At 49.6% G+C, this 70508-nt stretch overlaps 2 protein-coding genes across 4 annotated transcripts; one reads left to right on the top strand and one right to left on the bottom strand.

Annotated features, from left to right (window-relative positions):
• Nucleotides 1-5874: 5874 nt before the first annotated feature.
• PARK7 (Parkinsonism associated deglycase) lies at nucleotides 5875-13579 on the top strand. 2 transcript variants are annotated; one of them, XM_063317727.1, is made up of 6 exons: nucleotides 5875-6010; nucleotides 6599-6700; nucleotides 9903-9962; nucleotides 10848-10917; nucleotides 12358-12444; nucleotides 13190-13579. In XM_063317727.1, exons 1-6 carry the CDS (start codon nucleotides 5921-5923, stop codon nucleotides 13348-13350), a joined length of 570 nt encoding a protein of 189 aa, XP_063173797.1. In that variant the 5' UTR covers nucleotides 5875-5920; the 3' UTR covers nucleotides 13351-13579. The 2 variants fall into 2 exon arrangements, with proteins under 2 accessions (XP_063173797.1, XP_063173798.1); XM_063317728.1 differs by lacking the exon at nucleotides 6599-6700 and having other exon boundaries at nucleotides 5877-6010.
• A 6857-nt stretch (nucleotides 13580-20436) lies between these two features.
• Nucleotides 20437-35567, bottom strand: ERRFI1 (ERBB receptor feedback inhibitor 1). 2 transcript variants are annotated; one of them, XM_063317453.1, is made up of 4 exons: nucleotides 35513-35567; nucleotides 24014-24199; nucleotides 23827-23900; nucleotides 20437-22832 (listed from the first exon to the last, which is right to left on the bottom strand). In XM_063317453.1, exons 2-4 carry the CDS (start codon nucleotides 24118-24120, stop codon nucleotides 21790-21792), a joined length of 1224 nt encoding a protein of 407 aa, XP_063173523.1. In that variant the 5' UTR covers nucleotides 24121-24199; nucleotides 35513-35567; the 3' UTR covers nucleotides 20437-21789. The 2 variants fall into 2 exon arrangements, with proteins under 2 accessions (XP_063173523.1, XP_063173522.1); XM_063317452.1 differs by lacking the exon at nucleotides 35513-35567 and having other exon boundaries at nucleotides 24014-24281.
• Nucleotides 35568-70508: the final 34941 nt, after the last annotated feature.

The raw sequence follows: 70508 nt of genomic DNA, 5'->3' as shown, positions 1-70508 counted from the left end.
AGGTTGCAGCTTTATTGGCATATCAGGTAGGAAGGCAGCGCAGGGGCCTGCAATTTTGCTAAGCAGCCTGCTCTCCCACAGGGAGCCCGCGCATTATGCTCACCTCCCATTCACTCCATGCCTGTAATCTTCCAGCTGGGCTATTTTTGGACCTGAATTTAACACCCTATCCAAAGAGCAGTGGACATATTTTCAAAAGTAGACCGACTGGCAGGGCACATGCTGGGAATGCCCCGCTCCTGCCTCCTGTTATTATTAAACCCTCCTTTTCCAGCCTCTGCCCTCGGAGCGTTTGCAAACCCATCAGTCGATTCCCTAAACTTGGTTTGGAGATGAAGCGCAAGGACAGGCACCTTCACCAGCCTTGCAGAACTGGGGCTGCAGTGTGGGCTGGAGAGTTCGTCCCAGCATCCTCTGTGTGGGCGGGTGGGGTTAGCCCTTTAACCGGGCCATTGGGAAGACCCTCTGCACACTCCTCGGCTGGTTGCTGGAGAAGAAGGGCCTTCCCAGCATTGCTGGGGCAAAGAAGGGCCTTCCTTCTCAGCAGCCCCAGAAGCCCCTTGAACCGTTTCCAGCCCTCTGATCTCTCAGGCTTTTTGTGATTTTTAGCCCCCCCTTCGCAGCTTCTACATGTGTCTTCTTTCAAATCTCCTCTAAGCTTCTATTGAACCCCAGCTGGCTGCTTCTGCTGTCTTTGTTTTTTTTCCTGCCTGGGATTTTTTGCAGTTGTGCTTTTAATTATCTCCTTTTCGAGGAATTCCCACCCCTGTGGGGCCTGACAAGCCAGACCCCCTTCCTTCTGACACCTCTGTGGTTGGCTGCGGTTGGCATTTCAGCTGCTCGCTTCATTTCCCCAAAGACAGCCAACCCCCCCTTGACTTCGCCCACTTTTTTAAGAACAGAGTTGTCAGGAATTTCCTGGAAGAGGAAATTGACACAACTTCATGACTTTTTCAAAGATCTGCATTTCCTTTTGGAAGCCTCATCATCTCCTCTTTGTTGACAGCAGAGCCAAACAAGGCTATTCCTTTTCTGTGTTCCTTCATGGATTTCAACCCAGATCTCTCAAAAGCGCCGCAAAGGTCATAAAAATAACAGCTAAAGCCTCAATAATCATTTGTTAAAAACATGGCAGACTAAAAGTAACTAGGCATGGACCACAACGGATCAGCATTTCGAATCCTCCCCTTGGCCAGCACGGACGGAGCACATCCTTTGGCTGGAGGCGCTCCGGAGACAGAATGTGCCACATCTCTGCTGCTTATCCATCTTGGGGATCCAACTGATAGGCTGGAAGACGAAACCTCAGATGTTGATCTTGAAGTTGGGGAAACTTGCACTGGCCCAGACAGACTTTCAGATAGTGTCACTCTCAACCATTTAGGGCTGGAGGACTAATGCCATGGGTGCGACATGATATAAACACTGATCGTGGTTTCCAGTCCATTCACTACTGAGGCAAGGGTGGCATTCACCGGATGAGGCCAGAGAAAGAGGCATGTTTGCGCAATTCTGGGTTAAGGGTTTTCTGAAATGGCGTCAGTGGAGATCTTTATCTTTCCTCCATGCAGTGTTCAGAAAAGGAAGAAAGTTGATGGGGCTTTTACTGGTTAGATGCCAGTTTCTTGGTATTTTTCAGTTTCCATCCCAGACCAATTCCATTCCCACTCCACTGCTCCTTTGAGGTTATTTTTCCTCTGGTTGGTGATTGACACACTCTCAGATCCGGGCAACGCCACTTGGCAGCGACTCAGAACAGACACCGCTGAGGAAGGATAGGGATTGGCAAAGGGTACAACAAATGCCATGCCAATGTTGTTTTATGCCAACACGAGGGGAAAATGGCACTTTAATTCAACGCTAGGAAAGGCCTTTTGCCAAAGACTCTTTAAAAGGAGGCTTTGACATTCAATTTTGACCCCATTGCCAAACATAACTCTGAGCAAATCACTCAGGAGAATTTTTGGTTACCCCACACAAGTGAGTCTGCTTCTGTGTGTTGTCATCCCATTTTTATTGTTGTTACGTCGGAAAGGTATCTTTAGATACTAGCAGATGGACAATCAATGCAATTTCCTGTACCGCTCAGCCTGCTCAGAACGGAAAGGCCGATGGCAGCTTCATTTCCCTCAGCTGAAGTAAATATATATGACGAAAAGGTTGAAATATATGTATTTTCTAAACATATGAATGTTTTAAGTTTGTTTTCAATCATTACATTTTGTTCTATTTCAAATAAAATTATTGAAGGAGGCAGATTTGAAGGCGACCATGGGTTGTGTTGCTGGAGAAGACTCTTGAGAGTCTCTTGGACTGCGAGGAGGTGAAATCAGTTGATCCTACAGGAAATCAACCCTGACTGCTCACTGGAAGGACAGACACCGAAGCCGAAGCTCAAATACTTTGGCCACCTAATTCGAAAAAAGGACTCACTGGAAAAGACCCTGATGCTGAGAAACCTGAGACTGGAGGCAAAAGGAGAAGGGGACGGCAGAGGATGTGATGGTTAGATAGCATCACCCATGCAATGAACATGAATTTGAGTAAACTCCGGAGACAGTGGAGGACAGGAAGGCCGGGCGTGCTGTGGTCCATGGGGTCACGAAGGGTTGGACATGACTTAATGACTGAACAATGGGTTGTGTAGGTTTAGCAATCAGCAAGGGGGTTGAAAAGGAATGGAGGACTTGAAAAACAAGTTGCATCAATCTTGCATCTGCCTCTGACAATTTGAACTGGGCTTTTTTGTTTAAGGGTTTGGAAGATACGAATTTTGGAGATTAAAATGGGTAAGATCAATTTGTACTTCACCAAAAGCACAAATTGTTAATGGAGATCTAACAAAATCCTGTGAGATACAAAAAGGAACAAGACAGGGATGTCCACTGTCTCCTCTCTTGCTTATTTTCGTTCTTGAAATACTGAATAGAGATGTAAGACAAGATTAAAAAAGAGACTTCTGAGTTAAGGTTGCAGATGACTTGGTGTTGCTTTTGGAAGATCCTTTAAAGGGAATTGAAATATTAATGGGCAAATTAAAAGAATTTGGTGTATTAGCAGGTTTCAAGGTCAATAAACAGAAGACAAGATGTAAACAAAATATATGAAACTAGAAGATCAAACAGAATTGATGAATAAAACAGATTTTAAGATTGAGAAGAAAGTAAAATAATTGGGTACTTTATGACAAACATGACTTGTATGTTATTTCAAAATAACTATGTTAAGACATGTTGAGATGGGAGAAACCACAACTGCCATTACTAGGGAGAATTTCTGTGATAAAAATGAATGCTTTGCCTAGAATGGTGCTTTTGTTTCCGACAATGCCGGTTTTGACAACTGATGCACCATTTAAACAGTGGCCGAAGAATATATCTAAATTGCAGGGGAAAAACCAGGAGTTAAATATAAGGTGCAAAGGAAAGAGGATTGGGTCTACCTGACTTGAAATTGTATTTTGCAGCTTGCTGCTTGGTCTGGATGAAAGAGTGGGTGCTGCTGAGAAATAGGAGGCTCTTGGAGTTAGAAGGAGACGGCCTGAGATTTGGGTGGCATGGATACTTGTGGCATGATAAAGTCAAGGTTAGTCTGGATTTTAAAAATCATTATGTTAGACATGCCATACGGAGAATATGGAATAGATACAAATCCAGGTTGTGCCCAAAAACACTTTTGTGGCCCTCAGCACAAGAAGATGAGAAATAACAGGCAAACACAAATGGCTAATGTATTGTGAGATATTAGAATTTTGTCAAGGGGGATGTAAAATAAAATCAAGAAATGAATTGATGGCAGAGGGATATAGTTGTCGATGGTTCTCTTATTTACAATTATCAGAACGATTTAAGGTAGACAAAAGGATTTATGGTTTTGAACATGGTAGGACTGAGTTTGAAATAGAATTGTGTACAAATGATGAACATGTAATTGCTAAAATGTAAAAACTTTTATTGAAATTTGAAACAGAAAAGAACAAGTTAAAGAATGTATAATAAAGTGGGCTAAAAATATTGGTTATAATATACAGATGGAACAATGGGAAAAATGTGGCTAAAAGGATTGAAATTTACATTGTGTTATAACATTAAAAAGAATTTTTTATAAAATGATGTTCCATTGGTATATGTCACCAGAGAATGTATAAAAGCATTTCAAATGTATGTGGGAAATGTGAACAAGAAGATGGGACATTTTATCATGTTTGGTGGACGTGTAAAAAAGCTAGAAAATTCTGGATTCAAATACATACACAGATTCAGAGGATTTTAAAGATTAACATACAATTCAAACCAGAGTTTTCTCTTTTGGGATTGATGAACAGTTGGAAAAAAGTTATGGAACTTTGTTTTAGTACATAACTGCAGTGAGATTATTGTCTGTGCAAAGATGGAAAGATTTGGCACTGCCCACAATGGAGGAACAGGTGGGGAAGATGATGGAACTTGCTGAGATGGCTAACTTTTTGCATAAAACAGAAAAAAATGAACTTACAGTTTTGATGATTAGATAGAATAAATTATAGAAAGAAGAGAGCTGTATGTATGATGTAACCACAGAGTAAGATGTAAATTTATAATTGTACTTATAACTGCTGTAAAGAAAATCAGAAGCTACTTCTTTGCCTTTTTTTTCTTTTTCTATTTTTTCTTTTTTTTCCTTTCCTTAGCCTTTTCTTTGATTTCTTTCTTCTTTTTCTCTTTCCCTCACTTTGCATTAGTTTTGATCTTCTTTTAAAAAAATCTTTAACAAAATTATACAAAAAGAAAAGAAAGGAAAGGAAAGAAAAAAGGAGCGGAGGACTGAAAGACAAACTATTATCTGTATCATTTGCATTATAAGACATAGATTATATAGATTAAGTTCTGGGAATTGAAGTCCTCACGTCTTAAAGTTGCTGAGGTTGAGAAACACGGCCTAGATCACGATCATGGCAAAAATTGTGCTGGAGAAGAAGGAAAATGCTACTTTAAAGCTGCAGAGGCCCAAGACCACGTTTTGGGGGATGTGACCAGGAGCCCAAGCACAACGCTTTTCGGTGGGGAGCGCTGACGGTGTTCAAGCAGGATTTAAAAGCCAACTATTCCGGGTATGTTTTATTTCCGACTCTTTCTCGCATGCCCTTCGGGTATTTTCTTTTCTGCTTCTCCTCGGAAAAAACTTAACAGCCCAGATGTCCTCTATTCTGGTTTGCAAACGCCCCCAGCCCTGTCCGGCGTTTCCCAGCCGCGGCGATTTTCAGGTGGTGCACTTCAACTCCCAGAATGCCACTGCCGGCGTAGCCATCGATGAGAATCCTGGGAAGTGAAGTCCACGCGCCTGGAGCGACCGCGCGACTCTCCGCAGGCTCGGGGGCTCCGCGCGCGCCCCGGCCCCGCCCCCCGTGACGCACTCCCGGCGGAGCGCCGCGCGCAGCCCGAGCGACCCGCGGCCTCCCCCGTAAGGGCCGCGCCGCCTCCCTCCTCCCGCGGGGCTGCCCCGGCCCGGCGCCTCCGGGAAGGCGCCCCTTTTCCGCGCAGGGACGGAGCGGGGCCCCCGGAGCAGCAGCAGCAGCAGCAGCGGCGCCGGCGGGGCGGAAAGCCCGTGGGCGCGGCAGGCCGCAACTAGGGCCTGCGGACATGGACTCCGCGCCCCTTCTGGCGCCCCCCCGCCCGGGGCACATGCCCCGCTCGCCCCCGCCGCTGCAGCCCTGCGCGCCCCCGCCAAGTCGGGGGCGCGTGGCCGGGGAGGGCGCGGGGTGCCGGGGCACTGGCTCCTCCCTCCCCTTGCAGGGAGACTGGGTGGCGGGGGGCCGGGGAGGTCCCTGCGGCCCCCGGTGGAGGACGGGCCCCTTCTCCCGGGTGAAGGGCGCGCTCTGCTTTGGTGCCGCAGGACAAGCCCTTCGCACCGACGACCCGGGCAAGACTGCACGCCCCCCCCGATGGCTTCCAAAAAGGCGCTGGTGATCCTGGCCCGGGGCGCGGAGGAAATGGAGACGGTCATCCCGACGGACCTCATGCGGAGGGCGGGAGTGAGTATGCCGGCCCCCAGGGCGGCCTCCTCTCCCCCCCCGCCCAGCCCAGCCCAGCCCAGCCCCGGAGACCCCAGATGCCCTCCAGGAGGCCCCATCCCAAAGCTGCTCATGCCGCAAGGGGCGTGTGAAGGGGCTTGCTGGAAGTCCCTCCTTCGCAGTCTCACTGGCGGGCAAAGGTTAGGCCAGAACTCTCTCTACCCACATGCTGTTGTTGAATATCAGTCAATCAAGGGTACCATCTAACATAGAAAAATAAAACAAAACCTTAACCTGTGATAACAGTCTAGCAGCCTTAATTAGTTTGTCCCCTCGTATATTGGAAACGAAACACAGAAGTCCGAGAGGAGAGCAGAATGGATCTCGCAGATGTCTGGCCCAAGAGTTGGGGACGGGGCCGAGCTGGCCTCTGCTAAAGAGCAGCTGGCGGGTGGCTGGAGGAGAGACTCCTGCCGAGCCCCAGAGAGGATCCGAGTGGAGCGCGGAGGCTTCCCGGTGGCTTTCGAGGCCACCCTCGAAAGGTCTAGAGGTTGAGGCTGCTTCATTCCGAATATCTGCACTCACCAAAGCATACCGTTTTCTCGTCAGATTTCTGTGACGATAGCAGGCCTGACTGGAAACGAACCTGTGCAGTGTAGCCGTGATGTGGTGATCTGTCCCGATAAGAGCTTGGAAGAGGCCCGGAAAAAGGTCTGTCCCACTTTTGTTAAGCACCCTTAGGCAGCAGCTTGAATCACCCAGAAGCAAACCGGCAACCAGTGCAGTGCGCGAAGCAGAGGGGTTACATGGGAACACCAAGGCAGGCCCCTCACGCCGCCACAATCTGGACCTGTTGAAGCTTCCAGGTGGTCTTCAAGGGCAGCTCCATGTAAAGCATGTTGCAGTAGTCAAGCCTGGGGCATGAGCGACTGTCTGAAGGGCCCCCTGATCTAGGGCAGGGCGCAGCTGGCTCACCAGATGGAGTTGTGCCAAGGCCCCTCTGGCTACAGCTGACACTTGCTCTTCAAGCAGGAACTGCAAGTTCAGGAAGACCCCCAGACTGTGCACCAACCTTGAAGGGGGAACCACACCCTTATCTGAGTTCAAAGATGGAGTATCCCCCAATCTGGGCAGTCCAAACACCCACGGCCGCTCGGTCTTGGAAGGGTTGAGTCAGAGACGGTTCTCCCCCGTCCAAGCCCACGCAGCCTCCAGCCCTGGGAGGGGACCTCAGTAGCCTCCCTTGGCTGGCCGGGGTCAAAAGATAGAGTTGGCTGTCATCAGCATCCTGATGGTACTGAACCCCGAACCGACAGATGGCCTCACCCAGCAGTTTCATGTAGAAGTTGAAAGGTTGCGGGGGGGGAGTAGAACCCAGCAGCACCCCACGCAGGAGGGGAGTGGTCCCCCCCCAACCAACACCAGCCACTTTCTTAACAATCTTCCCCAACAAAGGAGGGTTGAGACTGGTCAGTAGTTGTCAAAAACTGTTGGGTCCAAGGACGGCCTCTTGCGGAGGGGGTGCACCATCCCCTCCATCAAAGAAGCCAACTGTGGGTCACCTCTTTGGCCACTTTTGCGATCCAGGAGGGGCCCGGATCCAGTCAACAGGTGGCCAGGCTGACATCACAGACAAACCTGTCTGCTTCCTCAGGAGTCATGGGTCAAACATATCCCATGGCATCGATTCAACAAAGGGGTTGCTTTCGGTGGGCAAGTTTTATGGCCTTTCAACCTCACTGCCCCCCAGCCCACCCCTGGAGTTGCTTAGTTTAGGCACCAGCAAGAAAGGGTTACATATTAATGAAGATTAAGTGTCTGGCCAGTATTGGCCACCTGCCAAGACGAAAGAGGAAAATAATTATCTAATTGGGGTTTGTTATCTCGCAATGTGCAAGAATAAATAGGAAGAGCTAGTTTGTCTACGCAGCCTCTCTTCAGGGGTTAATTGAAAATGCAGACCAAGCACAGGACAAAGTCCTGGGTTTCAAGATCGGGAAACGTGGCACACATCGCGTATGAGCAGGCAAAAGGTGTTGGCCAAGCTTTGGTGCCTGACTGGCTCTGGTTCAGCTCCCTGGATGGGGCACCCTGCGAAGCCCTGGATGTGGGGCTGCCCTCGGGCCACCTGGGAGCATCGGCTGGTGTCGGACACAGCAGCCAGATAGTTACGGATACGCCAAGGGGTGCCCACGTAGGTTGCACCACTGCACAGGAGCGGAGTTGACTGCCAGTTGATTTCTGGGTGAAATTCAAGGGGCTGCTTGTTATTTTTGAAGCCTCACGTGGCTCAGGGCCTGGACATCTCTGTGGCTGCCTTCTCTGGGCTGAAGCTGCTCATCCAGTGGGTGCCGTTTTCAGGGACCCTGGGCCTTCTCAGTGACATTCTTTGGAATAGCCCCCCCCCCCCCGATATCTGTTTCGCATTAGAACAGCTGTAAAAATCTGGTTCCTCAGAAAAGTCCTGGGGGGCAGTTAAAGCTGGGCTACCCTCAAATGGTCGCGTATCAGCCAAGTATGTGATGTTGCTATTTTTAGCCCCCTGTCTTGTAACCTACTCAGAGGCCCCGGAAATGGCGTGGCTTAAAAACCGAAGAAGCCAACAGACGAATGGTTGTAGAAAACAATAGCCGCTAACCTTTGCTGATCTGTCTGGGGTGTGCAGCAGGAGAATGTTGGAGCAGGAATTGTGTCTTAAGACAGGCTTTGGTTTTAACCAGGAGCCATTTTGGCCCCTCGATTACAGAGATACGCAGATCCAGGCTTATCATAGACCAGATATGAGAGGAACCAAGAGATATAGATGTACAAAATGGAGATGAAAGTTTTCTATTACTTTTGAGATTTGGTCTGCCTTGGTGGGAAGTGCTGTCCATTCCTCGAAGCAAAAGAAGGTTTGTGGTTTTGCTTTGCTTCACACTGAGCTTCCAGCTAGGCGCACCAAAACAGTTTGCCTTCCTGCCATAGAATTGTAGCACACAAAGGTCAGCAGTGACTTGGGAGATCAACTCCCTGCCCAGAGTAGGAACCCGCTTCTGCAGCATCCCTGGTAAAAAGCCCCCCGGCTTCCCTCAGCAAAGGGGGGTCCGCATCTTCCAAGGCACCATCTGCAGCTCTTGCTCCAGAAAACTCCTTCTGATGTCCAGTCAAAGTCTCCTTCCTTGTGATTTAAAGCCACTGTTTCTTGACCTTCTTCTGACCCAGTTCTGCCTGTCTTCTCTGTGTCAGCGCCTCAGATGCCCCACGGTTGTCTCTTCTCCAAGCCAAGCATAGCCAGTGTCCCCATCTGAGTTTCTCCTCCAGGCCCCTTACCATCTTGGTCACTCTCCAGTCTGTCAGCATCCTTCCTAAAATGAGACACCCAGAATGGGACACAATATTCCAGCTGCAGCCCTACCAACGCGGAACAGAGGAATGGTGACTTTTCTTGATCTTGACCTGACTGCTGATGCAACCTAGGATTAGATGTTGGGTTTTTTGCAGCTGTTTTCATTTGGGTTCCACAAAGACTCCAGATCCCTTTTGTATGCATGGTCTGCCTCCCCTCCTAGAATCGTGCCATTGATCTTTCCTACCCAAATGTAGGAAAAATCCATTTTTCATGTTTCATTTGTCCCTCCTGAAATCCACCTTGCAGCTGTTAGCCCAGTGTTTCAGCTTGACAAGACCCTCCTGAACCTTGATAGTGGCCTCTGAGTTGTTGCTGTCTCTCCTATCTTGGTGTCATCCACAGATGTGATAACAGTATTTTATAAATGTGTTGAACAGCTTTGTCACTTCCTTGCAGCCTGATGCAGAGTCTCTGATAGATGCTTTTGGGGTATGATTGTTCAGCCAGCTCTGAGATTTTGTTGAAAGCTTTGTTATCTTGTGTGTTTGATTGTCCGGTGACCCCTTTTTCCCTTGTTTTTAGGGGCCCTACGATGTGGTGGTCTTGCCAGGGGGTAATCAGGGCGCTCAGAACTTGTCAGAGGTAAAATGACGCAGCAGAACTGGTGGTGCTGCTGCTTCCCTTCCGGTGTGAATGTGCTTGTCCTTCTGAATGGGATGGGGGCGTGGCCCTTTGGGAAGTTTGAGGTGGCCATGCCAGCCAGCACCTTTTGTAGCTAGGGAGAGCTGCGAGTCCTGTGACGAGGGCTAAATGGCGGCTCAGTTCCCACTGGTAGGAGCAGCCTCAGGTTGTGGGGAGGGAGGGAAGGTCCTGCTTGGAGCTTCTGAGAAACGTCCGAGCCTTGTGGGAGGGGGCTCTGCAAATCTATAGAGTTTCCAGGGTCATTCCTGCCATGAGAAGTCTTGTGGGTAGCATCCTGGTGCCCATGATACTTTAACTGAGAAGTACAGGCAGTCCTCATTTAGTGGCTGCCTTGTTTAGCAACTGTTGACAGTTTCATCACAACGGTGATGAAAATGTAGCTTTACAACCAGTCTTTGCATTTACAACCTTTGCAGGTCTGCAAAGCAAAGGAAAGCCGAAGTAAGCACAGTCATGGTTTCACTTAGCGACCACTTTGCTTAACAACTGGGTTGCGGGTCCCAATTGTGGTCACTAAACAAGGACTATCTGTAGCAATTCCCACCCTCACACCCATAATTTTGAACATCTCAGTTTCTCCCCTCCTCCCCCTTCCTTCCTTCCTTCCTTCCTCTAATGTATTGCAGCTCTCAAAGAGTTTTATTTATTTAAATGCTTTACATAAATTCTTCTTGGGCCTAAAGATTTGAGGTGGGATGGGGGATAATGTATTCACCTAACCCTCTTACTTTTCTAGGTATGCCTTCTGGTAATACTTATTTTCAGAATGAATTGTGCTGAAAATGACCACCCTCTTTTTTTTTGATCCTCTCCCCGTCCCTGCAGTCCCCTCTTGTGAAAGAGATCTTGAAGGATCAGGACAGCCAGAGGGGCCTCATCGCCGCCATCTGTGCAGGTAGGCCTCCCAGCCCCACCTTCGGGGACGGCGTCTCATCCGTGAGGCTGCGTTCCGGGCAGCCCAGCCAACCAGGCCTGAGACCCCATTGGGGAACTCAGATTTGGGGGGTGTCGCTTATGCTGGGGGGCTGCCACGACAGGCCTGGCTGTGCAGGTTAGCCATAAAATTCTGGGAATTCAAAAGCTGTCTCGGGCTCCCCTTCTGGGTGAAGAGAACCTGCACAGAGATTTTCCTGCTGCTGACAAGAGCCCTTGTCCTGCCTGCTCTGGTGGCAGTCCCTGGGCAGCCCTTTGAAGGGCCCGTCCCAGAGAGGGAGCAGAGCAGCATTAATGTTTTGGTTCTGTGCAGAGCCACTGCAGCTTTTCGCCCTCGTTTATTCCACCAGCCTTGCTCCCTCTTGCCATGGGGGGTATTAGTGGCGGGGCCCTTGGGAGCGACAGGGAGGCATCCATCCATGGGCTGGACTGTGGATTCGGGAGGTCTGTCGGTCAGCCATGTGGAGAAGAAAGTTGAAGTGTTTTTCCTGCAGCCCCGAGGGGAGAATTACTTTCCCTGCAGGTTGCAGAAGTTGAACTGCTTGATTGTATTTAGAAAACCAAGAAATGTGTAATCTTTAAAAAAAAAAGCCAAGAAACTCATACCACAGATGATCCTGATTTGGGGGGAGGGGAGGAGGAGGAGTCGAAAAAAGAGAAGGAAAAAATAATGCTGATCTTCCACGTTATCCAAGGATCAACGAGGGAGCGTCTCCCTGTGGTGGTCTTTTTCTAGGTGAAACCCTTCTCTGTCCCTCGTAGCCCCTTATTGTCAAGGTTATCCTCATCTGAACACCCTGCAGTTTGTCAGTGTCCTTTTTAAAATATGGTGCCCAGAATGGGCCACAGTATTTTGGGTGCAGCCGGGTCAGTGCCCCCCCCCCAGCTGAGTCTTCAGCAGCTGCGCAGGGAGGGTGATCTGTGGACACCAAGGATGGGCAGCGAAATGCCCTCCAGAGGTTTTGAGGCATCCATTCCTGTCTGCCCCAACCCGAATGGCCAGTGGCAAAGTGTTGTGAAGGTGGGGCCCCCGAATGTCAAGATGGTGGTATTAACTTGGTTGTGGCTCTTGGTGCACAAAGGACTGAGTTCCTGAGATGCTAGGAGGATGCTTGTGGTGCGCCATCTTGGTCTTCTAATTAAAAGTCCTCTCTGTCTGTGCAGGTGTCTGCACACCTTTCCAAGTGTTTGCAAATCTGCCTTTAAAAACTGTTACTGGGACTGCTGCTCCTATGAGGAAGGCATCTTTCTCCCACCTTCACTCTGTTTGTTTGGAATTTACCAACCTCATCGTATAACGCAAAGCTTTTAACTGCAAATGTTCCACCCAGCTGGCACCTCCATACTGTCGCGTGCAATGATGGAGTGAGTAAAACCCCGCTTTTCCTCTGTTGGCCTTCAGGTCCCACGGCTCTGCTGGCGCATGAAATCGGCTTTGGAAGCAGAGTGACCACACACCCCTTGGCGAAAGACAAGATGATGGTCGGGGGTCAGTAGCCACAAGCGTTGTCATGGGGAGCAGCAGGAGAGGCGGGGAGGAATGGGGGCGGTGCGGGTCGCAGGGGGCAGCCCACCAGGCCGTGCACAATGTCCCTTATTTGCCAGAACATCAGCACACCATCACAACCCTGCTGTGTCCTCCTTCCTCTGAGACAGGGGACCCGAAATAGTGTAATTCCTCCTGGGGGAGCTGCCCCCGCCTGCAGCATTTCCAGTTCTGCCAAGTCTGTTTTGAACTCCAGCAGTAAGAACTGGGCACGTGATTCCAGGCCCAGCTGTGGAATAGATTTTCACAGAAGTGTAATTTTATGGGCATGTTACCTTTAGTTCTTCTCCTTGGGATATCTAACGTAGAATGGGTCTATTTCATAGCATAAAACTATCATCATCATCATCATCATCATCAATTATATTTTTATCTTTTATATATTTTGGTCAAGTGAAGGCGGCTTAATGCTTAATATTCCTGCCTCCTCTTTTTAACAACAACCCTGTGAGGTGGGTTAGGCTGAGCGAGAGGGACTGGCCCAAGGTCACCCAGCCAGCATGCCTGCCTAGAACTCACCCCTCCTGGTTTCTAGCCCAGCACCTTCACCGTAGAGCAGTTTGAAGCCCCCGACTTGAATCGGGAGGCCTTCTGGAACTTGACACATCAGCTGTTCTGCTCCTCAGAGGAGAGGGTGCCATTTTATTTGCTGGAGTGGCTGATGCCTTTCTCTGGTCTCCCCCTTAAGGTCACTACAAATACTCTGAGAATCGGGTGGAAAAAGATGGACACATCATCACCAGTCGAGGACCTGGCACCAGTTTTGAGTTTGGGCTCGCAATTGTGGAGACGCTGCTGGGGAAGGAAGAGGCCACCAAGACGAAGGCCCCCCTTGTCCTGAAGGAGTAGGACACGCATTGCCCAGAGAGCTTCGTCGCCTGTTTCGCTTCCTTGCAGGAAGGTGGCCGTTGGCGATGCTCAGAAGTTGGTTCGTGTTCACGACCAGAAGCTTTTTCCTTAGAGGCCCTTAAGCATATGCAGATCCTCCACCTGAAGAATCCAAGAATGAATAAAACACGGTTGCTAATGTCCCCCTACAACTTAACTCAGCCAATAAAGAGGAGATGTGTTGAACTGAGTTGTCTCGTGGCCGAGAATCATTAAAACAAAATACAAAAGCAAAAACAGCTACGTGGTTATAAGACATCAAGAATTGCGTAAGGGAAACCCAAAGCCAGGGGCAAAATAAAATCAGCAACAGGCAAATACGGAGGTGTAACACTGCAGCTGCCCTTTATAACTGCAAACAGCTTACAAAATGCTGGGCTGTAGCTTGTTCCCTGAAGCAAGAAGGTGAAAAGCAGGTTGGGAGAACCGTTCATAAAATGGGCGCTCCGGTCAAAAAAACAGCTGTCGTCAGCAAAGAGCTTTGCAGTTTCTGGTGGGTGGCCATCCTGCCCCATTAGGGGGAAGGTCTGTGGCCAAAACAAGCATCGGGTGATGGCCAGAACACAAGTCACAATGCTGTTTCAAGTTTAAAGGCTACCTTAAGCGTTCCAAACTGAGCTTAGAACACAGCAGCGAACTGTGTTGGAATAACACTTCGAGAAAAAACTTTTTTACAGCCTAGCCTTCAAATTAATGCGGTGTGCTGTCTTGTTATGATAAGTTAATGAGAGCAAATAGTTGTGACGCTTTAGGACAGTTTCTGTTTCCTAGAAAATCCCGTATTTGTGATGATAGCAGTTTGTGGGAAATAAAGAAGACATCACCATTTAGGTGAAATATTTTTTCTTGCATCAGAGAACAGTTTTGTTTGCTTGGTTTTCAATACACATTTTTCAGGCCTGATCAAGTTCAGGAACATTAAAAGGTCTGCCAGATCCATAAGGCCAAAGTAACCTGCCTCCCTCATTCTTAGCAAACTCAGGTTAGGGGGGAAAAAACAAAAGTGAATCGTAACTTGAAAAGTAGCATTGCTCATGGTCCTGAGGTGTGCATCGCTTGGTTTTCTACTTTCCTGAAATTTGACCACTTCTGGAAATATTACTGGAAAGGATTGCTTGGAAAAGACTAGTTTCCAGAGTGGTGTTTGCTCGTAGCCCTCTGGTGATGGATGGGAAAGTAGTTGAAGTTTATTATGTAGAAACCCTAACAAAGCAGCTTTTGCCAACTGAGGCAACAGATGCTGAAACCCTGCACTCGGCCGTCGATACAAATTGGGGCTGCCTGCCTTCTGCCCACAACGGAAGAGAAGCAGGTGACTCTTTTTAAAGTGGGTGCATCAAGGATGACCTTTGTTTATTTAAATCTACACCCAACAAGTACTTGGGGAGGTTAACAACACAGTCTGTGGCATGTGTCTTTTCTACCCTGCCTACAATTCCAGTTTGACTTACCCCATCCAAATTCTATACTGATTCGTACTTGCTGAGTACTTGCTGCATAGACACAGGAATCAGTTCTCCAATTTTTCCTCTTCCATTACAGGCTCTCCCCCCCCCCCCATTTTTTAAAGGTCCTTTGCTCTTTGCACCTGCTCCTCGTTTATTCTTCAGCACAAGCAATCCCAGTTTTTGTCTTGGTATCTTGAATTCAGGGATCTGGGGGTCAGTGAGTGAAAGTTCTGGTTGAGAAATGAATTCTGTCCATCTCTAGAAAGACTTGCTCATTATAGTTGGGGGAGAAATATAGGATAGGATGACGATGGGGGAATTGGTGGTTTGAAAACCCTGTACCTGAGGATGTGTGTGGTCGTTGGCAAGAAGGTGAACAGATCAGCAATGTGGGACACCTGCTAGAAGGGCCAGCATTGTTCTGGGCTGCATCTGAAGAAGCATCAAAGAGACACGTGGAGTAATTCTCCATTCTTCTCTAGGCATGAGGCCACACTTGGAGTCTGGTATAAATTCTGGGCATCACATTTCCAGAAGGATATTGGTAGGAAATTGACAGATGAGGGAGAGTTCCAAGGGCAACGTAAGTAATGGGGCTTGAAGATAAGCTGAAAGAACATGGGATGTTCAGGCTGGAGGAAACGATATTGAGAGGCGCCATTTATTTTCTGGTGCCACAGAAATAAGGGCTGGAAATAACGGGTTTAAGTTGCTGTAATGATTGCCTATTCTGACAAACTCAGTCTCACAAGGGGGTTCTTTATGAAAACTGATTTATTGAAAGAATAGTATGCAAATACAAAGAAAGCTGAGAATCATAATTCAATGTATACAGAACATTGAAACGATGAACATGACATGCCACTACCTAGATGCTGTTTGAACTTAAGGGAAAATCTTGAGGGTAAGACCTGTTCAACAGTCGAACCGTCTGCCATGGAGTTGGTGGCTCTCCATCTGGAGGTTTCAAAGCAGCTTCCCTATGGGAAGCTGGCAGGGAAGGTTGCAAATGGCAAACCTGTGACCACGGGGCGTTGCGACCGTCGTAATTGCAAGCTGGTTGCCAAGCACCTGAATCGCAATCACATGACTGTGGGGATGCTGTGACAGCTGCAATTTCACAGACTGGTTGTAAGTCCCTCCCGTTCAGCACCCTCGTAACTGAACAGTCGCTGAACGAGTGGTCGTAACCTGAGGACTTGTTTATTCGTTCAGTTGCTTCCAACTCTTCGTGACTTCATGGACCAGCCCACGCCAGAGCCTCCTGTCGGTCGTCAACACCCCCAGCTCCCCCAGGGACGAGTCCGTCACCTCTAGAATGTCATCCATCCATCTTGCCCTTGGTCGGCCCCTCTTCCTTTTGCCCTCCGCTCTCCCCAGCATCAGCATCTTCTCCAGGGTGTCCTGTCTTCTCATTATGTGGCCAAAGTACTGGGGTGGGTTGCCATTACCTTCCCCAGGGATCGCATTTAGTCTGACCTCTCTGTCATGACCTTCCCGTCTTGGGTAGCCCTTCACGGTTTAGCTCATGGCATCACTGAGGTGCTCAAGCTCCAGCACCACCACCAGGTAACAGTCCTTTGCTGAAGAACCTGAGGACTACCTCACTGAAAATGGCTTTTCTCCCAGCACCAGCTCTTTGGTGTCTCCCCAACCCCCTTGTCCGCGGCCAGGGTGTTCTCATCTCGTGCTGCCCTTCCCTTTGGCATGTAGGGTGGGGCAGGCAAATTGTTGCAGAATATTTCCTAATAAAATAGTTTTAGAAACTATAGTGTGCTTCTGGCTTGAGACCAGCATCCATGCTATGAACTATATTTAAAATGTACATGATGCTGGTACGTTTTACCTTTCCCATCATTTCTGATGCAGACTGAGTCTGCAACAATGGCGGCATATGAGCATGTCATACCTTCTGCTGTGCTTTAAAATGTCCACTTCCCCTGAGCTGGCTGCATTTAAATATTCCCCAGTATCAAATTCTCTGTCCTGTATTATCTTTTATCACATTTCTAGAAAACTGTATTTGACCCTGATTTGGGGAGCAGATTGAAACTATAATGACTGGTAACTTATCTTACTCCCTTTTGATAAATACAAACCTTCCATTGGTACCCTTCTATATTCCTAAACTTTAGACCAGTTTGAAATAAAAAATGCTACCTCTTCACTTAACTGATACCAAATTTGCCAGTTGGCTTAGTGGTTAAGACAATGGGCTAGAAACCAGGAGGCTGTGAGTTCTAGTCCCGCCTTAGGCACAAAAGCCAGCTGGGTGACTTTGGGCCAGTCGCTCTCCCTCAGCCCAACTCACCTCACAGGGTTGTTGTTGTGGGGAAAATAGGAGGAGGAAAGAGGATTAGGGATGTTTGCTGCCTTATTTGTAAAAATGATAAAGGCAGGATAGAAAATTAAAAAAAAAATACTGTGTTGAAATACATTGTAGCACAGAATTCATGCATCCTGCAAAATAATCCCAATTCATTCTGATTTTTTTTTTGGTTGCTTCTACCAGTAACAAAACTGTTTATGCCTTTTCCCTCTAAAGCTCCCTATTGTTTCCATATTAACAGTCTACCTTCTGCTCTGTCCCAGCATTTCAATTTTATACATTCCCCTCCCCTCCAACCGCCTGAGACCAAAAGTGAACTTGGAAACCATTTTAAGGTACTTTACATTTCCATTTCATTGGCTTCTACACTGCTGATCATTTCTGGCTCTTTCAAGTATGTTCTAATCCAGTATTTCTCAACCTTGGCCACTTTAAGTTGTGTGGACTTCTACTCCCAGAATTCCCCAGCCAGCATCCATGGACTTCAACTCCCAGAATTCTCTATGCTGGTTTGGGAATTCTGGGAGCTGAAGTCCACACATCTTAAAGTGGCCAGGATTGAGAAACACTGTTCTAATCCCTTTATTTTTGCAAAGCATCTTTCCTAGACATTTTGAGTTTCTCAATGGCTTTGGCAAGGAATTCGATTCAATCAAAGCAAGACTACTGCGCTGGTGCGTGTACATTCCGGCAGTCCTACACTGTGCAGAGAGTACCCCAACTTCCTCAGGTTTCCTGTGGCCCTGGAGTTTTTCTAGGGCATCCCACTGAAGTTGTGCCCAGCAAGACTGAGGGCAGTGCACCTTCCAAGCAGGCAGAGGAAAGCGGTCTGCTCCCTGGTGGACATGCTTGGCGACCGCCAGAAACAGCCAGCTTGGGGCACTGCAGCTGCAGACCAAAGGAAACTTCTTCTCTCCTCAGCTTTGATGAGCATAACGTAATTTGCTTTAAAAGGGGGAAAGACCACCAAGTATGCCCTCCTGCAGCCCCAAAAGTCCTGTTTCATCTGCTTTACAAATTAGGACCTTTAAAACACATGTATTTCTATGCCATCATGAACCAAAGGAACACATTTCCTTAAAAACAACTGATAATAAGGATTTTAAAATATTCTTGTTGCCATGGATTCATATCTGGTGGCCATCAAATAAAATCCCAATAGGTTTAGGGAGCAACGCAGGAGAAAGTCCTATCCCTCATGCGTAAAAAAGTCTCTGGCTTCAGAGGCATCTTCAGAATCACCTCTAAATTAATCAAGGGTGGTCCTCTTGTGGATCTGGGAGGGTAGCTTTGCTGTGCATTGCCATACAGCCCCATCTTTGCAGCTGGAGCACCCCACTGGGCAGCATTTGCTCCCCCTTTTGCCATTTGTAATGCCCAAAGGGTCCACTGGAGGGCAGAGTTTTCACAAATCCAGCTCTGACATCTAATTCCAAGGCAACACTCACTGTCCTTGAACATTCTGCAAGAAAAGGCAGGATGGGGGAGAACAAGCCCTCCTTAAATCCAGGCAGAGTGGCGGTGCTGTTATTAAGGGGAGAACATGACTTAGGGATTGAAACGAATCCTGATTTGGATGGGATTCCACTCTGCTGAGAAAGCAGGTTCCCTGTTCCATGCTCTCTGATCAACTGTCACTAGATTACAGGTAGTCCTCGCTTAACAACCATTCATTTAGTGATGGTTTGGACTTAAGACAGTGCTGAAAAAAACTGACTTGCGACCGGTCCTCACACTTATGACCATCGCAGCATCCCCACGGTTACATGATCATGATTTGGGCACTTGGCAACTGGTTTGCATTTATGACTGTTGCTGTGTCCCGTGGTTACGTGATAACCATTCTCAACCTTCCTGGCCAGCTTCTGGCAAGCAAAATCATCGGGGAACCGCATGATTTGCTTAACGACCATGTGGTTCACTTTGCGACTGCCACAAGTAATGTCATAAAATCAGGTCAGATTCGCTTAATGACTGCTTCACTTAGCAACTGAAATTCTGATCCCAATTGTGGTCATTAAGTGAGGACTACCTGTATGAATATATGGTGACTGTGGCAAGGACATGACTGCACAACCACGGTTGATACACCATTTTCTGAGCTGGTTAGCAATGGATGAAAATGTTCCTTGGATATGTGCTTTATGTCGGGACTCTCAAAAAGCATCAGAAAATTGTAATTGGTACAAAATCCTGCACATGGCTGCTAACTGGGACAAGGCACAAGCATTGTAAAATCTTTACAAGGGAAGATTTACACTGAAATTTACAATTTAAGGTAATAATGCCAAAGTTTAGCACTCAAAGTTGGCCTCCCTACCAGCCCCACCCAGCTTTAATCTGTCCTGTGAAACCAGGCCTGCGTTTTATTCCAGCGCTCCTGCATTTCGGTGCAATGACATTAGCTTACCCAGGCTCACATAGTAACTTCCTAGCATATCATCTCATGATGCAAGTCTTGCAGAGTTATTTTAAACAGGTTCCTTATATACGCAAACGATAAGCCAGTACAGAAGGTTTGCAAAGCAAAGTATTTTATAAAGTACCTTTCAAACCCCCATTCTGTGACGTGTTTACAAAGTGTGTGTGCAAAATTGTCATGTTATCAGGTGTGCCCCAAACTTAACACCCACCAATGTGTTTTAAATGTAGTAGAAATTAGTAGTAGAAAAGTAGGGAATAAATCTTAAAAATATTTTATGGATCTGGTGCTTTGGAGGACACACACACACAAAAAAAACAGTTCTGACTTCTGAATATGGAAATAAAAAAGCAAAAACCCTGTGGTTTTTTCAGTTCTTTCAACCCCCATTTCCCTTGAGTGCCAGGGGCCAGCAGAGGATCCATCTGCCTCAGGAGACAGGAAAACATGCTGTTTTCCCCTTTCCTGGGGCATTAAAGCAGCTTCACCTGTGCTAGGAGACACCATCTCTCTACATATTAAAGTCCCAAGTGCCTGCTTCTCCTTGGTCTGGCAGGGCGGCCACCTTCCTCAGGAGTTTCAAATCCTGCCTGCAACTTGTTGAGTAGCCAGAAACCTCCTTCTGTGGCAGAGCGCCCGATCTTGATAGGCACATCGCACAACGTGATTAACCAATATGGGGAGCAGGAACACACCCCGAGATGAACCTAGTGCCAGCTCTATTTAGCAACTAAATTGGGCTTCCAGTGTAATTAACAGAGAAAGGACAGAAGCAGAGTAAGGAGGGAAGAGCATTCACTTCAGCACTGGAGAACCAATAAATATAGGAGCTGCTCTGTTACCATAAATAAGTATATAATAACTTTATTAAATTCAAGACATGACAATATCCAAAATACAAACTGAACATAATTCCTCAATACTGTACATCCAATACATATTTTTCAGTGCATTATTTCTATAACATGTAATTAATGTTGCCTTCATTTAGTTTGTACTAGAACTGTCAGCTTTCCTAAAATTTCAGAAAAATGTTCTCATTTAGCAGTTAGGTAAGTGTAAACAATTGGGTTTATGTTAATCAAAAGATCATGGACAGACCTTGACCACGGAGCACCTTTTGCCTTCTGGTTATTATAAAGTGTGCATGTGTGTGAGCAGATGGAAAAGGAGGAGGGATGAAAGGCAGACCTTTGCACCCATCCCTCTATGGATCAGAAAGAGTGGGAAAGGGAAAATCAGAGGGCCTGGGCCGCCCCCAGGGACCAAGCAGGCTTCGTCTGCAAGACTCGTGACCAAGCCCAAGCCCAAGACCAGCCTGGGCCACCTGGTCTTCTATCCACGCCCTTCCTTCCTGAGAAGAAATTGGTCCCCTTTTCAAACGAAGAGAGTGTCTTACTTGGAATGCTTCTTTTAGTTTACGTGGCAACACAAACCCCTCTCCAGCTGCAGAAATGCAGCTGCTGATTCAGAGAAATCAAATAAATCCTTCCTGGGGCTCACGATGAGGACAGTCGCCCTGCCGATCCAGCCTGACTGCATGGATCCAGACTGCGTAGGTGCAAGCAAAGGTAGACGGATGAGCTTGCGGAGTCTGGAAGTGGGTGGCCAATTGTGCCCACTGCCCTGTTTTTCCCACAGGAGGGTACTTCAGGCTGGAGCAGCTCTGCCACCCCTTCCAAGGGAAGAGAACATCCTGGGGGAAAAAAAATAATTTAAGAGGCTACCTACCACCAAGCAGAAAGATACCTGTTAACACCAACAAAAATACTGAACTGTGCTTTCTTCTTTGCTTTCAGCTTAAGCCGCTGGTCTTCTTAGCAAGACTGCAATTATTTTCTAATTAGGTGAGTTTCTACATATATATATTACTCTAGAATATTCAGTAACTGGCCAACCTCAGCTGCAAATGCTTGTTCCTCTCAAAGTCTCCTCCTGCCTGTGCAAATGGCGTCGGCGGCTGAGCTCAGAATGCCGCTGCCATCGCCCCCCGCCCCGGAGGCCCCAGTGCCGGGCCTTCCTGGCTTCCCTCCGGCCTCCAGGCCAAGTCTCTGCACGTGTCCCTCGGAGAACGTCTGTCACCCTCGGATCCAAAGTCTTCCCCCTGGCCCTGTGGTTCCCGGCCCCTTGGAGACACCGTGCAGGGCAAGTGTTTGCATTTCACCAGTCCTCCCAGGGCAGCCGTGGCGACCGTGGTGGCATCACTGCCTTGCTGCTGCCCCCCCCGGCTGCGAGCCGCTCTCCTCTGCCTCCTGGAAGAACACCTCATAGTTGTCCAAGTAGGGAGGCCTCTCCGGCAGCAGGTAGTAGTGGGTGGAGCTGACCTTCTTGCCGTTCTCGATGATGGGGAGGATGCAGGGGACCTTGTGGGCAGAGCCCTCGCTGTGCTGCCTCTGGAGGGACTTGCTGCTGACGTACTTGGGGTCTGGGGCAAAACTCTGGGTCGGGGGCATGACCCCATGGAGATACGCTGGCAAGGTTTTGGGGCTCGGCGTTCGAGAATTGCTCCAGGGCAGAGGCTCTCTCGGAGGGACCTTTGGAGGCTTGACCTCGTCACTGCAGGTGTTGGATGTCACTTCGGCCGACCACCTCCGATAGTCCGGCTTGAGTGGCCGGGGAGGCAGAGGGACTCTGGGTGGAACCTCTGGTTTATCGTCATCAGAGCTGGGGGAGGACCGGCAGACGTGGCTGGAGACCCGGACCGATGGCTTGTTGAAGGACCCGGCTGGCCCAGAATGAGAGCGGCGCAACCGCCGGTGTGACTGGTGTGGAGGCGGTGGAGGGGGGCAGCCACTCTGCTCTGGCTTCGCCTCTGCTGGCGCATCAAAGTAGGCGTAGTTAATCTGCCCACAGCCCCTGAAGCTTCGCCTGCCCTGAGCAGAGGGTTTGAAAGCTGGGCTGCTGCAGTCCTCCAGCAAGAAGTCAGTGTCTGAGCTGGTCAGGAACTCCACTTCGCGGTCCACCTCATCATGCAGGAAGCCTTCAGCAATGGGCAGCGGGGGCAGAGGCCGGGCACTTCGCTCGTGAGAAGATGTGGCAGGGGAGAGAAGTGCCCCGCCCTTCCCCGGGGTGTGAGGAGGCATCTCGTCAAAGCTCCGTGTCACACTCAGAGAAAGTCCACTGAAGCTGGAAGCGAGGCTGGCTTCTGGGCTGGAATGGATCGGGGGGCGAAGGAGAGAAGGGCTGCCTCTCAGAGGCACAACGCAGCTGCGCCCGCGGTCTGGATCAGGAGAGGAGATCTGGCCTGGGAGGAAAGACAGTTGGAAACACCAATGGCGCCACAGGAGGCTATTTCTTTAGTGCAGAGCGGTGGGCATCCTGTTGCCCACACGCTGCCCCAGAGCACCCTAAGATTGTACAGTCGGTGCTTGGCTGGATCTCAGCAGCACAAACCGGCTTCTGAGATCTGGTCCCTTTGGGCCCTCTTCTTCAGGGCCATGTTGGCAGGATGGGAGGGATAGGAGGAGCCGGACCCACCGCTCTCCACCGGACTCTCCGTCCCCGGGGGAGGGCAGAACGGCTGGAGCCGGTCTGTGATTCTGATCAACCACTCGGGTGGTAAAGGTGGATTCACACAGATGGACTGTGGCCACATCATTTAAGGTCTACAGGCTGAATTCAGACTTTCATTTTGTGGCTGACAATATAATGTCCTCCAAGCTGGCTTGGTTGCCTTATGATTCAGTGTACTGGGTGAACCCCAAACATGGGTTTGTTTCACTGACTGAGCTACACATATTGTGTGACCTCAGCTAAAGTGCCTAGTCAAAGGTGTTCTACAGTCTGGGAGAGACTCCAAAACATAGTCCTTGCACAGACAGATTTACACAGATTGTGATCATATAATTGTAATTAAGCAATTCTGGGCATCTTTGGAGTCCCCGGCTTAGCGCGTCTCATAATGTTTTATCCCTAGATGGCAGGCTAAGACCAGAAGGATCCAACACTTTCTGCTTTGGAGACAGGTCTTCACAGGGGAGGAAGCTCTGCTGCCCCTACCCAATTTAAGGTCGAGGGGAGGAAAACAGCAACAGAGATTCCTGTGGCTCTTTCGAGGAGACCAACTGGTCTGGGATGCATGGGCGAAAACTGGTGCTGGTGCGTGTGCAAAGAAAGGCAACCTGGGCGGGCAGGGCATCAGAATGATAGAGAGTGGGCTGGCTCTGGCCATCGCTGGTCAGCGGCCATTGGGGAACAGAGTTAAAATAATAAAATTGACAACTTTTCTGTGTACCTACCAATGGATGTTAAGGAATTGTGCCCTGAGTTCAAATCGCAGGCCATCACTACGGAGTCCATGTTGAAGAAAGGACTGAAAGAGGAGGGGGGAAACATGAATAAATGAAATGGGAAGCACAAATGGTCCAGTCCCGATAACGTACCTCAGACCCCCGCCTGCTGGCCCCCCGCCCCTCCAGCACTCACTTTTTAAGCTGGCTTCTGTGGCAACAGGCCTCCAGGCTCCCATTACGGAGGAAGCCGGCGTTCAAGGAGAGGCTGACCTCCTGAGCTGCAATGCCTGTGGTGGACATGGTGCCTGGCACGATTCACCGTCTCGTCACGCTTTCAGAAGCCCATGGTCCTCGGTAAGGGGCTGGCCACTTTCACTCCCTTGAAAGGAAGAGAGCAGGGTGTAAGAACGCCACATAGCCGAGACGAGAAGCGTTCACGGTCCCATTTTTCCATTTTCCTTCAAAAGGAGCCATGAGCGATCCAAGCAGGCTCTTGTCAATGTGGCAACTGTACATTGCCAACCAGACCCCCACCAAAGCTCATTTGCTGTTCGCCAACAGCCACGGGATGCTGCTGAGCAGGTGAGCCACACACCCCACCCCAGAGTGGGTGCTCAGCTTCCTGGTAACGCAGACAAGGTGGGACCGAGAAGGGCTCAGCCACCCTGAATTTATTCTAAATTCCTGAACATTCTGGGATGGGCGCTTTGTTGTGAGTGCCAGAGCCCTTGCGAAGAACGAGCAGGGAAATTACCACCCACGCGCAGCCCCTCGCCTCAAGACACCAGCAGCGTGGGGGTGGGTGTTACAACCGGTTTCATCCTGCCAGGAGGCTTGCACAGATGTGTGCAAGCAGCTCCTGTTCTCAGGAGGTGCGCAACTCCAGCTCCGTTTGCCCAGCCTTACCACGGGCCTTCTGCAGCCCCAGCTCAAGCCGGCACATCTGTCAAAAGGAGGATCGCGGAGAAATGCACCGGCGCTGCGAGCCCAGATCAATATTCTGCAACTCAGTGGGTGATAATGCATTGCCTAATTTAAAGCTGCTGGATTGCTTGGGTTCACGGTGTGGTTTATTGAGAAGCACAAGCATATGTGAACAGGCCTTCTTCCTGGAAGACTCTGAATGGTCTCTTAGCTGACCACTAGTTTCTGCCCTGTAGGAAGCCAACAATGGGGGTGGGGGCAAAGCTAAGTGAAAGCTGGCTGGATGAAGGTTCTTGTGGGCCATGAGGGACCAGCGGGCGGGGGGAGGTACCTGGCCCTCTCCTCTGGCCCTGTGTGCAACACCGGTATGTTCCAGCATAGAAGTTAGTATGCTCCTAACCCTGCTGTAATTGATCCCTTTGATCCCAGGGAAAGACGCAGCTTTTTAAGGAGTTGCTGACAGATACGCCAAATCCCCTTTTCCTCTTTGCATTCAGATGTCTGCACAATAATCTCTGTCACCCCCACCATGCAATCCACACAACAGGCACTTTACAAGAACAAGATTAATAGATCCTTGCCCCAAATGGCAAGTCATTAAAAATAAAAAAGGGAGCCCGAGAGAAGCAGGGCAGGGCAGGGCTGGGCAGAGGTGGTCAAGCCATGTGGCCGAGGGGAAGCTCCAGTGAGGGAGTCTTGAGGACGAGGGCTTCAGAGAGGGATCTGGTGGAAGCCAGCCCAGGGCTAAGGGGCCCATCGTGAGGGGCTGCCCAAGAGAAGACAGGCAAACAGCCAAGCAGAGAGACGGACCGCATTCGGAGTACTTTGTGTGCAATCAGCAGTAAAGAGGTGGAGCAAGGAGAGAATGTTGGGCATACTAAACTTGCAGACTGTCCAGGGAAAGGGTCCCAGGCAGGCAGTGCGACGGAGCCACTGGAACAAGGCAGGCGGGATATGTGTGGGACTAGACCAACTCCTTTGCCCATCGTGGCTACTAAATTGCAGCAGGGTAATTTCAGGAGGTGGTCAGTCCCCTTGATGCAAGAAAGTGATGCCCCCCTCCCCGAAGAAGTGGGTGAGGGCAGCCCCTCTTGAAGAAGCTGGTTCTCCTAGAAGCCAGTGATGAAGTTGATCGCACTGGCTCTGTTGGTGGGAAAGTGAGACCCAGCGCTGTGCTGGTCCCGCCCTAATCTACCAGGCTGCCGCCACTGAGCGGAGGTGGGAGGTTTCAGCTCGGCCTGGCGGCTCTTGGCATCATTCATGACTGGCATGTCTATGCTGCTCTACCCCAAAACTGCTCCAAGCAACAGGGACCTCCAAGGATCCCACCCTTTCTCTCCCGCCGTCCAATTACCTACATGGGGATGCTCATCTGGAGATCTGGAATTCGGTCTCAGCCGCCTCTTTCCCTCCCTTCCACTTGATAGGAACAAAAACTGAAGCTGAATTCAGACAGAGCAAAGGCCGGGAACGAGCAGCTCTGGTGCCTAAGAATTACCGGATGAGGGAGCTCCCCCTGCAAAGAAGCGTGCCTGGCTTGGGGCTTCGCCTAGATCCTCGTTCCTCATTCAGGGGCAAGAAAAGCCACCTCACGGCAGGCCAGGCACAACCCTACTAGGCTGAGGCGGCCCAGCGTCGGTGACCGCGTCACAGTGACTGTTGATTGGATTACAGCAAAGCACTCCACACGGGGCTACCCTTGAAGACGGCCCGGCAACTCCAGCGAAGGCGGAACGTGGCTGTCCCGGCCAAGCGCAGGGGGCCGGGTCACACCAGTCCCGGAAGCGACGCGCTGGTCGCCAGGGAAGTTCAAGGGGCTCGCATGAAACGGCTGAGGAGCCAGGCACTTCAAAGGACACCTCTCCCGATACCATCCAACCGGCGTATTAAGGTCACCTGGATGGACTTGTTAGTTCTCTACCCCACCTTTCCACCAAGAGCACAAGGTGGTTTCCATAGCGATTTCTCATCACACCATCCCTGTGAGGTAGGCTGGACTGGGAGGGAGCGATCCAGTGAGGTGAGCAGGTCCGTACTACTACCCCCCAGTAGGAGAATATCTCTATCTCGCTTTCTTGTGGTTTTTAGGAGAAGAAATGGCAGAAACAGGAAAGAAGAAAGCCATCCTCGGCATCACGACCTCCAAGACAAGTGGTGTTAAGAGAATGAAGACGAGGCTGCCTTTTGGGAAGAGGGGCCAGTTTAAGGAGCAAGAAAAGGAAAGACCTGGGGAACGGCTGATTTCCAGACTGAGCAGGTCAAGAGGAAGCAGAAGCAGCAAAGGTTACAGGGCAGGAGAACGGAGAACGTTCCTTGATGGAGAAGTCAGAAGTACCCAGGCGGACTATGTGGGCAAACTGCCCTTGTCCCCGCTGACGGGTGGTTGATGGGAAGAGAGGTCTTTCAACCCTCTTTCTGGGCTGAAGACACTGGAGAACGGAACAGAGCACCATCCCCTCCTTCCCATCACCTGGTCCCACAGAGGCTCCTCTTGATGGAAGAAGCCCCCAACAGGGCCTGCTCCCCCACCCAAAATCCCAACCTGGCAGTTACAACTGAGGGTCCAAGCACCTTCCATGATGCCATCTTTGGCATCTCAGGCAGAGAGCAAAAGGCTCCAAAGTGTCCCATGAGCCAGAGGACCACACAGCCGCAGCAGCATCCCTTGAGAACACAAAGCCCCAACGTGGCCATCACTGCTCAATAAGGGGCCTTCAAGTTTCCCCTTCCCACCTGTGGCTAAACAGTTGCTTCTAGAAAGCTCTCCAGTAGGCCTCAGAGATAGTGACAGACCTTCTCCTGCTCAGAGGTAGAGCCTTCTGAACGTGGAGGCTCGGCTGCCTCCCCTTCATTGCCAAGAGCTCTCACACAGGTCAGCCGTGCCAAAAGCCGCAGTTCGCAAGTACAGAGCGCTGCATTCCAGCCTCCCCACCCCCCAGTACTGTCTCAATCCCAGCTTGCAGGGATGTTGTGCAATCATCTCCCATTTTGAAATGGTTTGGAATGCAAAGCTCCCATTTCAAAATCTCCAGTGTCTTCAGCCCAGAAATAAGGCTGCAAGACCTCTCTTCCCATCAACCACCCGTCAGTGGGGACGAGGGCAGTTTGCCCACATAGTCCGCCTGGGTACTTCTGACTTCTCCATAAAGGAAGTTCTGCTTTCCTAACTCCAGTTCCCTTTAATATATTTGTGGAGGCCAAGAAAGCAACACACTTGGAAAGGAGACCACCCAGTGGTTCCCCAGTGGGGAACGTGCAAGTAGGCAACTGGATCACGGCAGAAGCCCACCAAGATTTGAAGAAGAGAAGGTAACAGTATTATTATCCTCACCAGGTAGCTTTCTGTTTCTAAATATTTGTGCTTCTGTCAATTTCAGGTCATTATTTATATCCCCCACCCCACAGCTGGCCCCTGGAAAGGAACTGGATGCAAGTTTCATACTAGGTGGGTTTTGGCAGCAAATAGTAGGAAGGTCATTGAGTATCAGGACACAGACTGGCTGGGGAGGATATGAAAGGAAAGAGGCCAGGATTCCCAGTTTCCATTTAATAGTAAGCAGTCACTGATGGAGCTATCTCAACTTGTCGGCCACACCTGTAAAACCATAATAAGCCTGCTGCTTATTAGCGAGCATGTTATCTATGTTCACAATTAACATGGACTAAGTGGGAGGCCCAGCAGTTCCATTATTTTCAACCAATAATTGAATCCTGCACAGACTAAAGGAGACAACTTACTGTAAGTAATTTGCTGAAAATTCAACTTATGCAATTAAATGAGAAGCTGAAAAAAGGATTTGCAAAGTTTGCAGGGGGGGGGGCTTTTTGCATCAGCAAATATGACTGCAAGAGTCATTCTCTGCAGCTGGTTGTTTTGGGCAAATATCCTTAAAGCAGCGATTAACATTGCAAAAGAACATTATTTAGGGGATCCCAGAGGAGAATACTTGCACATGCCTAGCGACAGTTAATACATTAGACTGTCAAAAAGTGGTTTATTTCGTTTTCATTAAATAAAAGGAAATACAAGGAAACTAGCCATTGTGATGTATGTTTATGTGAACCTGGCCAGCTATAGCTTAACCAGCAAACAATGGTTTACTGCAATACATGAACCACACCTTGATAAAAGAAAAGGGTTTCTACTAGAAGCATGCAAAATGTCCCAAATTTCCTCCAACATTTTCTACACCTCTGATTTCTACTTGTCAGCATCAAAGTTCATTTTACAACTAAGACCTTCCTTCACTTGGAATATGCAGATATATACACAAAGGTGTCATCCTGCCAAAAGGAGGTGATATTTTCAAACACTTCACACTCATTTCTGACTTTCCAAATCTGTATATAAACTGGAACGCCATTATCAAGTATATGCACTTGTCGGAACTAACCTTGCAACACAATGAGAAACTCTGTGCAAAATGTAAATATTCTGGAAAATGTTATGCACAGAGAAGTGAAAATTTTATTTATATATATTCAATCAAAATGCATTTTTACATGGACTCATTCCAACTGTATATAATGAAGAGTTAAATTCGCCCCATATATTTCAGACATTTTCTTTCCGTTCCCTTAAAAAACGGCTCTAACGCTCCGTCGGGTCCCTCCTTCCCTCCCAGTCTCAACAGGGAACCCTCTATTTCCTCTCTAGGCATGGGGGAGAAAGTTGGGCTGGGAAAGGAATGATGGTGCAGCCCTTCCTCCCCAGGCACACCCCCTGCTCTTAATGACAGCCTGGAAGGTGTGTTATTAGTGAAGGGAAGGGAGCTGCCCAGGGTGGAGGGAGGCCAAACGGCCAAGAATGCGGATGATGCCCAGGACAAAGTTGAATCACTAGCCTGGGGCGCCCCGGAGGGAAGGGGCCTGAGCCTGGAGCACCAGCACCCAGCGGCCTCTGCAAAACAGCCCTTTGGAGAGCAGGGAAAGAGCACCCTCCCTCGGGCTGGACCCACTCCTCAGCTGGGGCCTGAGAGCCCCTGCCCACCAGCCCAGGTAGGATGCACTGCCAGCGGGGACATTCCAGTCCTCTTCCTGCTCCTTTTCACTGCCTGGCACAATTCAGCCGGTCTCTATTTTCCCTCGGGAAGGAAACTTCCCCGGAAAACGATTCAGCAGCCCGACTGGCCCTGAGTCACCTCCTCTGAGCCAGAACTGCCAGGAATCAGGACTGTACTCCCCACATCCTCAGCCAGGCCGGCTCAAAACGGAGGGGCAGCTTAGCCCTTAGTGCGGCTCCTGAGGCTGGGCACCGGCGAAACCAGTTGGTGCTGGTGTTTCTTACTCTAGCCCAGTTAAGACCCACAATAATCTACCTTTTAGCTTGCTAAGGCCCATACTTGTTCCTGCACCTCGAGAGAGACACCCAAATTGCTTTCATGGCACTGCCACGAGCCCGCAACACACACGGGCGCACAGGTTTGCGGTCCTGCTCCAAACCAAAATGCCCCAATTCACAACCCATTCTCTCCACTAGGCTTGCGGTACTAAGAGCAATCTGGGGAGGGAGAGGGGGTGATGGCGACCCATGTCCAAGGCAGGACCCTCTGCCAAGCCGGGCTCCTGCCAGGAACTCAGCAGCTGCTCAGCTGGACCTCAGTTGGACCTTCACACTTCAGTTCAGCCAACAGTGAGGATCAAGCAAGGGGTCTCGGGGGGGGGGGCGCAGGGCTGCCTCTGCTAGGCCTCCATGCTGAGTAAGCAAGAAGCCACTGACCCCCCCCCCCGCGTTCTCTCAGTAACCTAGTTTTGCCTACTCAGCCACCAAATCTCCGAGCGAATCTCAAGAGGCGGGAGGGGCACATTGCTGCCAGCAGAGTCACCAGCCCTGCCTGCCACTCGTCCCAGTTTAACAACTCTGTGACATCACTTCCTCCGCCTTTAAACGCCCGCGAGAGGAGGAAGAGGAGGAGGCCTCCCTGCCTGCACGGAGCCCATCGGAAGCCACTCCCGAGTTAATACAGGTCTCCGCAACAGCCCGAAGGGGGAAGACTCATGCTGAGGGCAGGCAGGCAGGCGGGCGGCCAGCATCCTTCCCTTCCTGGCAGCCCCAAATGCTTTTGCACGCTGGCATCTGGTTGCATCAGCGAAAATGCTGTCATGAGTCTTTTGGTCACAGGGAAATGCCAGGAAACCTGGGCCTCCCTCGGCAAAGCAGAGATTGCAGCAGGCATTCAGGTTCCTAAAACAGCCACCAATTTCCTCTGTAATTTTGTCATTCATCCTGGCCGATGAACACTCCTACCCGCTTTTTAATTGAGGATCCCAGCCTGCTTTTGTCAAGCAGTGCAGGGCTGGGAGACGCACTCAGCACCTCTAACAGGCAACCCCAGAGATCCCCCTGGGTCTTTCAGGAGATCCGTGCTGGTCGTGACAGGCACGTCTCCAGTTCAGAGTGGCTGACCCAAACTTAAGACCTCTGGCAAAATCAAAACTCTACCCTTCCCTATTGTTTTCAGTTAACAGTGAAAGAAACACAGGAAACTCTTATATTCCACTTCCAGAATGTGCCTGATGCGCTGGACATGACCTGGACATGATTCAGCCAAAATGTTTAAGCCCACACTGATTTACAGGTAATTCGGCACCGCTTCTATGCAAAATCATAGGATCATTTTTAAGTAATATGCAGCAAAATTTGTTGCACGCAACCCGTGGAACAAATTAACTACCTAAGAATTAATGCAGTATAAGTATTGTTATTTATTTATTGGATTTATGTCCTGCCTTTATTTTTTTACAACTGTAGTTCCCTCCACCCATTCTCCACACAACAACCCTGTGAGGTAGGCTTGACCAGAAGAGCAACTGGCCAAAGTCACCAACTCTAGGCTGGCTCAAGGGCAACACTGAGCCTGGGTGGTGGGCAATCTGGAAAAGGTTGAGGCTTCCTTAAAATTGCGCTCTGCTTTCGTTTCTGAGCCAAGATGGTTCACTGACTTACACTGCTATGCCATTCACCGCTGCACTGAGTTATAAGGGAAAGTACTAAAAGTAGTTTTTTAGAAGTCAAGGAAGAAACAGGAGTGTGGGTGAGTCAGGGATGACTCCTCCTCAGCCCCCCCATCTCCCCCCAAGCAAAAGTACCGAAGCCAGGACTTTACAGCCGGATGGCAGACCAGACAGTCACAGGATGTTGTGGCCGAGTCATCAGCACGTCTGTGTGCGCAACAGGAGGCAGATACGAGAGAGGAGTATCTGTTTGTCAAGAAATGTCCACTCCCTTGTCTGCCATCAAACCAGCTGATGGGCAGGCAAGAGGGGCTTTGCCAGCCCCCCAGCAGCTAGAGACGCCCTGGCAGGAAAGTGGTAGAGGAACCTGCTTCCTCTCGTCCCACCACAGGCTCACTCGGCTTCACGAATGAGGCAAATCATCTATCATCAGTAAGTAACTTACTCAATGAGAAGTCAAGCCTTTTTTCCTTTCCTTTTTTCTCCCCAGCCACTCTTTTGATCCCTAAATTATCTGTGGCCAGAGCTGTGAGCCTGAACTGTCCAGGGCCTCTGCCTGGCAGCGCATCACAGAAGCCAAATGGATGGGGGGGAGCGGCTCCCAGTCACAGTCCGTTGATGGTCCCTCCAACGAGGGCTGAAAGAGCACCTCGACGTCTCCGAGGTAGTGAAGGCTGCTTCTACCTTGACTAGAGATCCCCGTGAACGACATCCAGGTGGGTGTCTGAACGCAGCAAGGAGCCCATGCCCAGGAGCATATTCACCTGGGCCTCATGTGCTCACGCCTTGGGTCTGGGAATCCCACCTACTGGCACTGCCCTGCGGGGCACACAGATGTGAAGCAGAGGAGGGCAGGCCACACCATCGCCACTGAAACAATGCCCCAACACCGAACCCTGCCAACCTCGTGAAAGGGAAACGGTGCAGACAAAAAGGGAGAGGAGAGAGGAAACAGAGGCACATTCCAGGAAAGAGCGAAGGCTGTGTAGATACTATGTGGAGAAAGATTCACATCACAGATCAACGAGGCCTATGTTTGTTTGCTTGTGAATGTATGCTCCCCTTCCAGAGCAGTTTCTCAACCTTGGCAACTTTCAGGTGTGTGCACTTCAACTCCCTTGCTGGCTGGGGAGTTCTGGGAGTTGAAGTCCACACACCTGAAAGTTGCCAAAGTTGAGAAACGCTGCTCCAGAGGCACCATCCAGCTTCTCCTGGTCCCTACAGGGAAGGACACGGCAACGCACCGATTCTCCCATTATCCTCTGTCGCTATCTCAGGAGTTGTTTCCTGCATGCCTACGAGGGCTGAAGAGTTCTTCACATCCCTCAAAAAAAACAGCATGGGCTTTGTGCATATCTCAGGACTGCTGTGCTATTCTTAAGCCTTTGCAGAATCCAGCTTGCTTAGCCAAGCAAACAACCAGAAACTCTACTAGCTTCCGCTGGAGGCGAAGAGCATGCAGGCTGGCAGCAGCACCTGGGGAGACGGGGCCACAGAGAGAAGCCCTGCCAAGCACGGCCCCCAACAGCCAGAGCGGCCGGGGAATCGCTCTTCAGGGTGCCCCATGCCAGCTTCCATTCCTGGCAGCAGGGAAATTCCAGAGGTCTGAATTGGCCTTTGGAAAGGGTGTCACTCGCTCCCCAGAAGCAGGCAGAGTGTTGAAAAAGCCACGTTATCCAGGAGAGAAAATGTTCCTCCTGACAGGAGTGCAAAGCAGGACAGCCCTGCACACGGAGCAGCACCTCTGGACACAGGGAAGGGAGAGGCGGCCAGAAGGAACCTTGGAGGACCAGGAGGCTGCCGGGTGGAAATACAGGTACCCCCCCTGCACCACCCGCTTTTGTGGACATGCAGCCTTCCCATCCGCTTACTTTGCAGGGCTGTCGCAAAGCCTGCAGCTGTTTCAAGGAAAAAAAACCCACTGGCAGGACAGCACCAGCAGATCCCCTGCCCCAAACTCTCAAGATGAGTCACAACCCACGCAAGCCTTCTGCGTATCTGACGGCTGCTGTAGAAATGTCAGCGTTGCCTTGGCAGCCCAGAGATGGAGCAGATTCCTGGACTTCCCCCACTGACTGGTCTGCTTCAGCCTACAGCAAAAACCGAGGCCAGCTCGCACAGCAAACTCACTTTCCCTTGTTCCATCAAACCTGTCAATTCGCAGCAAAGGGTGCCCCAAAGGGCTCTCTCTCAGGGATCCTGACCAAACCCCTCCTAGGTCTCCTGCACCCACACACGATCCCTTTGTTGATTGAACAGGCCGAGCCAAAACCGGAGAAATCTGTTTATGGATTACACAAGTCAGGCTATCAGCAATTGTTAAGCTATTCAATCGCCTGCATTTCAATTGGAAGCACCCAAAGGCAGCGGGCCTGTTACCGGGACTGGTTCTGGAGAAAACCGAAAACGGGTAATACCTTTTGAGTCAGGGGTCGAGCATTCGCATTCCTTGCCGGAAGAAAAGGGTTCGCAGGCCAAACCCGGAGTCTCCAGGAAGAGCTCACCTGCTCTTCATCTACCTTCCAGAAAGTGTTCATGGGAGCAAACCAAGTCATTAACATGACAAACGTCAACAAACCACCCCACGGCAAGCTCGACTAGACAGTTCCGGCACATCCCTTCGAGGGAGGGGCGACACCACCACACAACTCTGATCCTGGATTAATATTTCAGGCGACAGCCCTGTCTCACCTGCCCACCAGATGCAATCTGAGGACACCTCCTGCTGGATTGGTTTGCACAGGGCTCACTGCGGGAAGGGACTCGGTAGCGCGCCCGGCATTATAACTGCATCCTGCGCAGCATCCCGGCTGCCAATCGCATCCCGGGGCACCTCCTGAAGTGGCATCGGGACTGCCCTCTTCCCACACTGCCATCCGGAAGGACCTCCCTCCCACGACCATCGCTGCCACCGATGCCCGCAGAACGAACTGCATCCTTCATCACCCAAAGCCCTTAGGGCGGACGAACCGGCGCAGGAAAAGCTCCCGTGGGAGTCGTGGGGCGGGCGGGGGAATACGGCAGCGCACAAACACGGCGGCGACGCCCCCCGCGGCAGGCAGCAGACCGCAGGCCCGGCCTCGGCGGGCACCGCTGGGGCCGCTGGGCAGGCGACAGCCCGGCAAGGCGGGCTCCTCCGCCGCTCCCCAGTTGGGCCGCGTCCCAAGGCCGGCACGGAGGCCACCCGCTCCCCCGGCGCGCTCGGCTCTGGGACCGGCCGCGCGGCCGCCCTCCGCGCAGGGGCACCGGGACTCGCGCGACGCCGCGGAGCAGGGCCCGGTCTCCCGGGGCGGGGGGCGGCTGCGGCTCGCCGCATCGTCCGGCCAGAGCCGGCGCCGGGCGTCCCCCGCCCCGAGCCCGCGGTCGCCGAAGCGGCTCGACGACGGCGCGCTCCGATTACCCGGCGACGCTCCCACTCGGCTGCCGGGCGCGCTCGCGGGCGCCGCGGAAGGAGCGCGCCCGCCCGGGCGGTCGCCTGGCAACCGGCTCGCCCCACCTGCGCGGCAGGTGCCCCGTCCGCGCCTCCCGCCGCGCTCGCGGGACGGTGACTCAGCCCTGACTCACGCGGGCGATCCTATGGGGAGGCGCAGGGACCGGTTCGGGCGGCGGCGGGGCCGGAAGCGTCCGGGCAGGCGCGCCCCCACCGGCCCTCCCACCCGCTCCGCTTCCTGGCGGGCGCGGGGCTCCGGCGGCCCCCGCCCCCGCGCCGGGGCTCCGCAGCCGGGCCGGGCCGGGCGGCGCGAGTGCGCGGGCGAGGCGCTCCCCCCCGAGGCGCGCCGCCGCGCCCCCCTCCCGCGCAAGCGCCGCGGCTCACCGGAGGGCGCCCGGGGCTCGGCGTCCCTCGGCCGGGGGCCCGGCTCTCTCGGCGGCGTCACTCCGAGCCCGCGCCCGGCGGGAGCCCTTTAAAGCGCGGGCGGCGCGCAGGGCCCCGCCCCCGCCGCCGCGGCCCGCCCCCTTAAAGCGGCAACGGCGCCGGGGTGGGGGCCGGAGCGTCTCCCTCTTCAAGCGGCCCGGCCGCTCCCCGTCCCCGCGGGGCTCTCGCTGCCCGCCGGCCTCCGTCTGCCCGGAGCCGGGAGCGCTTCCCCAGCTTTTTCCTCCCTGAGCCGAAACCGCCTCTCCGGAGGTCCCTTAAGTCGGTTGAAATGCCCCTGTCCTGAGTGGGTAGCGGGTTCCGGAGTCGCCGCCCAAAGACACACCGCTTGCCCCAGCGCGGGTAAGTTCTCCCGGTTTGGGAGGCGCTGGGCTGCGGAGTATGCTGGGGGAAAGGAGAGAGCCCGTTTTCCCGGACTTGCCCCTCGGGGCGCCGATGCCCAGGCTCCCGTCGCCCACCTCGGGCTCCGGAGAAGGGCCAAGGCCGGCCTTCCTTTTCTGCAGCCTTCCTCGAGAGGCCACCAGCTGTCCCATTTGGGGACCTGGCAGAGGAGAAGCGACTCCACGCGCCACCCATCGCGACCGCCAACTCTCTTTTGACCGTCAGAATTAACGGTGTCAACATTAAGGCGACCACCAGCCGCTCTCTCAGATACAGGCATCTGTCCTTACCTGACAGCGCCAACATCCGTTATTTTTACCTTAATGAGGCTGATTTTAACTTTGTCCTGAATTCTATTATTGTTTTTTAAAGGTATGCTTTGTTATTTGTAAGGGACGCGGTGGCGCTGCGGGTTGCTCCAAGCAGTTCGAAAACACGCCAATGTGAGTAGATCAATAGGTACCGCTTCGGCGGGCAGGTAACGGCGTTCTGTGCAGTCACAACGCCGGCTCCAAGGCTTCGAAACGGAGATGAGCGCCGCCCCCTAGAGTCAGACTCGACTGGACTTTACGTCAAAGGAAACCTTTACCTTTACCCTGGCTATTTGTACTTTAATGGGTGTAAACCACGATGTGCTTCAGTCGCAAAAAGATGGAGCAGGGTGGGAAATCTTAGGCCTTCAGCCAAATCTGGAGTGTTGAGACCGTGAGGCTCTCCCGCTGTCTGGAGTGTGGGAGGGAGCACTGGGCGGGCCACCAACTTTTGCAGCGCACACTGGCCTAGCTGAGGTCCAGGGAGACAAGAGACAGCTAAGAGGTCCCACGACAGAATAGGACACTGTACGTGGCCCCACCAAGCACCTGCAGAGTGTTATTCGTGGGATCTGCAACAGACAGAGAACCCGTTCCATTTAGTGTCCGTTTCCAGACGGGTTCTAAAGTCCTGCATGCTCTTCTCACCAGCTGAGTCGATTGGTGAAAGCACCACCCCTGTTACCCATTGCCTCCTCTTCCTGTAAGGGAGGTAAAAGGACCGAGGTGCTTGAGACTTGTTTGGGAAGGGCACAGATGCGCTCGAACTGCCCTCTCACTGCTCTTCGGAGGAAGAGGGGAGAACGGAGGGGACCTGGTTTTGCTAGAGCGGACAGTACTGAGTTAGCTTTGTAACCAAGCTGAGTGCGTTTAACGAATCAAGTCAATATGTTGACACAGCAGATGGACTTGGCAAATTTACTCGCTGACTCGTACTTACATATCCACCGTCAGAGGGGCATGGGTGTTCGTTATTATGCACACAGGCAGAAGCTAAACTGTTCCGATCGTTAGGCGGAGGATTCCTGTAGTGCCAAGAACTGCAATACAGCAACCCGCTGTATGTCAGCGATACCGGTACACAGAAATCCAGCCGAGACTGCTTGGCGCCTGAAGGCTGCCACGAGAGGTCGGCTTTCCCCGCAATAGCCCGGGCTGGAAGTGGGCTGAAGACCCGCCTCAGTGTTCGGGGGTATTTCGGAGCGCTTTATTCTGCTGCTGTGTCTTGACTGCAGTGCACCCAGGGACAATTGTGCTGGGGAGCAGCTGTATCACTAACTGGAGCACTGCCCTTTTGCTTTTCTTTCTACCCACATAACACATCGGATTACAGGTAGTCCTCACTTAATGACTATTCATTTAGCGATGGTTCAGATGTACGACGGTGCTGAAAAAAACGACTTACAACCAGTGTTCATACTACAACCATTGCAGCATCCCTGCGGTCATGTGATCATGACTTGGGCGCTTGGAAACCGGTTTGCATTTATGACCACTGCAGCATCCTGTGGTCACATGATCACCATTTTCGGCCTTCCTGGCTGGCTTTTGGCAAGCAAAATCAACAGGGAACTGTGTGATTTGCTTAACGACCATGCGGTTCACTTAACAATTGCAGTCATTCACTTAATGACCACCGCAAAAAAAGTCATAAAATCACATTGGATTTGCTTAATGACTGCTTCACTTAGCAACCAAAGTGCCAGTCTCAAATGCGATCACTAAGCAAGGACTACCCCTAGATTAAAATAGGGGTGGGTGGGTGGTGGTTGAATGAATTGTGAGAACCGAGCTCTTGCCTGAGCATCCTTTATGATGCAGGCCATCGCACCAAGCCATCAAATGGCTCATTGGTTAGGCGTGACAAAGACCGCAACTGCATTTGGGAAGCCATGATTCGGATTAAGTTTATTGTGTGAACACAGCGAAGGAGACAATCTGGCATTCTTTGGTTATGTTCTAGGGCAGGGGTGTGCAACGTTTGCTCGGCCATTTAATTATTTATTCACGTCAAAATGCGTACAGTCTGCCCTTTATTCAAATTATGGGGTAGTTTATCCTCCGGAGCTGCGTCCCAGGAGGTGACAAGCGATGGCACAAGGCAGAACGTGCGGTCTGACTCCACGTCCGTTTAACTCTTCGTGTGCATGTTGATTAATTCGCCTCTTTGGGCACATTAAGAACTGCCATTTGACCCGAGCCTTGGGAGACCTCCTGTGGCCAAGTCCCACATCTCCTATGGGGAGCCCTCCGCTCTCCGCCCGTGTCTCCTTTCTGGGACCGCTAAGCCTCGGCTGTCCGAGAGAGACAGGGGTGGGTCCGGGTCAGAGAGCTGGTCAGCTTGAACCAAAAACCCGTCTGCAGATTCTAACCCAGTTGCCTGGCAGAGAGAGCAGTTGATCTCCCGCAACACTCCTAGCCAAGGTGGCAAAGAGCCTGATCACTGCCATGCGCCACAGCCCAGCCGGACCTTCAACCGGCCTTTGGCAGTAGGGAAACCGAAGCGGAGAACACCGAGACGGAGGTTGCAATCAGTAAGGCAAAAATGTCCAGAAAGTAAAAGGGAGCTACAGACGTAAATGTTCTTCCTGGGATTCTGACGGGTCATCTCAGAGATGATGCTGGAGCGACGTTTGGGAGATAAAACCTCAGACTTTGACTGTGTCCGCACAACAGAACCTGGGTACTGAATTAATCTGTTTTCCAGGGTCACCCAATGCTTTGACCTGTGAGCTTATCAACCGGGTTCCCACAATATGCCAAACCACTAATCTCAAGACTTGACTGGAAACAGGACATGCAGGGAGATGCCCCGGCTGAAGCAAGGACGGCGGCTGCTTGGGGGGGGTGGTCCGACGTTCCAGAAAAGGACCTGGAAAGTTCAGATGGTCTCAAAGTGCATCTACAGGGACCTTTGTAGATTGGGAACTCTGGAAAAGCTTGGTTCTGGCCCCCTCCCCATTAGCATGCAGGGGGATGGAAACGAAAACTGAGATAACTAATTATTTTCCTATCGTGAGCTACTGAGTTCACAATGCTTCCCACCTGGACAAATGTGTGTAGACTTACCCATTAGATTAAGAACCTTCCAGCACAAGACTTAGGTGGGTAAAATGCTTCGTTTTTCTCAGAAATGCAGTGCATAATCAGTGGAAATGTGCAGACGCCTCCCCTTAATTCAATTCGGCACAGAAACACAGAGAAAGACCCCAGCCAAAGGAACAATCCACCCCTTTTCATTCCAGGCACATTTTCCCATTTGGGCTGCTTCCTTCGGAACAAAAGCGGAGCCTCGACTGATGTCATAAATCAGGGACTCTGAATTTAAGGCCGGCAAATTACACATAGCCAAGGAACCAGCATGTTTTATTCAGTATGCTGGCAATAACTTTGGATGCTGGCACACCATGAGCCTACAAAAGAGTCTGCAGGAATGAGCGAATTTTGTGAATATTGGTTTTTTTTTAATTCACATTGAAATTTGTATGTATTTTTATGCATAACTCCTCAAACATGCCCGCTTTGGTATACAATTCTCCCTTATGGATTTCCCTGATCTTCATTCCTGCATGTTATTTACATGAATATGAAACATCCATACATTTGTAGAGAGATTTTTTCAAAATATAGAAAAATAACGTATTTTCATAGCAACAAAAGTGGCAAAAAGGCTTGGCAAAAATAAAAGCAATAGCATAGCTTCACAGTGTGCTGGCTAAAAGCGCAAAATCAGGCTGGTTTACCTTTGGTTGTGTCGGCCAGCCTCCTCGCGGTGCACCCCGGGCAACGTGACTTGTCCCGGCTCCATAGTCTGCACATCCGGCTGCTGGGCCTCACAAGGATTTTGCAGCAAGAAAAAGCAGCATGAACACCGAACTGCTATGCCACACGATTAAAAAAAAACGCTTTGGTGGTGAATTCAACAAAAGTCTCCCCATCCCTGTGGTGTGGCTGGGGTGAGCTGAGCTTATATACCGCATAACACTGGATGATGCTCCGAACTCTTCTACAGAAGGTTTAAGGAAAAGTGTGCTCCCTGTTGAAGCAGCGCATGGAGGAATTACGCTGCTTCATAGATGCTGAAATGGACCTCTGCACGTTCCCAGAAGCCTCTTTCCACCGAATCGGAATGGCTAGCCAAATACAAGCTGGCCTACTTTAATTTGTGGCCTCAACGTGGAACAATCTCATTTTTAAATGAATTAGAGGAGCACTGAAGCGGGGCCAGGCGCTGCGGTGAAACCAACTCTTTGCACTGGCCCCCGAGAGAAGCCCTGCCCTGCCCGGCCCCGAGCTGCCTGGTCTCCGGCAACGGCGTGGCCTCAGAGGGAGCTGAGGCGCTTGGGCAGCGAGGATGTGGATCCCAGGATGACCCCCGTTTGGTCTTCTGGCTACGGAAGTCTCTGGCTGCAGGATCTGAGCTGGCTGTTCGGCTCCTGAACTGGGCCGCAGCGGTTGCGTTGCTGACTTCTTGAACTGCCAGTGCTTCTCTGTCTGGCTCAGTGGCCAGATCACAGTTTGTGATCTAAGCCAGACCACCACCTTCCTTGCCGCTTTGCTGAACTGAGAGACATTTGGGACCTCCTTGTGCTTCCCACTGTTGCCTAGAAATCTTTCCAACGGCCTGCCAAACTCATTGGTATTTTGGCTGTCACACAGAGTGGTTTTTTCCCCCCCTTGCTTGAATTCAGTGTTAGCATTTGACAAAATCTCCCACTTCACTTGCTGTTTTTAATGGTTTCAATGCCTTTGAAGGCTTCCTTGCAGAGAGAGCTCTCACGCATATTGATGGTGATAGGACAGAAGCTAGCTTAGACCCCGAGAATGTTCCTGGCTCAGTCTAATAATAGCAGAGCTTGAAATGTTCACTCTGCCCTCCTCCTCCTCCTCCTCCTCCTCCTCCTCCTCCTCCTCCTCCTCCTCCTCGCGTGTTTTGCTCCTCGTCCAGAAACTGCCTGTGCTTGGAGGATTGACGTCAGTGCAAAAGGGGGAAAGCACCCCTCTGCCTTTTGCTGCTGCTGCTGCTGCTGCTGCTGGATGGGGTAACAGCTCCATCTCTGCAGACTCAACAGAGCTGAACCTGCGAAAAATGTCTTCTCCTATGCAAGCTGAAAAACCACCAAGGTCGTCTTCCCACCTCCACAACTGCGTTCTAAAAGATCACTATCTAGAGAATTCCTTTTCCCTCATTTGACTTTTAGATTCAACGGTTTTCCAGAGGCTACATACTTGTTGTGGGGTAAACCTGAAGGAAGCCAGGTGTTCATTCATACAAATTCATGGTTTGTAGATCAAAGAGAGATACACAGATGCCTTTCTAAACTAGGAGAGAGTGCGGGACCAATCAATCACAATTTCAAATGGAACGACACAGAGAAGGCCCTAAGTGCAAAGAGACAAACTTTCAGTTTGGCCCTGCCTGTAGATTTTAATGCCGAAAAGGAGGTTCGTATCAAGATATAGGCTGTCCTTCAGACAACTGGGGGTAGACAACGTGCGACCTTCCAGATGTTGCTGGGTTGCAACCCTGAGCATCCTGGTATATTTTAGTAGTATTTTAGTAGTATCTGAGAACCATAAATTGGGTACCCGTGTTTAAAGATTAAAAACTGACACTCTGAATTGAGAGCAGAAAGCAACTCGCAATTAGATTCTGGGTGCTAATTAACGGTTGTCATATTTCACATCAGCTGGAATTTTTTCTTTTTAATAAAAGAACTTCATTGATTTTCAAAGTCTAATTAAAATACAAAATATAGAGTATAGATAAGACAGAGTAGAGAACTGAAGAAAAAAAGAAAAATTATAACAGTGTGAAATGAGATAGAAAGCAGAAAAAGGGTGACTTCCAACCTTCTCCAATACAGATATAAATGCAATTTATACAGATATAATCTCTTACCTTAGTAAAAACCTTGCTAACATTATTTCTATAAAACAAGCCATTTAATCATCAAGACCCAAAATCAAAACTTCATTTTTTCAGACAGAAGCAAATAATTTAAAAGTGGTTGCCAAGTAGGAACAAATCCAGACAGAGGATTTTCTCTTATCAACGCTGTTAACTTAGCCATTTGGGCCCATCAACTGGAATTTTCTGATGCTCTTCCAAACAGGCTTCCTTGCAAAACCTGAACAAGTGATGAAGAATGGGCAGCCCATGCATTCGACACCAGTAATTGCACTCGCTTCATTTGCATTCAGTTACCCGAAGGTCCAGGAATAGCACAGGATCAACAAAGACTTCAAAAATAAGGACCTGCTCCTTTAGGGAGAAGAATTCTGTTCAGAACAGTCAAATTCCTGAGGCTACACCTCTGCTTTGACTGCATTTTAGGTTCACTAAATGCCTAGTGGCATTTTAGGCAAATACCTAAAAATTTCAACCACTTCCTGTTCTGAGCAACAGAACGAAGTTGTCCACCTAACTCTGCTGCCCAGAGTCCACTGGAGTTGGGTGGCCAATAAATTTAAATAGCACAATAAAATAAAATAAAATATAAAATAAAATAAAAATAATATAAAATGTAAAATATAAAATGTAAAATAATAAAATAAAATAAAATAAAATAAAATGTCATGAGCACAGTGAAGCTACTCATTCCAAACCTCTCTGAATTTTCCTAACAGTTTAATGTAATTATTACCCATCATTGGAGTCATGCCACCAAGCTATCACCTTCTAGACCAATGGTTCTCAACCTTGGCAACTTTAAGCTGTGTGACTTCAACTCCCAGAATTCCCCAGCCAGCATGGGGAACACACACATGGCTGGCTGGGGAATTCTGGGAGTTGAAGTCCACACAGCTTAAAGTTGCCAAGGTTGAGAAACACTAGACAATTTGAATCCCAAATCTGTGTCAGAGTAGCTAGATGATTAATGTATAAAATGATGGCGGGGGTGGAGAAGGAGAAAGCAAGCCTTTTTGTTTTTCTTCTCTAATTATGTATCACAATAGTGGGCTATATATATGGATCTGTTTGTTGTTAGATTTATATCCTACCTTTCATTCAAGAGCTCTGCGCAGCAAATGCGGTACTCCCTCCTCCCGTTTTCCACACAACAACCCTGCGAGGTAGGCTGGGCAGAGAGAGGGGAACTTCCACCGGCTGCGGAATCTGTGTCTCCCTCGGGCCAGTTCGCTCCGTTGAGCACTGCGCTACGCGGTTTCTCCCAATATCGGCAGGGTGTCTTTTTAATGGGATCTGCTAAAGCCAGGAAAATCACTGCTTTTTAAAGATCTTTGTTAGCAACCTTGCAGGCTCCTACCTTTCCTCCCGCGTTTTGTTTTCGAGCCAGGGACATCCCAGTCCTGGATGATCCAATGGGATCGGACTAGTTAGCCAACGGAATGAGGCTGTTACTAAAAATAAAAAGGTTAACATTTCAAGCGCAGGGCTCTACTGCTTAATGCGGAGCAGTTCCTGTCAAATGAAACCTCTTTGAGGACTCTTATTTTTTCCGTGCTCCTCGGGAAAGAAACCCTTTCTGCCGTTTTTGGGGCACACTGTAAAAGCGAGCTTTTTCTCCCCTTTTTCTCCCTTGCAGGGACCCCCTCGGAGTCTTCGATCTTCGCTGGAGGAGAAGGGTGGCACGTGGGCGGGCGGCCGCCAGGGGGCGCTCCAGGTCCTTCCCACCCGGCCCGCGCTTCCCGATCCCTTGGCGAGGGGGGGGGGCTCCTGCGCGCCCTCCTGTAGGATCAGAAAGCGCTCGGGCGCTGCCAAGCCATCCCCCTTTCCTTGCAGCTCAGGAACGAGAGACGAAAACCAGGGAGCGCCTTGCCTGCGAAGACCAGCTTCGCAAGCCGTGGCTGGGTGTTGCAGGTGAGCCATTGCAGATTTGCAGAAGATGCCCATTCATTCCCCCCACCCCCTCTTGCTGTCGGGATTTTTGAGATTTCCTCTCATCCAGCGGGAGGGGACCCCAGCTCCATCAGCCTGGTCCTTCTACTGCCTTTCTTCATTCATTCAAAGAGTTATATCGTCGTTCTAATGCAGCGATGGGGGTCCTGATCCAGCCTGAATCCCAAATTCTGCTCCCCACAAAGGAGGCCAGATCACACTGCTGAACGAGAGCCCCTCGGGATCTCCAGGGTCAACCTCCGGCCTTCAAGAAGGCTTTTCCCCAGCTCTGTGCAGAAACGTCTCCCTTCCCTGAGCCGGGCTTTCCCGCAGAAGTCACTTTCCTTGCCCAAAACAGAGCGGGGAGAATTTCCCGCAGCCTGGCTCGTGCAAAGGCCATGTTTCCCCCGGGGCAGAGGATGGGGAGAAATTTGTTTATTTATCACGTTTATAGAGGCGCCCGTCTCGCAATGGGCAATGAAGTGACTGGGCGGCTGCCAATAAAGACTTCCTGCAGGGTGAAAGCGGACCCTCTCGGTCCCTGGCGAGGCTCCCGGGAGAGGCTGGCATCTGCTTCGGTCCAGGAGAAGCTGCCCGACCCTTCCTGCTGTTCTGGCGCCACGGGGGCACAGGGGGCACGCCAGCACAGATCCGGGGTCACCTTTCAGGCGGCTGCTGGGCACATCGATAAATGCGCCCCACTCCCCATTTCTCCTGCCCCCTCCTGAAGAGAGGCGGGAGACGGCCCTTCGGCCTGGGAAGGGCCCCGCGCTCTTCTTCGGCCTCACGCTTAAGCACAGGACTTGGGATTAGACCCCGGAATCACAGGGCTAAAATCACTCACCCTGATTAGGGCGTGATTATATGGACGATTCCTAGCTGCATCTCTAATTGTCCACCTGTTCCACGGAGGAGGTTTTTTACTCGGCCTAGAATTGGCGCACTCCCCGTCCTGGAGACCGGAGGCAAGGACGCGGTCCCCCCGGCAACTGCGCAGCGGGCCCCGGGGAGCCAGCAGGGCCGCTTTGCCGCCCTGCCTCGCGTGCCGCCCGGCGGCGGGTGTCCGCGGCCTCTCGGGCTGCCCCTTCCTTCTGCAAGACCTGAATTGAGCACCACGAAGAGGGTTCTGCTAGCTGCGGCGTGCTGAGGTCGGTGGGGACCCTCTTTTCATCAGCGCTTCGGGTCGGCCTTCTTGTGCTCCAATACTGCCCCTGTCCTTGCGGGAGGGAGGGAGGGAGGGAGGATGAAAGAGAAGGAAGGGAGGGCGGGAGAATGAAGGAGAGGGAGGGAGGGAGGGAGGGAAAGGAGGAAGAGAAGGAACAGAAGGAAGGATGAAAGAGAAGGAAGGAAGGGAGGGAGGGAGGAAGAATGAAAGAAGGACGGGAGGGAGGGAGGAAGAGAAGGAACAGAAGGAAGGATGAAAGAGAAGGAAGGAAAGGAGGGAGGAAGGAAGGGAAGGAAGAGTAGGAAGGAAGGAGGGAAGGGAAGGGAGGAAGGGAGGAAGAAAGAGAAGAAAGGAAGGAAGGATGAAAGAGAAGGAAGGAAGGAAGGAAAGCAGAGAGGGAAGGAGAGAGGGAAGGGAAGGGAAGGCCAGGGAGAGCATGTGGGCGTGGAAGCAACAGGTGGTTAATGACTCTACCCCCTCCCTTGAAGGAGGTGGGGGGGTTCCCTCCAGAAGAAATCACCTCTCAACCCGGCCTTTTTCCCCAACTTCCACCCAGCCTTCCCCAAGAAACTTGGGAGGCGTCCATTCCTGGAGGAATCGGGTTATCTTGATACCTTCCAGTCAGGCTTGAGGCTACTCGAAAACTTCAAGCGTGGGGTGGTACAGGGAAGCAGGCCTCTTTTTTCTGTGGCTGCCCCAGTTCTCCCCACCCCGAGATCTGGCTGGACCCCACACTTTTACTCCTTAAGAATGCAGCAGAAGTGCATTTTTCTACCCTTGCTTTGAGGTCTAATATTTTCCTTCTTTTTCAATCTATTTGATTATTAATTGTAATTACTGTATTCATTCTCTTTTGCTTTTTTGTTTTTCAGTTTCTGTTGTAACCCACTTGGAATCTGTTGAATCAGGCAGGATATAAGTGCTGTAATTAATTATTTTTAGACAACAAAAGGCATTCTGAAAGAGAATAAGGATACTGAAGAGCAATTAAGGTTTTCTTTGCATCTCTCTCCACTGCGCGATATCAGGCAGAAGGTTGCCCAAGGAATGCAATATGATACAATTTACTGACAACAAAACAGCAAAATGCTGCAGATGACCTGGGAGTTCTAAATGTGAAATTGCTTGTCTTCTAAAAAAATATGAAACACACCACTAAGATCAGCCAGAGTATCAAATTATTGGGAAACATCTGGCCAATTTGAAAATAAGGCAGTCCAACAAATTGTAGGCTAATTCTGGGTACATTTGAAATTAGGAATGACTCTATAGACATTGTGTACATGAACTTAAAAAAAAAAAGAACATTTTTCACGTTACTCATCAAAAGACTGCTGGACATCAGCCAAAGGAATCAAAATCATGAATTGCTCTTTAAGCAAGAACTCCAGGAAAGGCACGCTAATTCTAGCCGGACTGCATGGAAATGCCAGCTCCTTTCCAGCCCCAAAGAAAAAACCTGCTTCCATTCCTGCAGCTGATCACTGAGGCCAGCGTATGCTGCCCCTCAGTTCTCCAGTGTCAAAGATGGACTTGCCATAGGCTCAAAGGGCAACAATTCAGTACAAAAAGTGAAAAGTCCTGATAGATGCAAGGTTGAAAGTCCTTTTAGAAGCATTCCTTCTTAGGATTTTGCCTATAAGAGCTCATAGGTGCCTGAAATCATGCATGGCGTCATTATATCACTACAATTGTGTGTTCCACTTGCAGTCCATTTACAGTCCAATTTTGCTCCTAAATGTAGGTTAAGTGGTCAGTAAGCACTCACAGTAATTTTACATTCCTTTTAGGTAGAGTTTCTGCCTGGGAAGCGAAAGGCTGACTGACTCGTAAAAAATATTAATCAGAGGCCTTCTCTAATGGGTGAACCTGCCACTGTTTTAAGAGAAAGACTTTGATCAGATAAGTTTAAATTTCTTTATGGCAGCCAAGTATAACTACACATCAGTGACTGGAAGGAAGGGGTGAGGGAAAAATATTGGAAATTGAGATTCATTCTTTTCTGTGGTTGAAAACTAAGTATTTTATTATTTAAAAAAACTCTCAGTAATTGCCCAAAGATCCAAATTTGTGGCAAAAAAAATCCAAATTTACAAACTTAAGTATTTTATTATTTTAAAAAACTCTCCGTAGTTGCCAAAAGATGCAAATTTGTGGTGAAAAAAATCCAAATTTACAGGTATTCTGTTGGCAGACACTGATCAGAAAAACCGGCGGAGAACTCGGTCCTCCTCACCCCACCTCAAATGCATATTGCAGGGCTGGAAAACGTACAGAAAAGATGCTGCAATAAAGGCTGGGAAGTTTGTGGTCTCCGAATTCAGAGAACAAAAGGGAAGCAGAACAAAATACAGCTGCATGGAGAAAGTGAATCCCTTTCTCAGGTCCAAGTGGAGGTAAATAATGGGAGATTTAGGGTGTGACCCAGTGCACTACTACTGAGCTGGTGGCCTTGAATCTGGATGGCCTGAAACAGTGCGGTAGGTTGGAGCAATTCACGGAAGAGGCGGCGGCTATGAAAAGGAATAATGTTACTTGTCAGGAAACTTGAGTAGGATGGTGTTGACATGCTCACATCCTATTTCTGAAATTTCCAGGCTACTCAATTGACTGGTGCCTGTCTGAAAACCGAATACCAGACTAGATGTGTCTTTGGACCTTAGGGTTCTTCTAAAGTTCCTAAACTTGGGAAGGGGGGGGTTGCAAAAAAATAAGCAGATCAGATAGTGGTCCCCTCACCACAGCCACATTAAGAATTTGAACTCCTCCTATTTATTGTATGTATATCCTGCTTTTCAGAAGCTCAAAGCGAAGTCCCTTGCATTGCCTCCTCCTTTCTCCACAGCCCTGTAGGGAAGGTTGGGCCGAGAGAGACCAACCAGGAGCTCCTGTGGAAGTCCATTTTGGTTTATTTCTCCCAGATCACCAGCTGTAGGGATTTTGCATCTGTTCTGACCTTGAACAGCCTGTTCTGCACAGGTATGTGACCCCGGTGTGACAGGAAGCCGAAGGTGGACTCAACGAGAAATCCATATATTTGCCATAGCCTCACCGCAAACAGAATCTGTGGCCGTTGACCGACAGAGATTGTCCTGCGGCGGATGACGGAGATCAGGGAATTGGTTGAAGAGATTCAAAGGTAGAATCACACGCAGAACCTGACCCGTTCTTTGCTTGCTTCCAAGGCTGTTGTTTCTCAGAATATTGCCTCGTTGGCCCGTTTGCTGGGCTTGAATGAAGAGTGGGGCAGAAATTCTTTATTTAGGAGGGCTGTGCCCCTGAACCACCCCAGAAATAAACTGATGTTATTGCCAACATCCTGCTCCTGCCATGCCTTTAGAGATTCCGCCAAAAGGGACACCATCAGCAGCCAATTCTCCCATCCTGTACTCAAAAGCGGCTCTTTGGTGGGGGTGCCAACCAAGCTCGGTCGCTGCCCTCCGACCAGTGTTCTCCCAGGCCTCTGTCACAGTGTGAGTGGGGAGAACTGCACATGCCGGAGAGACCCGAGGGCATGACAAGAGGAAAGGGGGTGGTAGGGAGAAGGAAAAAACAAATTTGGGTGCTAGCTTATTTCCAGGAACCATCATTTCCGGTTCTGTTGCAAGGACTTTGTTAGTTCAAAAAGTCCTTATAAGGGAACCAGAGATAATCCAGAGGGCAGGCAACTGGGAAGAACATCTGTGTCAAAGGTCTGGAATGATCCCAGTTCTACTTCAGTCTGATGGCAAAGATGGACTTGTGGGAGGCTCTCGGGGTACAGTTTTCCCGGCCGAAAGGTGTTTGATGCCATCTTCTCTTGCGTCAGGAGAACAAAGAGGTGCAGAACGAGGATGCCCTGCATCACTTGCTCAGTTGCACCATTTCAGACTGAGGGGGGAGAGGAGCTTTAGTGCCTCAGTACCTCCCCAGTCCTGTTCTGTTTTGTTTTTAAACATCCCAGAATATAGAAAATGGACTTTCCATCCTGAACTATGTGAACAAAATGACTCACTGGGTGCAGAGCAGCTTCCAGCAGAGAAAACGTGGGCAGGGGAGGGACTAGAATTACTCAAGTGCAGTACTAGGAAAGCCATATGAATCACTTCCTATCCAGCAGCAGATTTAATCATGCGTGGGAGCACACGGCTGCAGTGTTCGAGCCAGCACATTCCCTGCAAGGCAGCCAAGGACATTGGTTGCATAAGCCTGCCCAGACCAGCACCCAGTGTTCATGTCCCATCGGTATTTTGGCAGCATCTCAGTCTTCTGCTTACATGTTTGTCCTTCTCTTTGGCGGTTGCGGGTCGGAGCAGAGCAAGCTTTGCCTGCTCCAAGACCACCTCCTTGGTAGCTGAAATCCTTTTAGTAAAAATTTTAATAAAAAAAATTAAAATCCTGCTGGGTCTGTGCCTCAACCTTAAGGTGTCTTTGATGGCCACGTTTTGGAAAATGATTAACTCATCATTAGAACCAGGAAGTTTGAATATATCAATGTAAAAGTCCACCAACGGTGCCAGGGAAGACCTGCGTGTCGGCAAGAGGCAGATGGGAACCAAGAGCCATGAGGGGAGAAAACCGACCAGTGTTCAGTGTGGCTGATATTTATTTTTTACCGCCAATTTGAGCGTATCTTTTAACGAAGCAATCGGTGTTGATCATGACAGAGGGAGGTGCGTGAGGGGTGTTGCCTCCCCTTTCTGAAGCTTCTCTCATTCCAACATGCAAGGAGATCCCGGAATCCAGCTGCGGTAACTCTCCCACCAGTTCAAAGACCTTGCAAGCCTGACTGTAACAGTCATCAGTATTGTCCAGAGACGTGCCAAACAAACGAACTGCACAAATGAACGGCTTGTCTGCAGTATAAAATTAGTATTGTGATATTGTTAATCTGATTGGGCCAGTACCAAGGTGTGGGTGGTTTTAAGGCAAGTGGGGACTTGAATTCGGCTTCCTGCATCTTTTTCCTTCTTTAAGCTGATAAAGAACCCCGACAGTCCTAGAAATTATAGGTAGCTGAAGCAGAAGGATGATACAAATTATTACAGTTCAGTTTCTAAAGAACACATTATGGGATCATATTCTCCAGTCTCCCCTCTGTCAGGGCAGAGTTAATTCAAGGCTGTGTATTGACACCTTTCATCAAGTCAACCTTTGGAGTCTGATACCAACTCCTCCTTCCTGGAATACACCGTCCTCTGCTTCACAACCGTTTGGACACAATATAATCAAAGCTCTTCATGCATTGACTCCAAATTTTTGGAATAGAATTTAAGAGGACGTTAACATCTTTAGACCTTAACTTCCTTCCACAGACCTGGTTCACCATATAACTACTAGTGGGAAATCCACATGTGCACTAAAATTCCTTCAAAAAAAAAAGCCAACCTCTTTTAAATATTATGTTATCCGCATTTATTTTGTATCCCCAGATAATTGATGGTATCTGAATAAACATCTTAAATTTTTGCCTACATCTGCCAGAACTTTATTACCAGTTGACACAATATTCAACATTCCATGTTACTGTATACCCAGAACATTTTACCATATAGGTAAAGGCAAAGGTTTCCCTTGATGTAAAGTCCAGTCGTGTCCGACTCTAGGGGGCGGTGCTCATCTCCATTTCAAAGCCGAAGAGCCGGCGTTTGTCCGTAGACACTTCCTCTGTGGTCATGTGGCCAGCATGACTAAACGGAACGCCGTTACCTTCCCACCGAAGCGGTACCTATTGATCTACTCACATTTGCATGTTTTCGAACTGCTAGGTGAGCAGGAGCTGGGACTAGCAACAGGAGCTCACCCCATCACGCGGATTCGAACCGCCGACCTTTTGATCGGCAAGCTCAGCAGCGCAGCGGGTTAACCCGCAGCACCACCGCATCCCATTTTACCATATACATTTTCAAAAAACTGAAACAGTTTTGGCAATCACATGCATACACACGCATACCTAATACTCAAATTTGGTTCCATGCATTCCCTAAGAATCACATTTGTTTTATTAAGCATGCCAGAGATTTCAACATCAAACTAAATATTAAAGGAGATAAAAGTGTCCCTGGCAGTTCTGCATCATGGAGAAAAATAGGGCCCTCTAGAGATCTTAGCCAAATGAATGACCTAAAGGATGGAACAGGGGGCAGGCTTGCTAAGTTTGCAGGTGACCCCGAGTGGGGCCATCTGCATGAGAGAAGGATCTAAGTGGACCATGAGCTGGACATGAGCAGGGCAGAAACGTGTTCAGATCATGCGAGATAATGGTTCCATCGGAGGCTGGCTGGTCAGACCACGCCCAGATACTGTGAAACTGAAACAGGTTCACTGAAGAATTCCCGGGATGATGGGGGTTCGGCAGCCAAGTCCTGTGAAGAATATGAAAGGGGCTGAGCATGCCCAGCTTGCAAACGGGGAGATCTAAAAGGTGGTCATGTGCAAGAGGGGGCAGACCTATTCTCTGCTGAAAAAGAAGAAGCCCCAACTGGTTGAATCAGAGATTCAAACTGAATAGACAGCCTTTCCAACCTTTTGACCCTGGAGGAACCCTTGAAATATTTTCCAGGCCTCAGGGAACCCCTGCACTTTCAGGCTCCAATAGAGGCCAGAAGTTGTAAGATTATTGTGTTTGTTTCATGGGTAGGCCTATCTATATACACTAACAGGTTTTTTTAAACTAAAAAGAAAGAAGGAAACTTCCCTCTTTAATGTGGAGTTGCCTGAATTTGAAATAATTTTTTAAGTAAGTCATGATCTTCCAGGGAACCCCTCGTGACCTCTTGCAGAACCCGAGGGTGCCACGGAACTCTGGTGGGGAAAGCCTGGAATATTAGGAGCTGAGAAGCAGAAGAGTCTGCCTAGAATAAGGAGAGCCCGCACCCCCACCCCGAACAGCAGCGTCTGCAACAGTTGAACAGGTTCCGGCCCTGAGCAAAGGGGTGACCCTCCCAACTCACACCTTCCACGATGCTCAGTTTAAACTTCTGCTTCCCAAACATGAGTTAAGAGGTCAGCAGAGCCTCCATCTGAGGCAAATTGCTTCCTCCTTTTTCAAATGTTCTTAATCTCCCCATTCACCTCTCCAAAGTTCCAGCAGGAGCTCAGCTTGCTCAGAATCACTCTTTCTCCCCCCTTTCTTTGTTTTTGTTCTTTTCTGAAAGCCAGCTGAAATGCCCAGGACTAAATTAACTTTCTGACAAAGTGTCCAGCCATCCTCCAAGACAATCTGGAGCTGTTTGGACAAGAACGTGTGAGTTTCTGCACTCCAGCTGTGCCATGAGGGCTGGGGAGACGAGGAATCGCTCTCCACGAGTAACCTTTTGGCCAAGTTTGAGGAAGAGCAAACATAAAAGACGAGGGAGAAAAGTCACAAAACAAAGGTCGACTTTTGTTTCTCTGGGCTATATTCCTGGCTACTATATTCCTAGTAGGAAAATCAGCCTGTACCATAAATGTGAATGTACCGAAGCACAGCCCGTGAAGAAACTAATTTTTTAAAAGTAGGTTGAGAAATCCTGTTCTGGAGACTTGAAATATTTATAGTGCTGCCCTACTAATATAAGGAAGGTTAGATCGTCTTAGGTTGCTCCAAATTGGTAAATAGAAAATACAAAACCATCAACTGTGGGCTGAAGCAAGACCCTCAGTCTTCTCCCTCTTGCCAGATGGCAGCAGAACCAAAAGTCAGCGGGCACCTTGGTCCCTTCAGGCTAGTTTGCCCGACCGGTCTCATAGCCCAGGCTACACGCTTGCCTACAGGAGAGACAGCGGGAGATGCTCAGTGCCACCGTCAGATACGAGTGTCAAGAGAGTCAGTCCATAAAGCTTTTCAGTGTCTGTTCCGGAACCACAACCCAGACGGGAAGTTTTTCTGAGCATCTCCGCTCAGTGGCCGATCTCAAAGGCTACTTCTTTCCACGGGGAGGAAAATGATCCTGCTCTCCACAGTTCGTGACAGAATAATTTAGACTTTGTTGCTTCGTAGCTGAGCTCAACGTCCCCTTCAGACTGCAAGATCTTTCACACAGGGGCTGAAGCGCTCTGTGGGCAATGGTGTCACCTGAGCAAGGGAATCCCCTGGCATAAAAGCCAAGCCTCAGCCACAAAGAGCGGTCAGAAGACCAGGCCCTGGAGAATTCGGTCGCACACTGGAGAGGTGATGCCCGGCATAAAAGGGGCAGGAACTTCGGATGCGCTTAGGCGGGCTCCAACCACGAGATTAATTCCATCAGTCGTGGGCAGAGCCATGGTTCCAAGGGAGATGCCTGCGGAAAAGGACGATCGGGCCAAGCGCTTCCAGCAGCTTGAAGCATCTTCCTCTGCTGCAACCTGACTGACAGGAAGAATTTCAGGAGCTTGTTGGTTGAGCCCCAGAAAGCGCCCTGGGGGGTTAGGAGGGGCCCAGCGTTCTTCGCATCCAGCAATGCCTGCTGATTCATCCATTCACAGTGATTTCACCCCTTATCCTCAGCTGCACACGAGACCGGGCATCCTGTCTGCCAGGCCCTTCAGGAGAATTCAGAGGTGGGCATCCACTGTCTGACCTTGGAGGGCAATGCCCATCGGCCTAAACTGTGCCCAGAAAATTGCACTGGATGAAGGAAAGCCACGCTGCATCTGGAAATGTCCTATATGTCATGCATTGTTTAACAATATTAAAATACATTTTTGCGCACTTTGATATTTTGTTGTTCTATATTTCTTCATGTTGCTCATTTTAATTTCTTGCAGAGGTGTCAGACCCTGGGAGATTAGATTTCCATGCACTTTACCTATCAGAAAATAATGGTTTTGGCTGAACACACTTGGCAATATTTGCATTGATTGGTTGCCTTGACTGTGCACGTAATACATTTTGTCTCATGGATGCATCTGGGAAACATCTGTGGTTACATTTTAAGAGCTAGGACACTATCTAGAGGTGTACACCTGTTACTGACCGTCTCCTTAAGCTGGAGAGTTGGACGTGCGTGTCCACAAGGGTCCCGCTTGGAGGGTGCCTCTGTTGTGGCGTTAGGAAAGCGCCTGTCTCGTGCAGCCATGCAAGTTAGAGGAGAATGTCTTCTATTTGCTCCTCGCTGCTTGACGGGTTTGTCAGTTGTCAGCAAACTGATGGTGAAGGATTAGAGGCCTCAGAGGGTGTGATAGTTGGGACACAATGGATGCTCCTAAGAAATGCCCTCCTTCTCCCAGAACTGACAGCTGCAAAAAGGCAGAACAGGAAGTGAGCGAGGAGGAGGAGGGCGTGATCGTGGTGGAAGGCAGGAGGCAGAACTGAGCTCGGCAGGAAACTGGCTCTCGCTCAGCGGCTTCTGTGGGAATGTGGCGGGGAGGGCGGGTCCCCTGGGCAAGCCAGGGAGAAGGTCCACCCTCCGAAGCTCCAGGCCTTGTCCTTATGGCCCAGGGTGGGTCCTTCCCCCTTCTCCATATTAGGCAGCGCCTGCTGCTCTGGAGCTGCTGGCTCAGCCTCCCAAAACATTTATCCCACCCCGACGTGACGCATGTCTCCGATCCATTTCCTTCTGCAGCCCCCAGCAGGGGTGGGGCCGAATCGAGCCAGAGGGCACGGCTCCTTAATTTTAACACTGTTTGTTTTAGCCTCAGAAGCTGGTGATTCCTGCCAAAATTCCCTGCCGGCTTCATTGCTGAGTCACATCCAGGCAGCATTCTTTTAGCGGAGGAAAAGAGGATGCCACTGTGCAATTGTCGGTTCACTTCTGAGTCAACCCGGAGCAATATTTAATATGTAGATTAGCACCAGGATAAGAGAAAGACCTCTCTCCCCCCAAGGGGGGACGGTCTGGTGCAGAGCATTTTCGGTCCCCCTTTTGCCAACCCTCTGTTCTCTGGCACAGGAGGCAGTGATGAAATTAAGTTCTCTGCTCCTTGTTCTCAGTTTCTGAAATTTGCAAAAGCAAAGATGGTGGTGTCTTCAAATTGCTTTGGGAGACTGGGCAATGGTGGCAGTGTGACCGTACCTTTAATTTTGCTGTAGCCAACTTGATTTCTTTAAACTTAGGGGTTTTTTTCAGTAGTAGTAGTGTTTATTCAGTCAATGACCAGCAACTTAAAATTAATAAAGATAACAAATAAAATTGAACTACTTCAAATGAATACAATTATATATAAGTAAAGGTAAAGGTTTCCCTTGACATTAAGTCTAGTCGTGTCCGACTCTAGGGGGCGGTGCTCATCTCCGTTTCAAAGCCGAAGAGCTGGCGTCTGTCCGTAGACACTTCCGTGGTCACGTGGCTGGCATGACTAAACGGAATGCTGTTACCTGCCCGCCGAAGCGGTACCTATTAATCTACTCACATTGGCATGTTTTCGAACTGCTAGGTTGGCAGGAGCTGGGACTAGCAACGGGAGCTCACCCCGTCACATGGATTCGAACCGCCGACCTTCCAATCCTTCCAAGGTCAGCAGCTCAGCGGTTTTACCGTGTCCCTCCTACAATTATATATAGGTAACTATAAATTAAAATGTCATTATTGTAATAGGGATCTATAGATTACATTCTAATTGTTTTAATTTATAGTTACCTATACAATTATATATAAGTAAAGGTTTCCCTTGACATTAAGTCTAGTCGTGTCCGACTCTAGGGGGCGGTGCTCATCTCCGTTTCAAAGCCGAAGAGCCGGCGTTTTTCCGTAGACACTTCCGTGGTCACGTGGCCAGCATGACTACACGGAACGCCGTTACCTGCCTGCCGAAGCGGTACCTATTAATCTACTCACACTTGCATGTTTTCGAACTGCTAGGTTGGCAGGAGCTGGGACTAGCAACGGGAGCTCACCCCGTCACGTGGATTCGAACCGCCGACCTTCCAATCCTTCCAAGGTCAGCAGCTCAGCGGTTTTACCGCGTCCCTCCTACAATTATATATAGGTAACTATAAATTAAAATGTCATTATTGTAATAGGGATCTATAGATTACATTCTAATTGTTTTAATTTATAGTTACCTATACAATTATATCTTCAGCAAAGGATCGTTACCTTGTCGTGGTGCTGGAGCTTGAGCACCTCAATGATGCCATGAGCTAAACCGTGAAGGGCCACCCAAGACGGGAAGGTCATGACAGAGAGGTCAGACTAAATGCGATCCCTGGGGAAGGTAATGGCAACCCACCTCAGTATTCTTGCCGTGAAAACTAAATGGATCAGTACAACCAGAGATATGTCGGTATACCATCGGAAGATGAGACCCCCAGGTCGGAAGATGGTCAAAATGCTACTGGGGAGGAACAGAGGATGAGCTCAACTAGCCCCAGACGTGATGACGCAGCTAGCTCAAAGCCGAAAGGACGGCTAGCGGCCGACGGTGCTGGTGGTGAACGGCGAATCCGATGTTCTAAGGATCAACACACCATCGGAACCTGGAATGTAAGATCTATGAGCCAGGGCAAATTGGATGTGGTTATTGGTGAGATGTCAAGATTAAAGATAGACATTCTGGGCATCAGTGAACTGAAATGGACTGGAATGGGCCACTTCACATCAAATGACCACCAGATCTACTACTGCGGACAAGAGGACCACAGAAGAAATGGAGTAGCCTTCATAATTAATAGTAAAGTGGCTAAAGCAGTGCTTGGATACAACCCAAAAAACGACAGAATGATCTCAATTCGAATTCAGGGCAAGCCATCTAACATCACAGTGATCCAAATATACGCCCCAACCACAAATGCTGAAGAAGCTGAAGTAGAGCAGTTCTATGAGGATCTGCAGCACCTACTGGACAACACACCTAAAAGAGATGTTATTTTCATCACAGGAGACTGGAATGCTAAGGTGGGCAGTCAAATGACACCTGGAATTACAGGTAAGCCTGGCCTGGGAGAACAAAATGAAGCAGGACATAGACTGATAGAATTTTGCCAAGACAACTCACTCTGCATAACAAACACTCTCTTCCAACAACCTAAGAGACGGCTTTATACATGGACTTCACCAGATGGACAACACCGAAATCAGATTGATTACATCCTTTGCAGCCAAAGGTGGCGGACATCCGTACAGTCGGTAAAAACAAGGCCTGGAGCTGACTGTAGTTCAGATCACGAACTTCTTCTTGCACAATTTAGGATCAGACTAAAGAGATTAGGGAAGACCCACAGATCAGCTAGATATGAGCTCACTAATATTCCTAAGGAATATGCAGTGGAGGTGAAGAATAGATTTAAGGGACTGGACTTAGTAGATAGGGTCCCGGAAGAACTCTGGACAGAAGTTGGCAGCATTGTTCAGGAGGCGGCAACAAAATACATCCCAAAGAAAGAGAAAACCAAGAAGGCAAAATGGCTGTCTGCTGAGACACTAGAAGTAGCCCAAGAAAGAAGGAAAGCAAAAGGCAACAGTGATAGGGGCAGATATGCCCAATTAAATGCAAAATTCCAGAGGTTAGCCAGAAGAGATAAGGAATTATTTTTAAACAAGCAATGCGCGGAAGTGGAAGAAGACAATAGAATAGGAAGGACGAGAGACCTCTTCCAGAAAATTAGAAACATTGGAGGTAAATTCCAGGCAAAAATGGGTATGATCAAAAACAAAGATGGCAAGGACCTAACAGAAGAAGAAGAGATCAAGAAAAGGTGGCAAGAATATACAGAAAACCTGTATAGGAAGGATAACAATATCGGGGATAACTTTGACGGTGTGGTCGGTGAGCTAGAGCCAGACATCCTGAAGAGTGAGGTTGAGTGGGCCTTAAGAAGCATTGCTAATAACAAGGCAACAGGAGACGACGGCATCCCAGCTGAACTGTTCAAAATCTTGCAAGATGATGCTGTCAAGGTAATGCATGCTATATGCCAGCAAATTTGGAAAACACAAGAATGGCCATCAGACTGGAAAAAATCAACTTATATCCCCATACCAAAAAAGGGAAACACTAAAGAATGTTCAAACTATCGAACAGTGGCACTCATTTCACATGCCAGTAAGGTAATGCTCAAGATCCTGCAAGGTAGACTTCAGCAGTTCATGGAGCGAGAATTGCCAGATGTACAAGCTGGGTTTAGAAAAGGCAGAGGAACTAGAGACCAAATTGCCAATATCCGCTGGATAATGGAAAAAGCCAGGGAGTTTCAGAAAAACATCTATTTCTGTTTTATTGACTATTCTAAAGCCTTTGACTGTGTGGACCATAACAAATTGTGGCAAGTTCTTAGTGGTATGGGGATACCAAGTCATCTTGTATGCCTCCTGAAGAATCTGTATAACGACCAAGTAGCAACAGTAAGAACAGACCACGGAACAACAGACTGGTTTAAGATTGGGAAAGGAGTACGGCAGGGCTGTATACTCTCACCCTACCTATTCAACTTGTATGCAGAACACATCATGCGACAAGCTGGCCTTGAGGAATCCAAGGCTGGAGTTAAAATCTCTGGAAGAAACATTAACAATCTCAGATATGCAGATGATACCACCTTGATGGCTGAAAGTGAAGAGGAACTGAGGAGCCTTATGATGAAGGTGAAAGAAGAAAGTGCAAAAGCTGGTTTGCAGCTAAACCTCAAAAAAACCAAGATTATGGCAACCAGCTTGATTGATAACTGGCAAATAGAGGGAGAAAATGTAGAAGCAGTGAAAGACTTTGTATTCCTAGGTGCAAAGATTACTGCAGATGCTGACTGCAGTCAGGAAATCAGAAGACGCTTAATCCTTGGAAGAAGAGCAATGACAAATCTCGATAAAATAGTTAAGAGCAGAGACATCACACTGACAACAAAGGCCCGCATAGTTAAAGCAATGGTGTTCCCTGTAGTAACATATGGCTGTGAGAGCTGGACCATAAGGAAGGCTGAGCGAAGGAAGATCGATGCTTTTGAACTGTGGTGTTGGAGGAAAATTCTGAGAGTGCCTTGGACTGCAAGAAGATCAAACCAGTCCATCCTCCAGGAAATCAAGCCAGACTGCTCACTTGAGGGAATGATATTAAAGGCCAAACTGAAATACTTTGGCCACATAATGAGAAGACAGGACACCCTGGAGAAGATGCTGATGCTAGGGAGAGTGGAAGGCAAAAGGAAGAGGGGCCGACCAAGGGCAAGATGGATGGATGATATTCTAGAGGTGACGGACTCGTCCCTGGGGGAGCTGGGGGTGTTGACGACCGACAGGAAGCTCTGGCGTGGGCTGGTCCATGAAGTCACGAAGAGTCGGAAGCGACTAAACGAATAAACAACAACATACAATTATATATAAGTAAAGGTTTCCCTTGACATTAAGTCTAGTCGTGTCCAACTCTAGGGGGCGGTGCTCATCTCCGTTTCAAAGCCGAAGAGCCGGCGTTTTTCCGTAGACACTTCCGTGGTCACGTGGCCAGCATGACTACACGGAACGCTGTTACCTGCCCGCCAAAGCGGTGCCTATTAATCTACTCACACCTGCATGTTTTCGAACTGCTAGGTTGGCAGGAGCTGGGACTAGTAGATCCCTATTACAATAATGACATATTTATTTACCTGAACATTAATAGATCCATTATGTTAATACAATGTCGTAAAATATATATCCTCAAAGTTTATTAAAAACAGCTAAACCAAATATTAATAAAAATAGAAAAATAAGCAAAAAACCCTACTTCTTTAACCGGTTTTTCCTTATTATCATTGCAGCACCACAAAATTTAGCAACTGCATGTGTGATGGCTGGATTTAAGTCCTGAAGAAGATGGTTCTCATAAAAACTATCTCGTCTCCCCAGAAATCTTTCTATTAGGGGGTCAGTGAATAATGATCTTAGGTTACCGAAAGCCATGAGTATTTATCTGCTTATCACCAACATTTTTATGAGAGCCAGTTTGGTGCCTTGGTTAAAGATGCTGGGAGGCCCTGGGTTCTAGTCCCACCTTAGGTACACAGCTGGGTGACTTTAGGCCAGTCCCTCTCTCTCCTTCTAGGCAGAGGCCTATGGCAATCTGCTTCCAAAAGGGTTGCCAAAAAACTACAGGGACTCGTCCAGCCGGTTGCCAGGAGTCAGGGTTGACTGGACAGGCCACGACGATAGGAAACATTTCTGTGCTGCTCTGCTCCCACTGGTTCAGATGGGTGTAAAGAGAACACTGAAGATTAAAAGCAAACAGTAAAAACCATAAGCACAGGCAACAGGGACAGAGAGCAAAATCTAACGGCTCCTGAAATGCTCTCTCCCAGAGCCGTGCTTTTACTTTTACTTCTTTACAGAAACTTATGAAGGAGGAGACAGTTCTTATATATGGACAGGCTGTTCCATGAAAGAGGGGAGCCACCACTGAGAAGGCCCTGCTACAGGATCTCTGTATATGGACCTTTTTTTAGAGATTTTTTTTTCAGCAAGGCATCTTTTCCAGTTATTACCAAAAGTGCAGATTCCTTTTTAAGTAGGCAATCTTAGAGATAACCAGGCCATGACTGTGTAGGCCTTTAAAGGTGATAACCAGTAGTTTGAATGGCACCTGGCAGCTGGCTGGTAGAAGAAGAAGCAAATCTTGATGCAGCCATTCACCCAACCTTCATATGGATTAGAGACCATTGGATCTGACCTACTTTCCCTCAGAGTTCATCAAAATCTCTTCTTGGTTCCTTGTCTCCTGGATATCACAGATTCAAGGATAGCCACATCATTTCTTCAACCATGCCCTTTTGATGGTGAGGAGTATGTCCAGGATAGCAGGCCACCCTGTTTTTTCTCCCCTCTTCTGAGAAATGAAGTTTTCAACACGAGAGGACAGGAATTTTTGAACCTCCAACTCTTGACAGAATTTGATTCCCAGCAGATGTCAGGATAATTGAAATCCCCCATTATCATTATTGGCTGCCTCTTTGAAAGATTGGTCATCTGACATAGGAAGGCCTCATCTGTATCTTGTACCATTTTTGTCTCTCTCTGCTTTTATCACCAAATACTTTCAAGTGGATTTCCATACTGATTCCTGAATTTCTGTGCAAGTATACTTTACCCCAATGCAACATCCCAACTCCAGTGATACAGTGGACAACTGCACTCCATTTGTAGGTTCCTTTTTAAAATAATCACTTTATTGGAGGTTACAGTTGAAAAGATAAAAACTAATACAAACTAAAAAGATGTTAGAGTAAAAAGAAAGAAAAATCAGAAAGTGCAGAAAGGAAAAAATAATAAATGAAAAAAAGAGAAATAGAAATAGAAGAAGTGACTTCCCCCTTCATCACAACAATTTTAGTAACTTATCACCTTCCCTTAAAATACGACAAATGATCTCTTCTTCCCATATCCCATCTCTTAACTATAAACAAAATCTTAAAGCCTCACCATTCAGTCCTGGTGAGCAAAAGTTCATTAAAGGTTATTTAACCTTGATCAAATAAACCAACTTTATATTCCTTCCCTGTGCTTTTAACAATCTTAGTTTTTTATTAAATAGTGTCCTAGAACTTGATTTCTTTTCATTTTTTATTTATCCCTTCTCAGAAAATCCTTCAAAACTTTAACAGGTCTCTTTTGTAAATCCAGTATACAGAAGTTGTCCAAATCACTCTTCTGGTTTCTTATTTGTATGCCCTTTTAATTCTTTCCACATCAACCAGTTTCATTTGTATATCCAGTATCTCATCTTTTTCCATATTATGCTTGTAGCTTGTCATTTTTAAATCCACATTCAAATCAATTTCAGTCTTATCTGGTAGAGCTTGTTCCTCTTCTGTAACAACATTTAGACACCATCTATCTATGATACCTTAAAAGTAACTTCTGAGTCCTTTGTTCACAAATATACTTCAATATGTCCAATGTTAAAGTATTTTGCTCCATTATGTATTAACAAGTCAGCTTTAAATATTCTTCTCCTTTACTTGTAATCTTTAATTTCTTCTAGCTCCCTCTAGTGTCCAACCTTCAAAGTCCCATCTTACCATTTTTCCCCCCTAAGGAACGCAAACAGCAGCAATTTCTCATGGGAAGGATTCTTACAATTACTTTCAAAGTCTTATTTCAAATCCATCTGGACCCTTACTCCATTTTTAACTTTCTAAAATCAACATTCTAAGGACCCTTTTGCTGCTTATTTCAAAAAATATTTTTTTTCTAAATCTTGCACTTGAAACTTCTTTTGCTAAGGAGGAGGAGACTCACCCAATGAATTTAGTAACGACTTGTCATTCTAAAAGTTCTTAATATTTAAAAAGCAGTAAAAACGTAAATCCAAAAGTGATTAAGAAATGAGGCTCCATCGAGTTTTATGTCCGTATAGGCTACACTACAACTGTGAGTCTAGGTGGAATCCCTCAACTCCTAGCTGCTCGCACAAGCTGACCACTGGCGCCTCAGTTCCTGTGGTCTACTCATGAGTAGCAGCTGTTTGGAGAACAAGTGGGCAATCTCACACTCTCTCCTTTCTCCAGAGAGATTTCACTGGCCATGATCCACCATCCGGCTGCTGATCTCTGTCGCAACTGCCATCCCCGCTCCTTTAGGAATGTTTAACTCATCACGTCCTTACCGGACGTTGCCATTTGTAGGTTCCAAATAGTTTTAACATGCTCTTCCAACGTATGCAGATAAAGTTCACTGCTGCTATACATATAGTCCTTGCTTATTGACCACAATTGGGATTAGAATTTTGGTTGATAAGCAAAGCGGCCATTAAGCGAATCTGACCCAATTTTACCTTTTGTGGCGATCGTTAAGCGAATCACCTTGGGCGTTAAGTGAACCACATGATCATTAAGTGAATCACACAACTTGCGAGAAGCCAGCCAGGAAGGTCGAAAATGGCGATCATGTGACCACAGGATGCTGCCACTGGTCATAAATGCAAACTGGTTACCAAGTGCCCAAATCTTGATCACATGACTGTGGGGACATTGTGACATTCCGAAGTGTAAGGACCAGTCCTAAGTTATTTTCTTCAACACTGTTGTAAGTCTGAACCACCACTAAATGAGTGGTTGCTAAGTGAGGACTACCTGTATGCAACTTGCAAGGAATAAAGTGGGTGAGAGAGTGTGATTTATGTCAAACCTGCAAGGCAACCTCTGTGTTATTCTTGTAAGGGAGCATGGCAGGTAGAATAATATTTGGCAATCCTGCACCACAGCGGGATGCTGCCGTCCTCTCATCCAGGGGGATTTTCCAGGGTGTTTTGAAGCAATGCAATCTTTTATGTCAAGGAGTTTCAGAGAGCTGAAAGTTTTCAGTGACTTCTAGCTCACCAGCCTTATCCATTTTCATTTCCCAAGCCTTTTTTTAAAATCAATTTTAGAATGCTGTAATATTTGAATGTCTTGTCTAGGCTCCAAGCTGGCCAGTTGTGGAAGGTACCATTCCCTAGCGTGGACCCTACATAAACATTAACAAACAACTCTTCACTCTCCCAAAAAATAGAACGGAATAAAGTCCTTCTCGTGATCTATTTGTCTATACAGGTCGTGACTCGGTGCTTGCACAGGGGACCGTTCACCTTTCACCATAAGTATTATTTAATAAGTACTTACTAAAGTATTTATCTAGAGATAATGGCACAGTAAAATCAGCTCTTTACTTCCTGCATATGAAACCACTGAAGAAAGCCAGATCTAAAGATGAAAAAAAAAGATGGATATATCAAATTTAAATCAAATATAAATATAAATTTGGGCACTCCAAGGTCCCTTCCAACCCTATGATTCTATGAAATATATATATATATATATATATACTTGTACACACACACACACACACATCCCTAGCAATCTTTAGTTTTAGGAATAATTATTATTGTTTTAATCTACAAGCCTTACAATTCTGTGTCAATGATTGAGCTCCATTTTAGCAGACTTTTTATTCCTTTTATAGTTCCAAGTTTTCTTTGCCCAGTGTCATGATCACCGTTGCGATGCTTGTGACATCGCAATGGCTCACATGACAATGCAGGGAAATGGGTCCCGGGCGGATTAAGGGAAAAGGCAACTAGGTAACAAAAGAGAGCAACAGGTGCTGGCAACAAAGTATCAACCCTAGCAGGGGGGCACTGAAGAGAAAGATACAATGTTGCAAAGAAAGCAATTGACAAGACCAGACCACGAGGTGCGCCCGAGCTGTCAAAGAGATTACGAACCTGATCGCCCGGCAATGAACCATCACCGGCCAGGGAAGCAATCGAGGAAACGCCCGGAGCACAGGAGGGGCTCCACGACCCCTCACCTACCGACGATGGAACCGGTGGGGCTCGGGGGCGCACCCGGAGTAAGAAGGGGTGGAGCGCTGACCGGCGCAGGCTATTTAAATCCCGTTCCGGCGCGCTCCACTCACTCTCAGCTTTCTTAAAGGGCACGCATACTGTTACTCAAATAAAACCAGAACCTAAGCCTACACTAGCGTCTGTGTTTTTACTGGGTAGCAGGCAGAGCCTGACATAAAGCTGAGAGTCACCAAACCAAAGTCGCCAAGCTCCACCGGACGAAAATTTTCCGCGGGAGAGATCCACTGGCGAAAACGGAACTGGGGACAGCAATGGAGCCAGCACTTCGCACCAGAGGCATGAAGGACGGCCCGCAAGAGGCAGAGGCGACCCGACAGCTGCTGGAGGCGGCGCACCTGGAATGGGACACGGACACCCTCCCTGCCCACACCGCACCCCAGTTCCAGACCTGGAGCTCCAACCCAGACGGGAGAGCCCCGACAGAAGACGAAGTCGGGGACCAACAACTCCTCACATGGGCTGGCGGAGCAGGACCCTGGATGGGAACACCCTACTCCACCTGGAGGCTCCGCTGCCCCCAAACACCCGAGCAGGAAGGCGCAAGACTACAGACCGAACAGCATCCGGCAGCACCGACGTCGGATGACCAGGGCACGCCAGACAGGGTCACGGCCCTGGAAGCCAGGGTACGAGACCTGGAACACCTGCTCCAGTCCCTGGCAACGATCGTAGGCGAGCGCTCCAAGACTGAGGCAGCACAGGGGGCAAGAGCGGATCGGGGCACCCTACCCACCCCGCCAACAACCCCGAGCGGAAGGGGCCAAGCACGAGACTCTGTCACAGGGCTTCGTGGCCCCAGGCCAGTGGGAGCCATCCCTCACCACCCACAGGTAAGGGTCCCGCAAATTGGGGGTTTCGCCAAAGACTTCCCCGTACAATTTGACGGGGACCCTACGAACCTGTCCTTCCTTCTCACGAATGCAAGGGACTACATGGCCCAATATGGCCATTACTTCAGCACAGAAGCAGCCAAAATCTCGGCAGTGGCCACCAAGCTCCAAGGCAGGGCTGCAGACTGGTACATGCAGATGTCCGAGTCCGGAGCCCCAGCCCTGGCCAATTTCCACAACTTCCTAGCCGAGCTGAAGAATTACTTTGAGGACCCCCTGGCGAAAGAAAGGGCCAAGTGCACACTTCAAGCGCTTCACCAGGGAAGAAAAACGGTGGCTGACTACGCCCTCGAGTTCAAGGTCCTCGCAGGCAAAATCACGGAATGGTCTGAGGCCACCCTGATCGACATGTTCAAGCGTGGCCTCAACCGGGAGGTACTAAAATGGGCACTCTACGGGGACGACCCAGCCTCCCTTCACGGGTGGATTTGCCTAGCCGGAAAAGCGGAGCACGCTCAGCACACATTCCTGCTCGCAACCGCAGATGACAAAGTCCCTCCCAGCACAAGAGGACCAGTCCCACAGTCGGGCCCAACCTGGCACGCAGACCAACAATGGAGGCTTGCCCACGGGCAATGTACCAGGTGTGGGAAGTCGGGCCACCGAGCGGTGGACTGTTTCAAGAACAGGACAACGGATCGCCCGCCCAGACCAACACCGAAGACGCCGCACAACCCATCCAACCCCCCCAGACGTCTGACAGGAGCGCTAGCAACCCCGGACGAGGACGCGGACGCCTACCTCGCAGGGGACGCAATCGACGCCCAAGAACAGCCAGCAGAAAATGCCCCCCACCTGCTCTAAGCAGCGCCGCTGGGCAGGTGGTGAAGAAGGGGCGCAACAACCCCAGGGTGAGTGACGATTGCTCCATCCTGGCAGGGACAATTGAACTCTCGTACGGCCCTAGAGCCATCGCGGTCGAGGCTCTGGTGGACTCTGGATGCTCCAGAAATCTGATCCACCCAGACATTGTTGCCGCATTAAAACTGTCCTGCTCCCCCCTCCCTAAACCGCTGGCATTCCAACAACTCAACGGCTCTACAGCGGGGGGGGGGGGGACCGGCTACCCAGAGAACCGGAAAGGTCACCCTGACAATGGGCACCCACAAGGAATCCATAGACTTTGTGGTAACCCAGGTGGGGAAACCCATAGTAGTGCTGGGGATCCCCTGGCTAGCACGCCACAACTCACACGTAGATTGGAGGACACGCTCCATCAAGTTCAAAGATGGGGTCTACCAGGCACCGACACCGGACAAACCATCTACTCTGACGGTGGGGAGGGCAGAGGTCGTCGACCAAACCCACGACCCCCCCCCCAGAAGGACTGCCGGAGCAATACGTGGACTTTGCAGATGTCTTCGGAGAAGAGGAGGCGGACCAATTACCCCCCCCACCGCAAGACGGACTGCACAATTGAACTGCTCCCAGACGTCCCATTACCCAAGCCCAAGATCTACCCCATGACCCAGAGAGAATTAGCGGCGCTGCGGGAATTCTTGGACAAAAACCTCTCCAGGGGCTTCATAGAACCAGCAAACTCGCCGGTTGGAGCACCCATCCTATTTTGTGAAAAGAAGGACGGCACCCTGAGACTATGCACCAATTACCGCGGATTAAATTCCGCTTCCCTATCCAACAAATACCCCCTACCCCTCGTAAAGGACATGCTGGCACACTTGTCAAAGGGAAGGGTGTTTTCCAAACTCGACCTCCGCGAGGCGTATTACAGAATCCGCATCAGGGAGGGGGACGAGTGGAAAACGGCGTTCAACTGCCCCTTGGGCTCCTTCCAATACAAGGTACTGCCATTCGGTCTGGCGGGGGCCCCGGGGGTCTTCATGCAACTCATCAACGAGGTACTGCATGAACATCTATTCAAGGGCGTACTGGTTTACCTGGATGATGTCCTCATCTACACGAGGACGCAGAGGGAACACGAGAGGTTAGTGAGGCAAGTTCTCACTAAGCTCCGGAAAGCCAAACTCTACGCTAAGCTGTCCAAGTGCGAATTCCACAAGTCGCGCTTGGACTACTTAGGGTACAGAATCTCTGACAAAGGCATAGAGACGGACCCCGCGAAGGTCCAGGCAATTTTGAGCTGGGAACACCCACGCACCAGGCGCCAGCTTCAAAGCTTCCTTGGGTTCACGAACTTCTATAGGTCCTTCGCGAGGGGGTTCGCGGAAATTGCCCTGCCCTTAACCGATTTGCTCAAGACCAAAGGTGTGGGGGAGACGCGCAAGGTCAAAAACCCAGGGGCCGTACTTAATTGGACTCCTGCCTGTCAAACCGCATTTGACAGGCTAAAAGCGCTGTTCACAGTGGAGCCAATTCTAGCTCACCCGGACCCTGAACGGCCTTTTGTGGTGCAGGTGGATGCCTCTGACTTCTCAATAGGCGCCATCCTGCTGCAAAAGGATTCCGCTGGAATCCTGAAGCCATGCGCCTATCTCTTGAGGAAATTCTCAAAGACAGAGAGGCGCTGGCACGTGTGGGAAAAGGAAGCATTTGCGGTTAAAGCAGCACTGGAGGCTTGGCATCACCTTTTGGAAGGGACGACTTGCCCGTTTGAGGTCTGGACAGACCACCGCAACCTCGAGGCGCTCTGTGCGCTCCGTACGCCCTGGCGCCTCAGCCCCAAACAGATACGCTGGGCTCAGTTCTTCAGCCGGTTCAACTTCCAGCTGAAGTTCATACCAGGCAAAAAGAATTTCCTGGCAGACGCACTCTCCCGACTGCCCCAGGATGCGGAGCCTATCTCCGACATTGTAGGGACGGTGCTCTCCGATTCCCAACTGGGTATGGCAGCTGTCACCCGGGGATGCGCTCGGGGACAACCTGCCCCCCCCTCGCAAACAACTATGGCGCAACCCACCCCTAGACACAGGCAACCTCAGATGCCAAGTGGGTTACAGGCAGATTTTACAACAGCGTTCAAATCTGACCCCTGGCTCGCCAACCCCAACAAGGTCAATATGGAACAGGACCTCGCATGGGTGGAGGGAAGGTTATATGTACCTGACTCACAACGGCAGGCTATCCTCAACAGATCGCGTGACAGCAAACAGGCTGGTCACTTCGAGTTCTTGAAAACCCTACACCTAACTCGGAGACAGTTTTGGTGGCCCTCGCTGAGGAAGGATGTCAAGACGTATGTGGCGTCCTGCCCAGTGTGCGCTATGGCCAAGCGACCGGCTGGCAAACCCCAGGGGTTGCTGCAACCTGTGGCTGAACCCTCCTGCCCTTGGGATGAAATCTCAATGGACTTCATAGTAGACTTACCGCCTAGCCAAAAGAAAACGGTCATTTCGGTTGTAAAAGACTACTTTTCAAAACAAGCCCATTTCATCCCCTGCGCCTCGATCCCGTCAGCCCAACAGCTGGCGAAACTGTTCCTAGTCCACGTGTACCACCTACACGGCTGCCCCTCCCGCTTGGTGACCGATAGGGGCACACGATTTACCTCGAGGTTTTGGCGGGCTTTTTTGAAACTGATACGTACCCAGCAAGCCCTGTCAACCTCCTGGCATCCCCAGACAGACGGATCCACAGAGATCCTTAATGCCACACTGGAGCAATTCCTCCGCTCCTACATAAACTACCACCAGGACGACTGGGTGGACCTCCTCCCGTTTGCAGAGGTCACATACAACAACGCGATACACCAAAGCATGGGAAAAAACCCCTTTGGGGTGGTGTCGGGTCGGGAGTTTGTCCCCATCCCTGAACTACCTCAGCCTCCATCCCCAGCAGTAGCCGCCTGTGATTGGGGTGAGAAACTCGCAGATTCCTGGCCGGTCATCAAGGATGCACTTAAAGAGGCACAAACTGCGTACAAATTGCAAGCGGACAAACACCGGCACCAGCAACCAACGTTTCAGGTGGGGTACATGGTCTATCTATCCACCAGATTCCTAAAATCACCGCAACTGTCGAAGAAGCTGGCCCCCAAGTTTATTGGACCATTCCAGGTGACACAAATCATGAACCCAGTCACGGTGCGCTTGGACCTGCCCCATAATTTAAAGAGGCTGCACCTGGTATTTCACTGCAGCTTGCTCAAGCCGGCAAGTGATCCCTCCTGGTGGCACCCACGCACGCCCCCCCCCACCAGTGATGATAGACGGGCAACAACATTTCGAAGTGAAGGAGGTACTTGACTCCCGCAAGCGGCGGGGCTCCCTCCAATACCTAGTAAAGTGGAAACACTTTCCACACCCTGAGTGGGTCGCTACCCACGACGTCCAGGCCCCCGACCTGATCCGCACCTTCCATACCGCCTACCCCTCCAAACCCGCGGCTTAACCTTCTCAAAGGGGGGCAGTATGTCATAATCACCGTTGCAATGCTTGTGACATCGCAACGGCTCGCATGACAATGCAGGGAAATGGGTCCCGGGCGGATTAAGGGAAAAGGCAACTAGGTAACAAAAGAGAGCAACAGGTGCTGGCAACAAAGTATCAACTCTAGCGGAGGCACTGAAGAGAAAGATACAATGTTGCAAAGAAAGCAATTGACAAGACCAGACCAAGAGGCGCGCCCGAGCTGTCAATGAGATTACGAACCTGATCGCCCAGCAATGAACCGTCACCGGCCAGGGAAGCAATCGAGGAAATGCCCGGAGCACAGGAGGGGCTCCACGACCCCTCACCTACCGACGATGGAACCGGTGGGGCTCGGGGGCGCACCCGGAGTAAGAAGGGGTGGGTTGCTGACCGGCGCAGGCTATTTAAATCCCGTTCCGGCGCGCTCCACTCACTCTCAGCTTTCTTAAAGGGCACGCATACTGTTACTCAAAAAAAACCAGAACCTAAGCCTACACTAGCGTCTGTGTTTTTACTGGGTAGCAGGCAGAGCCTGACACACAGTTGTTCTAAAACTCCTTAGTCTGATTTTCCAAAAGTTCACACATGAAGCATGCCTTGAGGCATATCTAGGAAGTGGCAATTTGCGGGTGCAATTTGGTTGTGTGAAAGCACGCTCTTTGGTCTGGGCTGAAATGGGCTGTGAGGATAACTTGGAGGAGGAGGTGGAACAGCAGCAGCCAAGGCAACGGCCAGATAAGAGCAATCCGGGTCCAAAGCAGGAATGGATTTGAGAAAATGCCTCAGACTGGACCCTCCCCAGTTCTCTTTAGGGTGAAGGCAGAATGGGTTCACAT

This window comes from Candoia aspera, chromosome 18 (assembly GCF_035149785.1).
Source record: "Candoia aspera isolate rCanAsp1 chromosome 18, rCanAsp1.hap2, whole genome shotgun sequence".
NCBI lineage: Eukaryota > Metazoa > Chordata > Lepidosauria > Squamata > Boidae > Candoia > Candoia aspera.
The sequence above is the reverse complement of the archived record's forward strand: the minus strand, read 5'-3'. Positions and strand labels throughout refer to the sequence as shown.

Coding starts and splice junctions, on each gene's coding strand:
- PARK7 (XM_063317727.1), top strand. CDS start 5,921: ATGGCTTCCAAAAAGGCGCTGGTGATCCTGGCCCGGGGCGCGGAGGAA. Junction 6,701..9,902: donor TGGAAGAGGCCCGGAAAAAG/GTCTGTCCCACT, acceptor CCTTGTTTTTAG/GGGCCCTACGATGTGGTGGT. Junction 12,445..13,189: donor AGACAAGATGATGGTCGGGG/GTCAGTAGCCAC, acceptor CTCCCCCTTAAG/GTCACTACAAATACTCTGAG.
- ERRFI1 (XM_063317453.1), bottom strand. CDS start 24,120: ATGTCCACCACAGGCATTGCAGCTCAGGAGGTCAGCCTCTCCTTGAAC. Junction 23,901..24,013: donor CACAGAAGCCAGCTTAAAAA/GTGAGTGCTGGA, acceptor CTCCTCTTTCAG/TCCTTTCTTCAACATGGACT. Junction 22,833..23,826: donor CAATTCCTTAACATCCATTG/GTAGGTACACAG, acceptor CTTTCCTCCCAG/GCCAGATCTCCTCTCCTGAT.